At 33.2% G+C, this 72089-nt stretch overlaps 2 protein-coding genes across 2 annotated transcripts; one reads left to right on the top strand and one right to left on the bottom strand.

The window, feature by feature from the left end:
- The first annotated feature begins 25925 nt into the window (after window positions 1-25925).
- LOC131649541 (uncharacterized) lies at window positions 25926-26921 on the top strand. Its single transcript, XM_058919301.1, has one exon. It carries the CDS (start codon window positions 25926-25928, stop codon window positions 26919-26921), a length of 996 nt encoding a protein of 331 aa, XP_058775284.1.
- Window positions 26922-59531: 32610 nt separating this feature from the next.
- LOC131649540 (uncharacterized) lies at window positions 59532-60866 on the bottom strand. Its single transcript, XM_058919300.1, has one exon. It carries the CDS (start codon window positions 60864-60866, stop codon window positions 59532-59534), a length of 1335 nt encoding a protein of 444 aa, XP_058775283.1.
- Window positions 60867-72089: the final 11223 nt, after the last annotated feature.

Genomic DNA, 72089 nt, shown 5'->3' with positions numbered 1-72089 from the left:
TATTCATTATTTTGATCAATAAGTTCGTGTTCCCCTTAATATTCCAAATTCATTTCCGTTCATATTCAAAAAAATTATTAGTAACTTAATGTTTCTGTTAATATTCAAAAAATTATCAGTAACTTCGTGTTCCTGTTAATATTCAATATTTTGTCAATAACTCCGTGTTCCCGTCAACATTTATTATTTTGATCAGTAACTTCGTGTTCCCGTTAATATTCAAAATTTGTTCCCGTTAATTTATAAAATTTGGATCAGTAACTTAATGTTTTTGATAATATTTAAAATTTTGATCATTAACTTTGTGCTCCCGTTAATATTTAATATTTTAATCAATAACTGCGTGCTCCCGTTAATATTCAATATTTTGATCAGTAACTCCGTGTTCCCAGTAATATTCAATATTTTGATCAATAAACTTCATTTCCCGTTAATATTCAATATTTTGACCAGTAACTTCATGTTCCCCTTAATATTTAATATTTTGATCACTAACTTCGTGTTCTCGTTGATATTCAATATTTTGTTCAGTAACTTCATGTCCCCGTTAAAATTCAATATTTTGATTAATAACTTCATGTTCCCGTTAATATTCATTATTTTGATCACTAACTTCGTGTTTTCGTTAATATTCCAAATTTGTTCCTGTTAATATTCAATAGTTTGATTAATAACGCCATGTTTCCATTATTATTCAATATTTTTAGCAGTAACTTCATGTTCCCGTTAATATTATATACTTTGCTCTGTAATTTAATACTCACGTTAATAGTCAATATTTTGATTACTAACTTCATGTTCTCGTTAATATTGAATATTTTGATTAATAACTTAATGTTCCCGTTAATATTCAATATAGTTTGATCAATAACTTTGTTTTCCCGTTAATATTCAATAGTTTGATCAATAACTTTATTTTCCCGTTAATATTCAATATTTCGATCAGGAACTTCATGTTCCCGTTAATATTCAATATGTTGATCAGTAATTCATGTTTTCGTTAATATTGAATATCGTATTCAGTAACTTCATGTTCCCGTTAATATTTAATATTTTGATCAGTAACTTCATGTTCCCGCAAATATTCATTATTTTGATCAGTAGCTTCGTATTCCCATTAATATTTCAAATTTGTTCCCGTTAATATTCAATATTTTTATCAGTAACTTCATGTTCCCATTAATATTCAATATTTTGATCAGTAACTTCATGTTCCCGCTAATATTCATTATTCAATATTTTGATTAGTAACTTCATGTTCCCGTTAATATTTATTATTTTGATCAATAACTCCATGTTTCGGTTAATATTCGTTATTTTGATCAATAATTTCGTGTTCCCGTTAATATTCCAAATTTGCTCATTAATATTCCTAAAATTTATCATTAAATTAATGTTTATGTTAATATTCACGATAATATCCAAATTCGTGATCAGTAACTTCGTTTTCTCGGTAATATTCAATATTTTAATCAATAACTACGCGCTCCCGTTAATATTCGATATTTTAAATATTAACGGGATATTAGTGCATTCGCACGGGTACCAGTGTGGTAATATTTCAAAAAAAACTACGAATATTTTTATAAAGTTATTCTTGTAATTATTCAATATTTAATTAGATATGTTAATATTAGTACCATATACACTTTAAAAATAAATAGGTGTATTTTAGCGAAACTCTTATTTATTTATTTTATATATTTTTGACCTGAATTTAATTTCCTTACTACTATTTCAATTATTATAATTTAATATGTTTTTATTTTTTATTTTTATCAATAATTGATTGTGACAGTTAATAGAATTTAAAAAAAATAGTTACCTTTTAGCATTGTAATAATAAACTTTAATTTCAATTAATGTCTTTATTGGTTAATAAAACTGCTTTTACTACATACTCTATGTATCATTACTCTTTAGTATAGTTGAGCATTTATCCCCTATTTGTTGTATCGCTTGACCCATTAAAAGTTTAATTTTACTATTTAAATTATTTTATATTATATATATATATATAAATAAATATATATTAGACACAATAATAACTAATTTATTAACTTATTAAATAAATTTGACATGTATTTTGAAAAATGAAATTTAATTAAAAAATAATATTTTAAAAGAGATAATAAATGAGTGCTCATAAAAAATTGAAATTGTGATATGATCAAAATTTGTTTTTATTATTGATCATCACCAAAATTATTAAATTCACATAAAAATTTAAAGTTGACAAATAAAAATAATATATTAAATCATTAGAATATTTAAATTAGTAATACATCTATTAATCTTTTTTTTTTAAGAACGAGTCAAATGTAAAACTTTGTTATCTATTTTTTTGAAATTTGTAACATATATAAATAATTTAATATTATTAATAATATGCAATATACACAAATTATTGCATATAATTGTACATAAATGTGTAAATATCAATAAATGCCATTATTAACTAACAACATGCATGATTATATCATATTGAAGATGGGAAGTCAAATGGAGATAGTAACCGCTAGAATTTAACCGTGAAATTGTGAATTGAAGAGTCAAAGGTTGAGACTGATGTGAAATTTTGTGGAGTGTTTTGCTGATGTGGATAGGCCAATTGATCAGGAAGTGGTAGACTCTTCTTATAATTTATTTTACATAATTTAAAAAAGTAAGTATCAATAAACAAATTTATTATATTTATATTATTTATTGATATTTTAAAATATAAATAGTTTATTAAAATGTATATATATAATTTTTTAATATTTTAAGAATAAATCAATAGTATTAAAAATGTTAAATAGAAAATTTGTTTGTATTGTTATGTCATAAAATAACATAAATTATATTTAAATTAATTTTTGTAATCAATGCTCCAAATTATACGGTTGAAATGTTATTTCATGGTTCAACAATTCCATCGCAGAAAATATAAGACCCATATGCAATCAAATCAATCCAAATACACCCCACCATAAATGTAATTAAGGTAAAATGTATTTTGTACATCATAAATGAGGATGTCCTCTATAAATTTAATCCAACGGTTAACTTAGTTATTTTTAGGCAAAATATCCTTTTTGGTCCCTTATGTGAACCTCGGGGTTCATTTTGGTCCCTTAACTTCAAAAAGTGTCATATTGGTCTCTTAACTCTTCAAAAGGTGTCATTTTAGTCCTTTTTGCCATATTAGCGACTGATTTAGCGACCAATTTTTGAGTTTTTCCGTCGCTAATGTGACAAAAAGGACTAAAATGACACCTTTTGAAGAGTTGAGGGACCATTATGACACTTTTTGAAGTTAAGGGACCAAAATGAACCCCGAGGTTAACATAAGGGACCAAAAAGAGTATTTTGCCTTATTTTTAATCAATTTCAATATAATATTATTTATTTTTTATTTTATAAATATACTATAAATTATTATCTTACAAAATTTATTAAGTTTCATATTCAATTTTTTTAATTATTTAGATTGACCATTCACCAACCATTTAAATATAATTAAATTAAATGTTGGAATGGTTTGATGATTCATAGTTAACAATGACGTAAAAATCTTTTAATTGAATGTATACATAAACGATTTCCAAAATTAAAATCTCTTAAAAATATATAAAATTATCTTAATTTAATAATTATAAATATAAATAATTATCACTTTTAATAATTTTTATTAATAAAACTATTATTATAAAATAAAGATTACTTTAAATATATCAATTAATTTATTTTACATAATTTAAAAAAGTAAGTATCAATAAATAAATTTATTATATTTATATTATTTATTGATATTTTAAAATATAAATAGTTTATTAAAATGTATATATTAAATTTTTTATATTTTAGGAATAAATTAATAGTATTAAAAATGTAAAATTGAGAATTTGTTTGTACTCTTATGTCATAAAGTAACATAAATTATATTTAAATTAATTTTTAAATTTTTTTTATTATTTAGATTGACCATTCATGAACCATTTAAATATAATTAAAGAGGACAACTTCTCTACCCATCACAAAAAGTTGGATAGTGTACATTCCACCAGTCACATTGTATCATTTAATTTTATCCTATTTAATTAATTATTAAATAGTACTAGTATATTTTTTGGTTGTTTCCAAAGCATTTTATACTAAAGGTAACTCTACACAACTTTTTTGGTTGGGTAGATAAGAATTCACGATAATTAAATTAAATGTTGTAATGATTTGAAGATATTCATAATTAACAATGATGTAAAAATCTTTTTATTGAAAGCATATATAAACTGTTTCCAAAATTAAAATCTCTTAAAAATATATAAAATCATATTAATTTAATAATTATAAATATAAATAAATTATTACTTTTAATATTTTTTATTAATAAAACTATTATTTTAAAATAAAGATTACTTTAAATACATCAATTACTTTATTTTACATAATTTAAAAAAGCAAGTATCAATAAATAAATTTATTATATTTATATTATTTATTGATATTTTAAAATATAAATAGTTAATTAAAATGTATATATTAAATTTTTTATATTTTAAGAATAAACTAATAGTATTAAAAATATAAAATTGAGAATTTGTTTGTACTCTTATGTCATACAGTAACAAAAATTATATTTAAATTAATTTTTTAATTTTTTTATTATTATTTAGATTGACCATTCATGAACCATTTAAATATAATAATTAAATTAAATGTTGTAATGATTTGATGATTCATAATTAACAATGATATAAAAATCTTTTTATTGAAAGCATATATAAATGATTCCAAAATTAAAATCTCTTAAAAATATATAAAATTATCTTAATTTAATAATTATAATATAAATAAATTATTACTTTTTTAAATTATGTAAAATAAATTATAAGTGTTCATTCCAAATGCTTAGTAACTGATCGAAATATTTATTATTTGTTCATGAATATTTATAAAAAAATAGTTAATATGTTTAAAATGATAAGTGTAAAATTTTTAAAATGAATAATTAGGGATTATGTGAGTGTGACATGTCATTGATGTTATTTAATTTAATTGATAACGTTTTATCATATTCTTATCTTTAGAAATAACTTCAAGGACAATGTAATCAAGATCTTTTAGATCATTTTGAAATATCTTTAGAAGTAAACTTGAAAAACCTTCAAGGACAATGTGATAAAGATTTTTTAGATCATTTTGGAACATCATTAATATCTCATTTCCAAAAGAAATATAAACATCGTATAAAGGACCCAATGTGATTAAGATATAACAATCACTCAATGACAATCACTATTCTGGTGCCAACACAAGCAGACTTTAAGAATTCTGGTACCAAATACCAATTGTTCCATACTGACTAAAAAATACAAGAATTTAAACAAATACAAAGAATGTAATAATAATTTACAAATGAATACTTTTTTATCCAAGCAGGATCAGATTCAAACTCATCGATTTCTAATCAAATAAGCATTATGAATTTAAACGTTGTGAAGGTAGGGCAAGCTACGAAGTACATCTCTGACATTCCTGCTGCAAAAACCAATAATTTCCGCTACTGTCCGCTACTTGAAATTTGAAGTGCATCCGGATATTTTATAAAACCGACATTTTCCTGCCAAAGAACCAACAATCCATCCTTGAGTAAGTGCACAAGTAATGGGAAATCATCTACTGAGAAGCTGCAGAGTAGTTGAGTAGACAACCAAAAGGAATTCTGAGATCCATGTCCAGCAGTGCGTAGCATCCGCCGCACCTCTTCAAGACGGTTACATATGCATCCTTGACATCAATAGATTAAGAAAACCTGCAGGAAATACATCAGCGGTAGCACGTCACAATTAGCTATGTGTCACTTCACACATTCAGCTAAGTATAGTGCACTACCTTAAACAATCTAAAGGCAATCAAATCATTCAGAAATTTTCAATGATTAGTTCCCAAAGAGAACAAAGAGAAACTTACAAATTTCACATTTTTATATCTACTCAAACAACAAAATCACAACCTTATCATCATTTGCATAGCCAAAAGAACTTACATCAAGTATAAACAGAAGAGCCATAATTGGAGGAACTGCATATCCATGTCCTTAAAGAACATCATCTATTGAAAGATGAAAACCTCCAACAGATTCAATTCTGGTAATCGAACATATAAAACTCCCCGCAACAGCCATGTCACCATAAATCCCTGCAACAAAACAACTCATTGAAAACCAAATTGATGCAGATACACCAAATAATCTCCATAAACAAAGTAAAAATTTTCCAATTTGGAAAAACATTGATTCAATCAAAAAGGAAAACATAAACTTTTCCTTTTTTATCTAAACTTTTCCTCAATCAGCAATGTATCATCTTCAAGCTTCTTGACTTGTGGTTAGTCCAGCAATTTCACTCAGTGGCTTCCACATAAACTTTCTGCTGATCATACACTTAAACACCACAATTATTTCTTATCTAATAATATCAAAAGTCATCAAAAATTACTTCAAAACTTAAAAAATAGAAACATGAGATATATAAAATAGTTCACTACTATTCATTACTTTCAAGTTTCAAAGTTTCAATTCAGATTTCAATCCAAGTAATTGGTCAAAAACGTGTGACTTTGGATCTTTGACAAACAAATTAAATTCATTATTCCATTCAGGAATTATTTTGTTGTGCCTTACAAATACACATAAACATTACATAAGCAATAGCTTTTTGTCAGTGTTGAAATTATAATTTTAAAAGTTTCAAAACAGGAAGGGAGTAACAATCAGAATAATGTTATGAAAGAAATTAAGATTATAAAATGTACATCACTCAATCATCAACAGAAAAAAAATCACATGTTAAGAATGAAAGTCTGTACCAGGATGCCAAAATTACCTTGCTCAACACCACCAGTCCAGCACCTGCAGAGATAAAACCAGTAGCTTCCATTCAACATTTCCTTAGTGTTACTTTCTGCATAAAATCAATCAGTGCTTAATCAGTACATATCAGTTCAATTCACATTGCAGAACTATTTATTTTATATATCACTTAGCCATTACAAAATGTTTGATTCCCAATGATAGTCATGACGTCGAAAACTGTCATCCCCTCAAATCTTATCACCATCACATTATGTACCTCAAACATTATGTACCTCACAATCTTATCACCATCAGCGTACCACACAATCTTGTCTCCTCTCTGATATTCTCTTTCACTTCAGCCAAACAACACCATAACCAAAACGAAAAATCAAAGTACGTAATCAAATTTGATATCAGAAAGAAAAGAAAAAAAGCAAAACCAAACAACATTCACGATTCAGTTTCGCTCAAATTCATAGTGAAGGATTTTGTAGAATGATAGTTGATACCATAAGATAATAAGATCTAAGCATTACCTCAACAGTCGGAAACCCCAGATTCGTCGCCGTATCAGATATTTTGGTTGGTACCCTGTTTCTCCTTATTGATATCGCAGATTCTCCTTTTGAAACGATTCTGAAACTGTTACTTCAATTGCATGAATATAGGGAAGATTGGAAGTGGAAAAGGGAAAACAATAAATCACAATGATTTGGGTGGAAGCGGTTTGGAACGTGGATAGGCAGAGAGAGTAAAGAATGTGTAACTGCAAGATCATGAGAGGTTGAGAAGTTGAATGCAGAGAAGTTCAATGATCAAGGAAGAAACTGCCGCAACCCACAATTAAAACTAATGATCAAAAGGCAAAAATTGGAAGAAATGATGTGGATTATTGTGGGAAGAGATGCTGATGTGGATAGTCTAAGAATTGCTCAAATGGTAGACTTTTCTTATATGATAGATAATTATAATAATAATAAAAATAATAATATTTTATATAATTCCACTTATTTTTTAAATTTAATTTTAGTTACAATTTTTTAGTTTTAATTTTATCTTGTTTTTCTCTTTTATTTGCAACATAACTCTACATTTTTCATTAACTATTCAAACATATAATTGTAATTATTATTACAATTAATAATAGTAAAAAAGAAAAAATAATTTATATTCAATTTGCCTCTGATATTTGAGAGGGTTTGAAATCCCAAACGTTTCGATAGAGATCATTTAGCTAACCATCTAAAATAACAGACTTTTCCTAGAAATAGGATCACTATCACCTAACCATCTTCAAGAGAAGAACAAAATGTTGGAGATTACCGTTTCGAAGCTAAAAGTAGCGTTCTCAAAGATAATAGCATTTCTCATCAACCAAATACACCAAATTAAAGCTAACCAAATTGAATTTAATTTAATTCTAATATTGTGTTTCTTCACCTTTTCTTGAATGCAACCGAAGCTTTTGAACTCGTCCAAGTTAGACTCCAAGTCATTTCCCAACCAATTGTAGATTTTCTCCCACACCGCTTTCGAAACATTACGTTGAAAGAAGAGGTGTACCGAAGATTCCGGATGATTGGAACAAAGGACACAATCAAGAGAGGTGAGATTAGAAACCCCCTATGGAGAAAAAGGTCTTTTAAATGGAGACGGTCAATAAAGAATCTCCAAGAGAAAATATGAACATTATTCGGAACCTTAGACTTCCACATTGTTTCCAACAATTTGATAATATAGATTGCCCAAGCGTTGTCTTTGGCGTTTGAAACCAAGCTAATCACACTTGCAACCGAAAAAACTCCGGAAGGCTTTAGTTTCCAATGAAAAACATCATGATCCGAATTGATCGGATGTAATGCTTTCCAAAGACTCTTTTAAGTCCCTCAATTGAATAGCCAAATCTGAGATGGTACCGTTTTGGGCGGAAAGGGAGGAAGACAAGTTCAAAATGGACAATCCGTCAAGGCCAAAGAGGTTGTTGATATTCCAAGAAAAAGCACCATTATTCCAAGATATGACATAACTAACCTTGCAAAGTTTATTGGTTGAGAGGTCGAACAAATGTGGAAAGGATTCATGAAGAGTTTGACCGCCCAACCAACAATTATGCCAAAAGAGAATGTTGTTTCCATTCTTACACTCACAATTAATCCAATCGGTAAAGCCTTCAACGCAATCCTCCTCTTTAAAATCATTAAGGCTGATATCTCTCCACCAACTAGAATCATCCTGATTTAAAACATCCCCACAAGAAGCTAGTGTAACACCCTTCTAAATCCCGCGGCAATTTAAATAAATATATCAGAGTAAAAACATAAACACAAGGGTGCCACAATTATTTAAAATAAATAAACCAACCATGGTCAAGTCATGCTTCATTAGAAAACGATTTACCAAAAATACAATCATATTTATCACAGCGGAATAAGAAACATCATCAATATAACCAAATGGAAATATAATCCAACACCAAATAAAATAGAGTAATCTCATAAAACTCTATAACTATCGTCCCCCAGTGTTACAACATCAGAGCATGACCGACACGGAATGCATATGACACAACTGACACTATGCATGTGGTACCAAAATTCGTGAATTACATTCACAGGACATCTCTCAATGATACTGCCCTTCAATGTTGCTCACACCCCACATGGGCACACGACTAACCTCATCGCTCTCACCCCCATGGGCACACGATGACTGCTTGCTAATCTCCGCACAATGGGAATTAGCCACCAACGATCCACTCATCAACGGGATCCATCACCAAATGCAAATGAATGAATGAAACACACATAACATACTTAAAAACATCACTGAATCACGATGAACAACTCATCTCAACACCACATCACCGAATTAGTATGTACATGTTTTCAATATCATTCAAATAGACATGCATTCATCACAATCATAATAATAGTCACAACCAATCCATCATCACATCAAATACATTGTCACACCTATCTCATATCCACACAATGTTCAATTCTCATCAAGTAATTAAATTGAGTTTTAAAGAAATAAAGTCGGCCACTACCCATAATCATCATTCATCATAAAAAACATTCAAATACTTGCACAACGCCCAAAACGGCACTAAGAAAGGATTCATGGATCAAAAGATACGTCATTTTAAAGTTTTAGAAAAATTCTCGTTCAGCAACATTCACTCAGCGACGCAAGACAGAAGCGAATTCCTTCTGACCTCCACTCAGCGGACCTCTAGCAACGTCAAACAGAAGTGAACTACGTTGGGACCTCCGCTCAGCGGATCCCCTCCGCTCAGCGGACCTGCAATTTCAGCAAATCCCAAGTCTGCGACAGACCCTACGATTTCACATCCTTTTCACCCAAAAACGATTCCAGACATCATATACAGGCATCCAAACATTATATAATCAATCATACACCACAAAACATCATTTAAACGCATTATTAACCAAATAGTTCACACAATTATCATCAATTTAATCCAAATTATAACACCCTAACCTAACAATCCCAATGTCTAATTGAACCAAACCATACATCAATCTACCTATTACCTAAGACCACATAAGAGATACTAAAAGGAAGAGTCCCCCCTTACCTTAGGTTTGATCTTCGGTCTTCCCCTTTCCAAAGCTCTTTAGTTATTTTCACGTTCTTACTCTTCTCCCAATTGCTGTAACCCTCCTCTTCCACAACTTCCTTCTATTTTATGAGAAATAGAATAACTTATGTTAATGGGCCTAACAAGTTATCACCTCCCTTTCTCACTAACCACAACACATCCCAATAACTATTTTCCAATATTTCTCAATATTCCTCAAAAAATCGATTATTCCAATTAAATAATTTTCCTACTTAAATTAAATAATTAGAAATAATTTTCGGGGTGTTACAACTCTCCCCCACTAAAAGAGTTTTCATCCTCAAAAACATACCTCAAGTGAAGAGTTTCGGATAAGAGTCCTTCATCCGACTCTCCCGTTCCCAGTTAACACTTTCTTAGTCGAACCTCAAAATTTATCTGACATAACCAACATAAGCATGTCTCATGCATTCAATCTCAGCTCTTACGTCACATTTGACCATCCCAAGGTATACCACTCGCTATATCTCCAAAGGTTAACGACAATGAAACGTCGAGGTGCGATCCATACAATACGCTCCATAACTGAATAATACAATTACACAATCCATGGTATGATCACGACTGATCCACACTGCAGTAATGGATTCCATCTACCCACGTACCAACCTTAGACACACTCTCCCATCTGAGCGATAAAGTAATACTACTTTTCACCGACCGCTTCCTTCAAGAAACTCAATAATGATATTCCTATACCATTGAATTTCAACTATCCGACTCCTCTCAAGTCACACTAGCAATTACCCAACACATTTACATTCCTCTTTTGTTGCACTATTCTGATTACTCGTTACAACCATCATTACCAATTAGATTCCCGAGTTTTACCCAATCATGGCTCTCTTTACTCATTCGTTTAAGAATCATTCGTTACCATCCATGGTACTAATTTACCACTCAGCAATGCTTGCTCGCATCCAAAAACAAATCCTTGATTTACTCCCTCCATTTAAACATCCTAACCATCAGAACGAGTACACACAAGTAATCATAATCACACTCATCAGCCTCAATATACCATTGCTTACAAAATAGCTCGAACTGAGTCTCGCCCTTCTCTAAGGATTAAATCAACTTTGTCCTTCATAGAGTATAATTCCCCATTACATCTAGAATCTACAATAACACCTTACAACAGCATAAGATTATTATAGCATCATATAGTATCAACTCATCGTCTTAACTTCGCCGAATACATACTCGTTAACTATGTACAACCATAATAACATATTCATCATTTCGACAATTATTCAAAAGGGTTCTAATCCTTCGGCACGACATCCTTACAACCACGAGATTCTAAATCCAACATATAGATCAACACATATTCTCTACGTAGGCTTCCGACATATTAATTCCTCACTGCCCATGAGTAGTACTCATAACACCACTCTTCATCACACGTTCGCTGTGCGACTTCGATTACCCGTCTTAAGTCACCGTCTTATATGTTTCTTCCTTTCATATTCACTTCTTCATATGCTCACACAACATGGTGAGTGATTATTCTCTCGGCTTAGCATTCACCACATCTTATACCATTAAGGTAACAACAATTTCATCCCATCCATATGATTTCGTCTACTATTAATAAGAGATTAAGGGTGATCAAGTCCTCAATTTGTCAATAGATAGCCGACAACCATATTTAAGCATAAACTATCGTTACTACATAATAGTGTCCTTTCTGAGTTTGCACTTAACTCATTAACATCGTCATAGTCCAATAATCCATTGCGGTATCTTCTTCTAGAATATTCTTTCAAAGCTCCAAAAACATCAGGAACACAAACCCGATCACCAAACCACATTCTACTATGCTCATCGATTCTGAATTCACCGCCTTTACCTCTATAATTAAAGTCATCTTATCGATCAACTCAACATCAGTTGTCTGACCTCCTCTAATCTCGTCAAGAATACCACTAGTCAGCTTTAACATACCAAATCTAACACTATAAGGAATACCTTTGCATACCAACACAAATCTCGGAATTGTTCAATCAAATCCAATTCTCGCACCATTAGCACCACATTTTCCTTACCAGGATGGTAATTCAAACCAAAATCATAATCCTTAAAAAAATATACTCTAACCATCTTGGCTGCCTCATATTAAGCCTTTTCTGATCAAAGAGGTACTTCAGACCCTTATGATCATTAAACACTTCGAATCTCGAACTAGACAAATAATGTCAAACCTTGTTTCAATTAGCTAGAGTCTAACCAAAGACGAATTATACTGTGTCAAATCTTGTTTCAATTGGTATTATGACAAGCTGTCTGGATTGCCTTTATTAGACTCGGTGGCAAAGGCGGCGTCGTTTTTGTGGAAGCAAATGCTGCATCTAAATTTCTTTTCTTTGGCTGGAAAATTGTCCACAACAGGATTGCAACCAAAGATCAATTGCACAAAAGAGGGGTTCTTGAAGTCAATGATTTAGGCTTCATTTTTTGTTCGACGACGGAGGAAGATTTAAATCACCTGCTAGGAGGTTGCACGGTTTTGTAAGGCGTTTGGCAGAAGGTCTTCGCGTGGCTAGGTGAAAATTCAGATTTGTCTATGGAAGATTTCTTGCTTTTCCCCTTCTACTTCGACAAAGTAAAAAATCCTACCAAAAGAAGGATAGTGGGAGCTATTTGGTTAGCAACGTGTTGGACCATTTGGATGAGTCAAAATAACATCATCTTCAAAAATGCTTGTTTTAGCTTCTTGGAGTGTTTGTCGGAGGTGGTTTATCGGTCTTGGATGTGGTTAGAATCGAGCCTTAAGTGTGCCCCGTTTTGTAATTTTAATATCTGGCATTTTTTATAATAAGAAATGAACATAAGATATCGCACTAGGGGTGCAACCCTTACATCGGAAACACACTAAGTAGTTTTGTTACAAAGTAATGGTAATTTATACCAATCATAAAAAGTTATCCTACCCGGAAATTCCTTAATGTTAACCCATCTCCATGAGAAATACAAGATGTTTGATATGACCTCGTCGAAGCTAAAATTTCCATTGTCAAAAATGATTGTATTCCTCATATTCCAAGTACACCAAATTAAAGCTATCCATATTATGTTTAGTTTAGCTTTAGAGTTGGTGTTTTTCTCCTTTTCTTGTATGCACCCAAAGCTCTTAAACTCCTCATAAGAAAGCTTAACATCGTTACCCAACCACAAATAAATTCTATTCCATACCACCTTTGTAAAATTGAAATGGTAGAAAAGATGATCCAAGGATTCCAGATGACTATTACAAAAAGGGCAATCAAAGGAAGTAAGATTAGACACACCTCCATTACCAAGTTGCACTTTAACCGGAAGTCTATTGGTGAGGAATCTCCATGCGAAAATCTTGATCTTTGCCGGAATGGTTGTCTTCCAAATAACATCCAACAATTTGATAGTGTGTGTAGACCAAGCTATATCCTTTGCATTAGACACCAAGTTTGAAACACTAGACATCGAAAAATCTCCGTTTGTATTTAGCTTCCAATGGAATTCGTCCGTTGCCAAAATGTCCGGCACTACCCCTTGAAGATACCTTTTCAAGTCCCTAGATTCTTCGCCGATGACCATGCCCATTGCGGAATGAGCGGTCGTATCCGAAGAGTTCATGACATCCGCACGGAATATGCTTTCCAAGTTCCACACAATGTCACCATGGTTAAAAGTAAGGAGATCGCTTACCACAAATAGTTTGTTTGTTGTACAATCGAACAAGTGCGGATAGGTAACACTAAACGGTTGATCGTCCATCCAACAACTATGCCAAAAAAGAATATTATTACCTTTTTTGGTGTAATATAATTCTTAATGATCATAATATTTATATTAATATATGATTATAAAAATTTAAGCACAAATTTGATGTTGAAAAAATAATTACGAGTATTCATTGCCCAATCTCTTTTGTATTATTTTATGAGTATAAACATCAGGAGAATCTGCAATGCTTAAAGTATATATAAGAAAGTGCTTATATCAGAAAGTGTTGCCTAATGATGCCTAACACCAACATTTTTATAAGAAAGTATTAAAAAATGGTGTCTAAAGAGACTTACGCCAGCATTTTTAAAAAAAAAATAGTGCCTAAAAAGGATTTGCGCCTGTGCTTTTATAAAAATGTGTTTCCTAAAGAGTACTTAAGCCAGCACTTTTATTAAAAAGCACCCCCTAATGATGTCTTACGCTAATGTTTTTATAAGAAAGCGCTGCCTAAATAGCTTTTAAGCATGCGCTTTTATCAAAAAGTGTTGCCTAATGATTAGGGATTGTGAGTGTGGGTATTATGTCATGAAACACATGTTAAACATTGTCCTTGTCGGCATTGTTGATTCATGAGATAAGGTTTATATTTCATAAAATCTTTACGTATATTATACATAAGTTGACTATTGAATTATTATCATGCATGATATTCACTTTTTTGTTCTTTATAATGTAGATGTTTAACGATGAAACACCATCCCCCATTGAGGACTTTGTAGATCTTCGTAAACGTTAGGCGTATATCCACAATGTGCTTAAGGGTCCTGCTGATTGATTTACTTAGATGTGCTAATAATTTTTTTTTTGTGTTGATGTGAATATTACTTTTGACTTAAACATATGTTGTATAGTATGTGTAAATAAAATTTTGCCTTTTGATGTACAGTGTTAGCAAAAATACAGCTTGTTTTATGCTCTTTATGCATGGTTACCAAAACTACAAGTAGTTTTAAATTCTCTTATATGGTTTTAATAGATATAGGTTAAAATATGAGAAAATTTTGAAAAGCAGAGAATTGCATTTTTAAAACAAAAGAAGTTTTGACAACAACTATAACCTGTAACCGTGGTTGTATAATGAATGCTAACTAGGATAATATAAATTATTAAATGTTGATTGCTGAGAATCAAACCTGGGAAAATTAGGTCTGTCACAATGGTTGGATGAAATAACTGTTGTGATATCGCGCGCGCTTTCTAGAATTCAACAACGGTCCCAGGACTGTAATTGTAAGTAAAACATTTATGACAACACTCTACATAACAACGTCTGGACCCGCATGATAATATGTATTTTCTAATCGTTGTTAAATGGATTTTCTGTAGTCATGTTCTAAACACCTTAGATTTTTATGATTAATATATTGAGAGTTTGAGAGATTAAAAAACACTTGAGTAGAAAATAAAGTTTGTTCTTGAAAGCTTTAAAGGGTATTTTCGGGTAACTCTTTTGTAATCTCTTGTATAAATTTTGAACTATAATAAATTGAAAAGCTGCTCTCTTTTTTAGACGTAGAGTAATTTGATCGATCTGAATAAACAAATTTACTATGCTCTTGTCTGTTATTATTTCTATTCCTTGAAATCATTTGTCAAGTTGTTAATATTCTTTGTTCTGACACATCAAAATCATTTATGTGAATTAAAGTTAGATTTTCACAACAACATTAATAATATAAGAGTCACACACATTTAACTTAGGGAAATACAAGATGAAATTTACTACATGCTAACAAAGACAAAACCAAGCGCATCTATTATAAGTTTGTTGATGGTTACAATGCTTAAATCGTATGTTAGCTCACTCAGACGAATTCCTACAATAACAATGATATCCAAATATAAATACAACCATAGACCTACACTAATATTACAATGATATCCCAATATAAATACAACCATAGACCTCACAGCATATTTGCAATAATTTGATGTATGCGAAAAGTGCGTGTTATAAAAAAATATTGATATATTAAATAGAGACAAATATTTGTCACTTGTTATATCTTTGTATCTTCATAGTATATGATTTTTCTGTATGAGCATTTTACCTTCTTATAAATTTTTGTTAGGATTAGAGGTGGTATTATCATGATTGACAGTTAGTGTTGTGGACTCTCTAGAAAATAAAGTACATTTTAATCTTTTTAAGATCGCTGATTGATGAAGAGGCCTTCTTAAATGATAAGTATATCTCACTTGCTTGGAAATGATTTTTTAGTAGGTCGTTAGGGCGTGCTCGTTGTTCTTCCAATTGAGTAGCGGATCCTATCCTTTGATTGCGCCTAGTGGTTTGAGCGTGTGTTCTGCTTCATTTGGAATGTAGTTCTAAGCCGGGAGTGGAAACTTCTTTCATGTTGAGTTTGGTTAATTTTCCAAAGATCTAGTTTGGTTCTTTTGCTTTTAGCTTTGGTTTGTGTATTATCTTTATGTCATTTTAGTTTTTATCTGTCTGGTTGTTGTTTTTTCTACCTTATACTCGTTGGTAAGTTTGTAGTACACATCTCGTGTCTTTTTAGCAACACTTTATAGTTGTACTTATTTACGCCTCTTTATTAACATATTTTATTTTCCTTTCAAAAAATCTTATTACATCATAGATCTATTCAAACAAAAAGGTTAAAAAATAAGGAGAATTAATTTAATAGAGGGATTTGAATTTATTATGACTCTAAATTTATTAAAATTTCTACGCCATCATCCAAACACATTTTTTAGGTGAATATATATATAATAGGGATTCTGCTAATGTTTAGGGAGAATAAGCATAAAGAAATGAAAGTCTAAGGATAAAAGAAACATCAAAAGAAAAAAGATTGGAAAACGTATGTTATTCGAAAAGCTAAGGAGATATTTTGACCATAAATAATTTCATAGTTATTCTCTTGCAATCTCATTTTCCCCACTATATTATGACCAAATTCAACTAGCTACGAAAGTTCTATTAATGGAAATCTCATAGGTGCATTTCAACAACATCACATGGAAGCAATCTCATGCATTTAAAATTCTGGAAAATAGAAATGGCAAAGAATTATTATAGAAGTGATATTTTGTTCGATTTTTAAATATTCTAACCACATCACTACAATTGGAATATATTTTTCATATCACCCAAGGTTAATGTTTTTGCCAAACAACCTGACTATGTTCATTATTCAGTGTGATACAAGCTAACTTTATGCTTACCACTTCACAAAGATTCAGTTCTCTTCAGTATTATATAGAGAACTTGCCATTCATTGTTAAACCAAAGACAACAAGCTACTGAACTATGTCTAGCTGAATAAATATTTGTTGATTTTCTCTTGGCGTTTCTCCGAATGCTTCATAGAATAGACAACTAGTTATTACAAGTTAATGATAGTTGTTGTTCAATGAAGTGTTTGGGGGAACTCTTGGAGTTAAATCAACAATTTCAAAAGTATACGTCTTGTCTTTTTTTTCTCTTTTATTCAAAGAGTTAATTGCATTTTTAATACTTCTATTTTTTCAACAACAAAATTTTAATCTCTCAATATCTTTTGAGCAATAACTTTGCTCCATGTAATTTACTCTCTTTCTTATTCATAATCCATCATTTTAATTTCGCAGCTTGCTGACAATTTTTAATTATGCGACACCTTGTCACTATGCCAAGGTGAATTAATGGTTGATTAAGAGGTATAATCTTCTTCAAAGTGGTCCAGTGGTGGGTGTTGCAGCAGTTTTTATGTTTGTTGAGGGAAGATTTGGCAGTCTGAACTCTAGCTAATTTGCGTTGGGTGGAACTTCGCTGTGTGGGTGTAGCTTATTTTTGGTTTTGGGTGTTTGTCTTTTTGTACTCTTGTCTGATTTTCAATTCTATCGGCACTTCTTGTGCCAGCTTGACTTGATTTTGGATTTTTCCGTTGGATTTTTCCTTCCATTTATCTATATTTATATTTTATTTTGCCATTAAATAAAGCAAAATTAAACTAAATTATTAAAATAGTTAAATAAATTAACAAAGTTTATCGAAAAATTTCAAAAATGGCAAACTAAAAACTCACTTCCATATCAATTACAAACCCATATTAAAGTTCAATGAAGAAGAATTAAAACTCCTATTTTATCACGGAGTTTGTTGATCTAAACACGGGGCTAATATATCACGTGTTGAAATTTAAAGTGACTCGTGATGAACCCTTGATGCAAGAACATATTTATTAAGATGATAAATCCTAATTGATTAACTTGCATCATACTGGTGAGAGTGTAAAACACTGAAGTCCACCTTTGAGATGTTAACTTAATAGAGTGGCTAAGCATGTACTATTAGTATGCTTTCTAAAGTTGTTAATAGGTACCACATGAATATGCCATAGATTGAAGATGTAGTATATTGACATTTTTTTAGTGTGTGTGGCTTTGTTGTGTGTATGATCTTGTTTAGTACTTAAATTGTGTGTCAAGCTTGTTTTTTTTTTTTTTTCTAACCATTATTCTTATTAAACTATTGAAGGTATGTTTTTTTCAAATATGTTATTTTATGACTTATTTGAAGGCTATTCTTTGGAAGATTCTTACATTAAGCCGTCTTACATTAAGCCAACAGAGTGTTTAGGTAATACCCCTATATCAACACTTATTTATAAAACACAAGTAGATAATAGGCAACACTTTTGAAAAAAAATGTTGGCTAAGGTATCTATATTAGACAACACTTTATTATATAATTAGCGTCGTTGTATGATTAATTAAAAATTTTAATGTTATATTTTAAACAACGCGCGAAATAAAATAAAAAACATTGTCTTGAATTCTACATTAGACATTGCTTACAATTTAAGAAAAATGCTGCCTTAAGTAGTACATTAGACAGCGCTCGAAAATAAACAAAAAGGTGATGTATAATATCAAAAATATATTAACGCGCCCCTTTACTAGGGTTTGTTCTAGAAAGCACGGTCTTATATCAAAAATATTAACGCCTATTTACCACCGCTTATTTAAGAAAGTGTTGTCTAATGTCAAATATATTAACTCCCATTTACCAGCATTTACTTTTAAAAGTGCTGTCTAATATCAAAAATACTTTAATGTCTCATTATCAAAATTATTTTAGAAAGCGGTTAATGTCAAAAATATTAGTGCCGCTTTAAAAGTGCTACTTTTTTAAAAGAGCTGTCTAATGCAAAAAATATTAACACGAATGCGCTTGTTTTTAAAAGCATCGTCTAATCTCAAAAGTATTTACTTTAATCAATAATAATTATAATCAATAATAATTATAATCATAATAATAAAAAATAATAATATTTTATATAATCTCACTTATTTTTTAAATTTAGTTTTAGTTGCAATTTTTTAGTTTTAATTTTATCTTGTTTTTCTCTTATATTTGCAACATAACTCTACAATTTTCATTAACCATTCAAAAATATATTTGTAATTATTATTACTATTAATAAGAGTAAATAAAAATAATAATTTATATTCATTTTGCTTCTGATATATGAGACAAATATATATATATATATATATATATATATATATATATATATATATATATATATATATATATATATCCCAAACGTTTCGATAGAGATAATTTAGCTAACCATCTAAATTAACAGACTTTTCCAAGTTAAAATTCTCCAATACATAAATTTGTTTGAGTTCCGTCCGATTTGCTTAGTGGGAAGTCTTTACAAAATTATTGCTATGTTGTTGGCCAAAGAGTCAGGTATGAATCATATAGGTAGTACCCTCTCTAGGCCTTCAATATGGATTTTAGACTCAGGAGCATCTCATCATGTTTGTCCTCATATTTCTTGCTTTTCTGAAATTCAATCCATTAATCCTGTTCTCATTAATTTACCTAGTGGAACCCATCTGACTGCTTATTTCTCTGGCACTGTGCATCTTACTCATTCTCTTAGTTTACAACATGTGATCTACATACCTAATTTCAAGTTTAACCTTATTTCTATTTCAAAACTATGCCAAAATTTTGCTTTCAGTGTAACTTTCTTACATATTTTCTGTTACATACAGGATGTGTCTACCAAGCAGAAGATTGACCAGGTCACTCCTCTTAACAATCTTTACATTCTATATAGGACACCTCTTTCTGATATTAGAACACATAGCACTTGTAATAATGTCATTTCAGATACCAATAATAAACTTTCTCTTTGGAATCATAGATTGGGACACCCATCCCATGAAGTGTTATCTCAAATGTCAAAATCTTTTCCTGTTATTACTATTAAGAAACATTCTCCATGTCATACTTTCCATCTATCTAAACAATGTAAACTTGCTTTTTCTACAAGTAACACTAGCACTACAAAATGTTTTGAGTTAATACATATGGATATTTGGGCCCCATTGCTGTACCTTCTCTAGATGGATTCAAATATTTCTTAACTATAGTTGATGACTATTCTAGGTATACATGGACATTCCTCATGCATAATAAATCTGAAACTAGACAACTTGTTCAAAACTTCATAACATATTGTAAATCACAGTTTTCATGCATCATTAAAGTCATAAGGTCTGACAATGGGCCTGAGTTTCTCATGCCCTCTCATTATGCATCTCTAGGCATTTTGCATCAGAGAAGCTGTGTTGAAACACCTCATCTGAATTCTCTAGTAGAAAGAAAACATAGACACTTATTACAAGTCACTAGATCTTTGCTCTTTCATTCAAAACTTCCCAAACCTTTTTGGTCCTTTGCCCTATGCCATACCACATATCTTATAAACAGGTTAAGCAATCACACCATCCAAAACAAAACACCATATGAATTTTTATTTAACACACCTCCTTCATTTGAAAACCTTAAAATTTTTGGGTGTTTAGCTTATGCATCTACCCTCACAAGAAATAGGGATAAACTTGATCCTAGAGCAGTTCCTTGAATTTTCTTAGGTTTCACATTAGGTATTAAGGGCTATTTACTTTTTGATCTTAAAACAAGGTCTTTGTTAACATCTAGAAACACTATATTCTATGAAGATCAATTTACCTACACACTGCCAGTGACCACAATTACCAAACTGATAGAGCCACTAATCCTTTCTTATTTGACATAGAATTCAACCCTTCCCCATCTACCATTGTACCCTTACCTACACAACAAATTGATCCAACACCCATGACTCCTAATGAACAATCCCCCATGTCTAATAACTCTGCTCCCAATAATAATGATCATACCAACTGTACTGAAAATGGGGATCCCACCAACCTTACTGAACAATAAGACCTTGACAATTCTAATAAACATCAGGCCTTGCATAATCATGACACAACTATTAGACATTCTGCTAGGCTTAAATCCACTCCTTCATATTTAAAAGACTTCACATGCAATGTTTCTAAATCCTCACCCGTATATGACATATCAAATTACATTTCATACAATACCATTTCATCTGCACATCATGCATATATTGCTCTATCACTACTACCTCTGATCCCTTGACATACAAAGAGGCCAGTGCTCACTCTCATTGGATTCAAGCCATGAACAATGAGATTAAAGCTCTCATTTTGAACAAGACTTGGATCATGACTACTCTTCCTCCAGGTAAGAAAACTATAGGCTGTAAATGGGTTTTTAAAACCAAATATAATTCTGATGGTACTTTAGAAAGACAGAAGGCCATACTTGTTGCACAAGGTTTCAAACAAATTGAAGGTATAGATTTCTTTAACACTTTTTCACCTGTTGCAAAATTAACCACAGTAAGAATCATACTTGCCCTGGCTGCATCTTTTAATTTTTTCTTATTTCAATAAGATGTTCACAATGCCTTTTTACATGGTGATTTATATGAAGAAGTCTACATGTCCTTACCAAGGGCATGCATGCTTCTTCCCCAAATCAAGTTTGTAGACTTCTCAAATCACTGTATGGTTTAAAACAATCTAGTAGGAAGTGGTTTGAAAAGCTCTCACAAGTCCTTCTCACCAATAACTTCAGACAATGTTCTTGTGACCACTCACTATTTATACACAATTCTGCAAAATATTTTACTCTAATTCTGGTTTATGTTGATGACTTGCTAATTGCAAGAAATAATCTTTAGATTATTACTCAAACAAAACAACTACTACATCAAAATTTCCATCTAAAGGATCTTGGGCCATTAAAGTAATTCATAGGACTGGAAATTGCATGGAACAGCAATGGAATCAACATCAACCAGAGAAAATATACTCTTGATTTACTCTCCACAACAGGTCTCCTTGCCTGCAAGCCAGCAAAAACACCAATGGCACGCGACACACGGCTGTCTGCAAACAAAGGAAGAATCATGAACGACCACACAAAATTCAGAAGACTCGTTGGTCAATTAATTTATCTCCTCAACACTCGCCCATACATTGCCTATGATGTACAACAATTAAGGCAACATATGCAATCTCCAACTGACATTCATTACGAAGCTGCATTACGTGTCCTACGTTATCTCAAGTGTGCACCTGCGCAAGGATTGTTCTTCCCAAGCAAACAACCTCTATAACTCAAAGCATTCTCAGATTCTAACTGGGCCATTTTCCTTGATACTCACAGATCCATTACTGGCTATTGCATTTTTTGGGACATTCTATCATTTCTTGGAAGTCAAAGAAACAACCGACCGTATCTCGGAGCTCAACAGAAGCAGAATACCATGCCATGGCGACAACTGTTTGCGAAATTCAATGGATTACCAACCTCCTCAATGACATCAACATTCCCTTTCAAATATTTGCCAATTTGTATTGCGATAATTCCTCAGCCATACACATTGCCAGCAACTCCTCCTTTCACGAACGAATGAAGCACATAGACCTTGACTGTCACCTCGTTCGAGAAAAACTTCAACATCACCTGTTTCATTTCCTTCGTGTGACTTCTAATCAACAACTCGCTGATGTTTTTACAAAACCATTAGATACATTTCCTTTTTTAGACAATATTTCTAAGCTAGGCTTACATTGCATTTACTCCTAGCTTATGGGGGGCTATTATGATCGTTATATTCTATTGGGCCTAATGCACTGGGTTACATAACTATGGGCCTAAGCTTGTTTAGGTCCAATACATATATAACCACTATTGCTACTTATATTGACACAGAAATCAAATTCAATTTCATCTTCTTTTCTTTTTCCGCCAATTCTGTTTTTCGTCTTTCACAATGCTTCAAAATAGCATTATGTTATATATAAGTTTAGATCCGACAATGATTAATTCTTCTGGATTATCTTTTTTACAATTAAAATTGTATGTAATTGTAATAACCATATAATGATCCAATTTATCAATAAAATTCCATTATGACACCTCATTTTAACTAATTTCAGGTTGATAAATTCATTGATTCGATAAGTCTTCATAATTCTATATTTTATTCTATTGTCTAAATAATGAATAACTCCTGATATCAATCAAAGAAGAGGGAGGACGGTGGCGGTGAATCATGTTGAAATGGATCTCTTTTCGGAATTCATTGATGAAAGTGGTTTGGAGGATATCCCTTGCAAAGGTAAAAAGTTCTCTTGGTTTAGTGGTGATGGTAAATCCATGAGTCGGATTGATCGCTTTCTTGTCTCTAGCAGTACGGTAGCTAGGTGGGGAGTGGTTGGTCAATTGATTGGCGATAGAGATATCTCGGATCATTGCCCGGTTTGGATTTTGAAAGATAAATTGGATTGGGGACCGAAGCCATTTAGATTCAACAACGAGTGGTTCTCTCATGATTCTTTCCTTCCATTTGTGGAGAAAGAATGGAGAAGCTTGAAGGTGGGAGGAAGAGGCGATTTTATTCTTAAGGAAAAACTTTGTTTACTAAAAGACAAATTAAGAAGGTGGAATAAAGAGGTCTTCGGGAAGATAGAATTAGATATGGAAGAAGGAGTTCGGGATTTGAACATTGCCGACGAAAGGTTAGCTTCCTTTGATGATGCTTTTTTTGACGAAAATCTAGCTTTAAGGAAGGAATCTAGTGCTAATTTTTGGAGGAATTTGCGTCTAAAAGAAAATATGCTTATTCAAAAATCAAGAGTAAAATGGATTAAGGAGGGAGACTCCAATAGCGGTTTTTTTCATAAGATAATGAAACAAAGGAGAAGAATAAACCATTTGGGTCCCATTTTCACCTCGGATGGTGTGGCGGAGTCGGTTGAAGATGTCAAAGACGCGGTGTTTAGTTACTTCGAGCACAATTTTTTAGAAACGGAGGAGGATAGGCCGGTCTTGGATGGAATCTCTTTTAATTCCATCAACGGTACGGAAGCGGCGGATCTTGAGAAGCCTTTTCTAGAGTCCGAAATTAAGGAAGCGGTGTGGGAATGTGGTGGGGATAAGAGCCCGGGTCCGGATGGCTATTCTTTTCTCTTTATAAAGAATTGTTGGCACTTTATTAAAGAAGATTTCTTTCGGTATTTTGAGTATTTCTTTGAAGGTAATGCAATTTTGAAGGCAATCACCTCTTCTTTTTTGACTTTGATTCCGAAGAAATCTAATCCGGTGGCTTTGGCCGATTATCGTCCCATATGTTTGGTCGGTTGCATGTACAAAGTTGTGACTAAGTTATTGGCGGGGAGAATTAAAAAAGTGTTGACGTCGATCATTTCTAATTGCCAGAGTGCTTTTGTTCCCGGTAGGCAATTGCTTGATGGTGTTTTGGTTGCTAACGAGGTGGTAGATTATGCAAGGAAAGAAGGTAAAAATTGTATTCTTTTCAAAGTTGATTTTGAAAAAGCATATGACAAAGTGAGTTGGAATTTTCTTCGGTACATGATGAGACGGATGGGTTTTGGACAAAGGTGGTTGAAGTGGATGGAACTATTGGTGTTTAATAGTAACATGTCAATTCTTGTGAATGGTAGCCCGACTAAGGAATTCACCGTTTCTAGGGGTTTGAGGCAAGGAGACCCTCTTTCCCCTTTCCTTTTTGTTTTGGTTACCGAAGGTTTAACGGGATTAGTTAAAAGATCTACCGAAGTAGGAGACTTCCGAAGATTTGAAGTTATGAGTTCGTGTGGGGTTGATATTCTCCAATTTGCGGATGACACCCTTCTTGTCGGCGAAGGTTGTTGGAAGCAAATTCGGGCGATTAAGGTGGTTCTTCGTGCATTTGAAGTGGTTTCGGGCCTCGGTATTAATTTCCAAAAGAGCAAATTTATTGGAATTAATTCCAATGCCCATTTCTTGGAAGCGGCTTCTCATGTTCTCTCTTGCAAATTGGAAGATAGCAATTTTTTCTTTCTTGGTATCCCTATTGGCTTCAATCCTAGAAAGGAATCTTCTTGGAATCCTCTCATAAAGAAGTTGAAAAACCGTTTGGAGGGGTGGACCAACCGCTTTCTTAATTTAGGAGGTAAAATTACTCTTCTTAAGTCCGTGCTTAGTTCTTTATCCATTTTCACTATGTCTTTCTACAAAATGCCTTCGAAAGTGGTTAAAAAATTACTTCTATCCAAAGCAATTTTCTATGGGGGGGAGCGGAGAACAAGAGGAAAATTCATTGGGTCAAGTGGAGGGATGTCAATCTTCCTTTTGAGAAGGGGGGTTTGGGCGTCAAAAACTTAGCATTGTTTAATGTGGCCCTCCTTAACAAATGGAGATGGAAGATCCTTCAAGGTACCGACGCTCTTTGGTATAGTATTTTGAAAACCCGTTATGGTGACTTGTCTCTTAGAATGATGGGTGGAGAAAAAGGGGCGGCCCACCGTAGTGGTTCTTTTTGGTGGAGAGATCTCTTAAATATTACTCATAATTCTTTTGATGATCCTATTGGTGAATGTAGTAGGTTTTCCGTTAACAATGGTTTCAATACTTCTTTTTGGCATGCAAAGTGGATTGGAGATTTTTCTTTGAGAATTCTCTTTCCGGATATGTATGAGGTTTCCAACTTGAAGCACGTTTCCGTGGCGGCAATGGGGGGTTGGAGCGATGGAGGGTGGTCTTGGGGGGATTTTGGTCTAGCGGGGAGTGATTTCACGGATGGCGTGGAGGAGTTGAGAGATTTGGTGGGCGGGGCGGAAGGGATGAGTGAGGGGAGGGATGATGTGGAGTGGCACTACAAGGATGATATGGACTTTTCGGTGGCTTCTTGCTATTCTTTCCTTATGAAGAGTCACATTCCTTTCGGCCCTCCTAATAAAGACGATGAAGCTTTCGGTATTTTGTGGAAATTGGAAGTGCCTTTCAAAATTAAAGCTTTCGGATGGAGACTTTTCCTTAATCGGCTTCCTACAAAGGATTTGTTATTGCTTAGAGGTATTCCGCTTCCTTTAGATAACATTTTTTGTTCCTTTTGTAGTAATGACATAGAAAAGTGTAGGCATACTTTTTTTATTTGCGACGTAGTCAAAAAGATTTGGAATGAGATTGCTTCTTGGGTTGGTTTGGGAAATAGGATGGAAGATGAGTGTTTATCGAGTTTTATGGAGTGGCACTCTTTCTTTAAACTCAAGAAAGTCAAGAGGTGTAAATTGGGTGTGGTTTGGTTGGCGATTACTTGGTGCCTTTGGATAGTTAGAAATGATGTGTGTTTCCGGAATGATGGTTGGAGCGTTAACAACATTGTTTGGAACATTAAATTTACGGCGTGTAGATGGTCTTTTTGTGGGAATATTACCGATACCAATTGTAATTTTTACGATTTTTGTAAGGATCCTTTATGCTTCCTTTCGTAAGGGCAATTGGTTGGTAATTTTCTCTTTTGGTTAGGCTTGCTCCTTGTATTTTGTATTTGGGCTTGAGAACCCCTAGTTCTCCTATATATATAATTCTTGCTTATGAAAAAAAAAAATACATATGCAATATAATTTTGACTGACCAATTATGTGAAAAATGTGTTTTGGTTAAGAAAAATCATTTTAAACCGTTTTTAAGGGTAAATTTATCTCCAACCCCCTTGTAGACACTTTCCACCCATATTCTACCAAAAGAATTACAGCAATTCTTGATCTGTTTATCACATCTCACGATATAATAGGAATTCTGCTAATATTTAGGGAGAACGCTGCATGAAGAAATGAAAGTGTAGGGATAAAATAAACATCAACGGAAAAAAGATTGGAAAACGTATGTTATTCGAAAAGCTAAGGAGATATTTTGACCATAAATTTTCATAGTTATTCTCTTGTAGTCTCATTTTCCCTATAATTATGACCAAATTCAACTAGCTACGAAAGTTCTATTAATAGATATCTCATAAAGGGTTTTTAGTGGTCCAAAATTAGTTCATTATATGGTTATAAAGATTGTGTTATAGGTGTATTTCAACATCACATGGGAGCATACTTAAGGGACAATGACACTTAGTTACGTCACACGAATAATGTTTTTACAAGAATTTTAAAATTCTTGAAAATAGAAATGGCAAAGAATTATCATAGAAGTGATCTTTTGTTCGATTTTTAAAGATTCTAACCACTTTACTGCAATGTGACACTACAATTGGAATATATCTTTCATATCACCTAAAATTAATGTTTTTGCCAAACAACCTGACTATGTTCATTATTCAGTGTGGTACAAACTAACTTTATGCATACGACCTCACAAAGATTCAGTTCTCTTTTAGCTCTCTTCCGTTATATATAAAGACCTGCCATTCATTGTTTAACCAAGACAACAAGCTAGTGAAGCATGTCTAGCTGAGTAAGTATTTGTTGATTTTCTCTTGGCGTTTCTCTGAATGCTTCATAGAATAGACAATTACAAGTTAATGATAGTTGTTATTCAATGAAGTGTTTGGGGGAACTCTTGGAGTTGATTCAACACTTTCGGAAATATACTTGTTTTTTCTTTTTCTCTTTTATTTAAAGAATTTATTTCAATTTTAGTATATCTATTTTTTTCAATAATAAAATTTTAATCTCTCAGTATACTATCTTTTGAGCAATAATTTTTCTCCCTGTTATTTATTCTCTTTCTATTTCATAATCTTTCGTTTTAATTTTATAACTAGTTGACAAGTTTTGATTATGTGACACCTTGTCATTAAGCCAAAGTGAATTAATTGCGGATTAAGAAGTCTGACCTTCTTCAAAGGGGCTTGTTGGTGTCTGATGTTCCTACGATTTTTTGGTTTGTTGATGGTGAAATTGACAGTATAAACTCTAGCTAATTTCTTTGAGTGGAGCTTCGTTGTGTGGGTGGAGCTCTTGGTTTTTTATCATATTGGTGACTAGTTGGGCGTTCCTTTGTTTTTTGTTTTGGGTTGTCTTCTTGTACTCTTATATGATTTTCAGCTCTATCGGTAATTTTTTTTTTAATAAGCAATGATATAAGAAATTGCACTAAATAGAGTTGAAACCCTTACAACGGGAACTCTAAATATAGTTGAAAAAGTTTAGGGGTAACTTGTATCAATCGTAAAAAATATTCCTAGTTGTAGAATCGCTATTACACAACCATCTCCAGGAGAAGAATAAAATGTTAAAAATGACCGTTTCAAAGCTAAAAGAAGCATCTTGCCAACTTGAATTGATTTTGTAATTGTGGTTGTATTTTTTCTTCTTTTATCTTTATTTATATTTAATTTTGCCATTCAAAACAAAGTAATAATTAAATTAAAATATTAAAATAGTTTGCTAAATTAAACAAAGTTTATAAAAAAAAATTCAAAAATGACAAACTAAAAACTCAATTCCTAATCAATTGTAAGCCCATATCAAAGTTCAATGATAAAGAATTAAAACTCTTCTTTTATCACATAGTTTGTTGATCTAAACATAAGGCTAATATATCGCGAGGCTGAGTACGTGCTCAGACTTAACCCTCAACTTTCTTTGTAATTTTTCCAATTTAATAGCCGATTTTTAGATAAAATCAGGAGTAAAATTAGTAAAAACAGGATGTGAAAACTAAAATAGATGAATAACCAATGACCCAGCCCAATTAATTATTTTTGCCCAGGCTGCCAAAAATTTATGACTCCACCACTGCTTGATGTAAGAACATATTTATTAAGATGGCCAATCCTAATTGATCATCTGACAATATCATCATGCGGAGATTGTAAAATATTGAAGTCAACCTATTAGATGTCGCTTAATAGAAATTGCATGGTGTAAGTCTTATTTTGTTCTTAGTTATTTGTTTATAAGTTTAGGTCTAGTAATGATTAATTCTTTTGGATTATCTTTCTTGCAATTAAAGTTGTTTGTAACAATAATGATAGAATGATTCAATTTATCAATAAAATTATGTTATGACACCTCATTTTAGCTTACCTCGGGTTGATTAATTCATTGATTAGATATGTCGTTCATAATTCCATATTTTATTCTAATGTCTAAACATCGAGTAACTCATGATATCAATCAGACACATGCAATAAAATTGCGAATGACCAATTTTGTGAAAAATGTGTTTTTGCTAAGAAAATCATTTTTAACCGATTTTAAGGGTAAATTTATATTCAACCCCCTTCTAGTCCCTTTTCACCCATATTCTACCAAGAAATTGCATAAATACTTGGTCTTTATAACACATCTCACGAATTCAAAAGTTGAGAATATGGGTAAGGATGATCTTAAGGGTGTTTACAATAGAGATGTTTTCTTCATAGAAAAATTATGCATAGTGAAAAGATAACATGTATGTTCACTTAATGTTGGATGTAAAAATACATTGGGTTGCCATCAAGTATGTTCCTTTTGTCCTAAAAATAAGCATCGAAGTTGTTGAAACATAAACCCTCCCTAAGAGATCAAAATAGTTATGAAACTATGAAAGATTCTTATGATTTGAATGCAAAGAATATATTGATTTTTACCTTGAGTGAAAATGTATATTATTTAATTTCACATTTGGGATACAGAAAATCTCTACCTAAAGAACCTATACATATTTGAATATGTAATGATAAAACCTTTATACAATGCTTACAACAAAAAAAATATTAGTTTTGTTGAGATTCATAAAAAGATAAGAATGGTCTTCGGTCACTAAATGCCTATAATCTAAACCAAATTTAAATTTTGATAGACTCACAACAACAACAACAACATTAACTTAAAAAATGTAAATAATTTAACTATATATGGATAAAGGTAATACCTTAACCCATGAGTTAGTAATGCCTTCGGAGACAATATTAAACATATGTGTCATAACATAGTATTCAGACGAATGGTTGTCAAGTTGTTTCGCGACTACAAACAATTTTCATGTAGTTACTAATTAATACACACAAAGCACAAGTAATACATTAGATAAATTAAAAGACTATCAACACTACGCCAAACAGCAGCTTTTACAGCGCTTTTTTTGGGCTTTTCGAGCGCTTAAAACCGCTGCCATAGCCAGCGCTGCGGTAGGTAAAGACATCGCTTTTTGGTACGCAAAAAGCGCTCTCTTAGCATCCCCTATAGCAGCGCTTTTTCTAGAAAAGCGCTCTCGTATCATCCTCTATAGCCGAGCTCTTTCCAGAAAAGCGCTCTTGTAGCATCCCCTATAGCAGCGCTTTCTCTAGGAAAACACTCTCGTAGCATCCCCTATAGCAGCGCTTTTTCCAGAAAAGCGCTCTCGTAGCATCCCCTATAGCAGCGCTTTTTCCAAAAAGCGCTTTCGTAGGTAGCGCTTGTTTTATCTTTTATGCTTTTTTTATTATCTTAGGCAGCGCTTTTAATTAGAAAGCGCTTTCGTAGGTAGACATATAAGAGCGTTTTTAAATGCGCTGTCGTTGCTAAATGCAGTATTTTAAAGTGCAACCTGTAATTTAAGCCTCCCAGTTCGATCTGTAATTTATATTTATTTTCAACCTGTAATATTTTTGACCTGTAATATATTTTCAACCTATAATATTTTCAAACTATATTTATTTTCGACCTGTAATATATTTTCAACCTGTAATATTTTCAACCATTATATATACCAATATAATACCATTATAATCCAAAATAAAATATATACACCATTATAGTTCAATTCACATGTTTACAATAGATACATATAACTAAATCATCTCTAACAATAACTAAATCAGAATATAAGCCCGAAATTCTCAAAATCCAACGAGCGCACGGTCCTGGTCCTGCAAAGTATGAACAGAACAACACGGTCAATTAAACTAACTTTGCAGAAACATCAACAATATTATTAGCAACAATTTCATGTGATTTGCAACTCAATCCACCAATGAAATTTGTCATCAATCCAGTCTCAAATCAAACTATCAGCACCACTTATTTAAGAATCAAACTCAACAACAACAAAAACAAAGTTCAGCACTCTTATTTAGCAAACAACAAACTTGATTCATATAACAACGTCATCATCGTCAATTAATATCAAACACAAAGTCATTATCAAAATTCGTCACACAGTAATGTATTCATAAAACTTTTCACATAATAATGTATTCATACCTATATGAATAGTCGCTGAATATAAAATTGACACAATTCCTCTTTGATTTCTTCCAACTTAAGTCTCGTGTAAAAAGCAGCATAGAATTCATCAAAGTACTACATAACAAAAACATAATATGCATGATTTAGTTAAATGTAATAAATTATAAGAAATTATCCTAAGTTATAAATCCATACCGTGATTGGAATCTCTAATTGATTTGTTTGAAGGATTTCTTTCAAAAACCTCAAAATAAAGTATCCGCAATCTGTACTGTTTCGCTGTTGCGGACACTACATAGAAAAACAAATAAGATTTTATAGTTGTCTTGTTTTATCAAGTAGCATAACTATTATAAACAAAATTGTGAAAATTAATGTACCTGCACTTTGATCCAAGTAATGTTGTTTGATTTAGTCCGGGATACTTGTGCGTCTCTTTGACTTCGGAACACTTGTATTTATCTAACAAATCTCACAAATAATTAAATATATAAATACACACGAATACTTAGAATGATTTCACTTACCTATCAATCGTTGACTTCATAGCCGGATAATTGGTCCACTCACCATCTACCGAATTCAGAAAATATACCACTTCTTTTATAGGGTTGATAGCAAGCAACAACCAGTGTGCTCTATAAATTAAAACAAAAGATTAGATGAACCAAGAATAAAAAACTAACCCTACTGGTCAGGTATTATACGCCCGAAGATACAGGCTTTCTGTATTGCTGGTGGTCATGAATCTATCTACTAAGTGCTGTCTAACTGAATCCAGTTCCATAGCAATTGTCTGTCCGCTGCAGTGGGAGGAAGACACGAAATGGAATCTGTTTGACAATTCAGTCCCGTGCAACACTTTGTCATACAACAACCTTAAATAAAAACATAATAAACATTAGACTATTTTCATTGAAATGTGTAAATAAATTGTTCAACTAATTAAATAATATATTCATCGGATTATCAAATCTATGAGTGAATATTATCGACGCCGGATTGGTCATGCATAAAAATCTCTTTCATGTCATCTAGTGCAACATTTTCGAGGAATTCAATACCAAAGACAGCTTCATCCATATTAATTTCACGGAAAGCACCTGTCGTCAAATATGACATATCAACAAATGTTTCGAGCATCTGATGGTGTCGAGGCACAAAAGCACCTCTTTTTGCCACGGCCTTAAGAGGACCCTTTTTCTTGGGTGGTACGCTACGAACTTGTTGCGTCACTTGTTGTGACCCTCGAGCAGATACCTAAAAATCATATAACTTAGGTAAATTATAAAATCATGCAGTTTTAGATTCAGATCATATATTAACAATTTAAATGTACCTCTTTTAGTGATGCAACAGACTCATCCTCCTGTAAAATCCCTTTACCCTTAATTGCGGGTTTTGTAGGAGTAGTCTAAAATTATCATGTAAAAAATAATTAACGTAACGGTTCAGAATTGACATTCGAAAACTAAATGATTCATAATGGTTTTCAACATACCTCATCACCAATGGAAATGAGGTCCGAGGGCTATGCAACAAATGACCCTATTGCATCTCACAACAACGTTGTCTCTGAGACCATGTTAGGTACCGGTAGCACCGCATCATGGTCTAATACAACATCAACTGATACATTCAGGTGTCCATCTGGGAGCGACCTATGGTGAAGTAAATCTCTCAAAGTGTTATACTTATAGAAATGCCCTAAACCAATAATAAATATAAAGTCATTATCATTACAGAAATAGAACAATTGTAAGAAAAAAGAATTTATAATTACCTCGGGAAATTTTCTTTGACAGTGGATACTAGCTTTATCACTAGTTTCTTTCACCGATGAAGTATTGCACTTTTCTCTCATATATATCTCTTTATCTCTTTGCAATTCAGAGACTTGTGCTTGTAATTCCTGCAATTTTTGCAACACTTCTTCATTGGTAGGATTTCTTCTCCTAGAATGCTTATAGAAAGAGGTTGGAGTCACACCATGACCTTTACCCCTCACCCGACCAGGATACTCAGAAACATCTAGTACTCTACTAAGTACGCTCCGATTATCCTGGTCCTCACCGGTGCATACGAATTGCGACATGGTCTCCTGTAATTCATTTACATTTCGAAAATTATTAGTGGAGATAAAAAATCAATTATATAATAATAAACATTTGATTTAATTAAAGACGCAGTGTTATACTTACACATTCATCATAAACTTTTTGAACATCGGGATCAACAGCTCGATTCTTGCCCATACGAGCTTCCTTCCATAACACATGTACTGGAAGTGAGGTTTCCTCACTTTTCGTCTCCTCTAACTATGCATTGACACAAATGATAAAATCGTCAATTACAACACATTTAGACAATTAATAAGAACATGGCATTTCTATTTACTTACAATTTTTTCCTCTAAGCGTGCATATCCTAAACGCCCTTTTATGTATGGACTCACGGGTTTTGATGCTCTCGCCCTATTTGTGGCACTTCTTTTCCGGAAAGCTTCATCTCTTTGATTTACAAACCCAACCCAATGTTCATCTTTAATGAAGATCTCATACTTTTTTGGACGTCCCGGGGCCTCTTCAAGAAAGTTTCCTTCTTTATTCTTAAGATAGGTGTTTGTTAAAAAAGATTTCCACACTCTATGTCTCTTTCCGGCCAAACCAAGTATGTAGCGTTTACGCTCATCTGGTATGTTAAAACACCTCTGCGAAAAAACATACGCATAGAGTGTGTTAGTATAAGTAATTTAAACAAATTATCGTCAAGATAATAACAACAACCATATATGATACCTTAAGCTCATCCCAAAGCATATCTTTTTTATCGTCCAACAGTTTTCTTTTCATATTCCATTTAGATACGGAGAATGGAATATGCATTCGAACAAGTGTACCAATGTAGCTTGTCAACTTTGCAGCTTTAGTACCAATTGCTTGGTTATCAGAATTCCATTCTAAATTATATATTAATCCTTTGTCTCTATCTCGAATGATTCCCTTCATAATGGTGATGCCTCGTGCAACTTCTGTTGCTGATGTATCAGATGGAGGATTTGTATCTAGAGCATCTCTATCTTGTGAGTTTTCTTGATTACTAGCCATTTGACCTGTATCAAACAAACTAAAGCACATTAGTACACTATTAATATTTAAACATGTATACAAGTCAAATGGAAGTGAAAGTAACTATGTACAAGTAAATCGGAATCGAAATCGGTGAAATCGGAATAAGTGTCAAAAATAGAAAGTTGTCGGAATTGAACGAAATTTGATTATGGACAGAAGCAAAACCGATAAAAAAACAGTCCCGAAATGCAAAGATAAGTGCATGAGCAGCTCCGGAATCGTCAAAATAGTATAGTTACATGTAAAGAAGTCGACAAACGGATACATGGTTCAAAAGTTATGTACAAAACGAAAATATGCACTAAAATCGGATGACAAGTATTGTAACAATCGGCGCAAAATTGAAAAAAACTATACAAATTGAATATATATATATATATATATATATATATATATATATATATATATATATATATATATATATATATATATATATATATATATATATACTAATTGAATACGAATATATAACTATACTACTTGTATCAAACAAACTAAAGCACATTAGTACTTTTGTCAAAAAAAGAAAGGTGTCAGAATTGAATATATATAGTACTATTACCTTTTTCACTAACGTCTCTTTCTTTTCTTGGTAGGAATATGTTCTACGCGTCTCTTAACAACGCAGACGGTTGGATTGATCCAAATACCCTCATTATGATCATTTCTATTACAAGATTCATTCTCATTATGATCGTTTCTTGTACAAGATTCAATGCCAACACCAATATCACCTTGATCTCCAATGTTTTCATCAATTATTTTGTTAGATAAAAGCATTATAGACCATCTTGTACTTGTCGGATCATTGACATAGAACACTTGTTTAGCTTGAGAGGCTAGAATGAAAGGCTCATCTTTGTACCCCACACTATTGAGATCCACTTGCAAAAATCCTGACTTATCCATTCGTATGCCATTATTATTTTCAACCCACTTGCAACCAAATACAGGAATCTGAAACTTCGCGTAATCAAACACCAAAATGCACTCGATAACCCCAAAATATGACAAATTTTCAAATTTTGGATTTAAGTCATTCGCACTTGATATGGGCATTGCTTCAGCTACCAAGGTAACACCACTATTTTGCATAGTACTTTTATCATCCTGTTCTTTAGTATAAAATGTGTATCCATTAATTGCGTATGCGCTATAAGAAAACACAATTATACTTGGACCATATGCTAAACATCTCAACCTTTTTGTTACTGAAGCAGGATCTGAACGATACTTTGAATAAATATGTTCCTTAAACCACGACATGAAACTTCGATTGTGCTCACGTACTACCCAATTTTCATTTCTATTTGGATTTAAACCTCGAAGAACACCCTTGTGCATTTCAACATACGGCTCAACCTCAATCTCATTGTGCAGAACATACAAATGCACTTGATCCCGTTCGACCATTGATATTGTCACAACTTTATTTCCAATTAGCCTTTTTCCTTCTTTTTTTTTCCCCGACAATATGGGATTTGGGGAGTCCAATTGATTGAACATTTGAGAGATATTCAGTACAAAACTCAACCGCTTCTTCAACAACGTATCGTTTGGCAATACAACCCTCCGATCGACTTCTGTTTTTCACGTACCCTTTTAATATTTTCATATAACGTTCAGCAGGGTACATCCATCTTATATAAGCGGGTCCGCACAATTCTGTCTCTTTCACAAGATGAACGGCTAGATGAACCATTATGTCAAAAAACGAGGGAGGAAAATACATTTCAAGATCACATAAAGTAACAACTATTTCTTTTTGCAATGTTAGTAAGATTGCGGAATCGATCACCTTACTACAAATTGACCGAAAGAAAAAACACAGTTTAGTTATTGCGCTTCTTACTTTTTCTGGAAAAATAGAACGTATACCTATTGGTAGAAAATGTTCCATTATAACATGGCAATCATGCGTCTTTAAACTCTTTAACTTGAGGTCTTTCATGGACACAAGTCTTCTAATATCTTATGAGTAGCCTTCTGGAACTTTAACTTCACCGAGGAACTTACACAATATTTTCTTCTCCTTTCTAGATAGAGTGTAAACAGCAGGTGGCAGAAATATTCGTCTTCCTTTCGTCACGGATCCCAATTCAGTTCTCATTCCCATTTTTACCATGTCCTTCCTTATATTAAGGCCATCTTTAGACTTTCCTTGTATATTGAGTAACGTACCAATAACATTGTCAAATACATTTTTTTCAATATGCATAACATCGAGGAAATGTCTTACGTATGACTTCCAATATGGAAGTTCAAAAAAATTGACCTCTTCTTCCACTCACCCTTGACAAGTAAATATGCAAAAGGCTTGCCAAACTGAGTGCTCACATCTTTCACCTTTTCAAAAATTTGATCACCTGTCAAAAAAGGCGGGCTCTACGTTGTTCGGCCTTTCCATTGAATGCTTTTCTCCACCCACGGTAGTGATGATTAGAATTTAAGAATCTATGATGACCGAGAAAGACATTCTTCAGACAAAGATCCAATCGTGGCGTATCGGTTTCATCTTCACAAACAAGACACGCTTTTTGACCTTTATTGTTGTACCCTAATAGATTTCCGTATGCTGGAAAATCATTAAATGTTCTAAACAACATCGCCCTCAAGTTGAAACTTTATTTCCTATACCCATCATAAGCCTCCACACCGTTCTCCCACAAAAACTTTAAATCTTCGATTAAGGGTGCCAAGTATACGTCTATGTCATTCCATGGTTGCTTAGGCCCAGAAATTAACATAGATAACATCATTTACTTACGCTTCATACATAGCCACGAAGGTAGGTTATAAATCATAAGAATCACAGGCCAGGTGCTATGCGAGATACTTTGAATACCATGCGGGTTCATTCCATCAGTAGACAATGACAAGCGAAGGTTTCTTCCTTCTTTTCCAAATTCAGAATAATCATTATCAACTTTCATCCATTGTGGTAAGTTTTCCCGATGTCGCAACTTTCCATCAATAATTCTTTCATCTGCATGCCAAGTCAAGTGTCTTGAATCAGTTTCACTATGATACATGCGTCTAAATCTTGGAATTATAGGAAAATACAATAAGACTTTTGTCGGAGACAACTTTTTCTTATATCGAGGGGCACCGCAATTAGGACACTCATTCAACGCTGCATACTCGTTTCGAAACAAAACGCAATCTTTTGTACAAGCATGTATCTTATTATAGCTCATGCCAATAGAGGACAACATCTTTTTAGCCTCATACGTTCGATTGGGAAGAACATTATCCTCAGGTAGCATATCTTTCATAAGGGCTAATAACTATGTGAAACTTTTATCCGACCATCCATTGTCCGCCTTTAAGTTGTACAACTTTAACACCGCAGACAATCTTGTGAATTTTGTACAACCATCATACAACGGTTTCTCTGCATCGCTTACCAACCTCTCAAACATTTTGGAACAATCCTCAAGATCTTCTTCAAGCGCTTCTGCAATCTCTTCGACTCGATCATAATCATATGTGTCTGTGCAATTGTCGTTGAAGGATATGTCGTATTATACCTCGACTCAACATTCCCGTTACTTTTCTCACCATGCAAATTCCAACATGTATAACTTCTATCAATTCCAAACTGTAGTAAATGCGATGCCAACTGAACTGCGTCAACCTGACCCCCATAACAGCAACCCAAGCAAGAACACGTCATTCGACTCGGGTCTTCGACGTGCACAACCGCAAACTTAACGAATTCTGATACCCCTTTCTCGTACTCTTTCGACATTCGATTTGATTTCATCCATGTCTTAATTAATCTAAACAAAAACAACTAATTAAGGCATAACACAGTATATACAGAATGAATCTGGATCAATAAAACGCAACATATATATTCACGCAATTTCAGACAAATTCATCACAATACCAGTAATTTGAGAAAGAAATTTACCTCGGATTTTACCAAACTCAAGAAAACGTAGAGATTAAGCGCTGTACGTCAAACTAGGTCGGGAAACGGTGCTAATTCAAAGGAAAGAAAACTTCTATTATAAAAAATTTCATACAATAAAAACCGACTCAACCACTAATTAGTTTATATACAAATGATGCTTGAATGTGTGTATGTAACTTAGGTATCATTGATACACTGTTCTAAGTATGTTGCTTGTGTTTCAAGCTATTGTTCTTGATCAAAGCTTTTAGGAAAGATCAAAGTTTCTTTATTAAGAAGTTCATGATCTAGTGTTTCTTGTAATTAAAGATTAAGGTAAAAGGCCTTCAATAACAGTAATTGGGATTGTTATTGTGAGACTTAACTACGGTGATTGGAAGTGAGAGGGATTTCTCTTATCTAGGAAGTTCTTAGGTAGAAGTTGCACTATGTAGGGATTAAGTGAAAAGTTGTAAACTGGAGGTTGCTTGGCTTCGAACTGATACTGCTAATAGTGGATTTCCTTCCTGGCTTGGTAGCCCCCATAGTAGGTGGTGTTGTACACCGAAATAGGTTAATAACTATTTGTGATCAATTACTTTCTAGCATTGTTTTTAAATCATGGATATTTTCCCATTGCATGATTTGAAGACATTGAATATAACAATATTAAATGGAAAGCCTACAAAGCATGAGCATGAATTAATGAGACCAAAAGCAAGTGAAGCTAATGCAACTAAAAAATAGGAATCAAGAGAAAAAAAATGGAAGCATCTCCGAAAGGCCTCTACTTCTAAAGCCAAGGTAAAAAGGAAGATGATGAAAGTACTAGTAATGATAATCATTTTAATAAAGAAGAGATGGGTTTGTTCGTGAAACGCTACCATAAGTACATCAAAAAATATCGTCTTAAGCATTAACTTGGAATTTAATAAAATTTATAACATATCATCTATCAAAGAATATCGAAGACAAAAAGAAGGATGACAACTATGTCCTTTTTCTTTTGACATTTCCTTCTATTTTGAAATTATCCTCCAAGTCGTCATTGAGTGGATAAGGCGGACAATATATATGACTTCCACTTTTGTATTTGTTTGAGGTGGTGACTTTTACCTGAAAGAGATAAATATAAGCTTCTTGAATCTCGGATGCGATTCTTCCCAAAGAACCTTGAAAGGAGGAATCTCTTTCTTCTTTAATGTCTTAGATGTGTGATCTAGGATCTGACTTGGTTGAGGTTTGAATGAAAGATCTGCTTATACCACAATAGTATCTGGAAGAACGGTCTGAAGAAGGTCAAGAATGAATCTCCGAAGTTGAGACACATTAAATGCATCATGCATACCGAGGAGTGAGGGTGGTAACATCAAACGGTAAGCTACTTCACTGATTCTCCCAATGATATGATATGGTCCAATATACCTTAGACTCAACTTTCGCGATTTAAAAGGTTCATTCAATCTCAATCTTGGAGTAATCTTTAGGAATACATGATCACCTTCTCTAAACTCTAAAGGTTTCCTTAAATGGTCTGCATAACTCTTTTCAGGATCTTGGGCCCTTTACATCTTATCTTGTTTCATCTTGATATTTTCAGTGGTCTCTTAAATAATTTTGGGTCCTAATATTCCTTTTTCACCAACTTCAGACCAACAAAGTGGACTTTGACATCTCCTTCCGTAAAGAGATTCATATGTAGCCATGTCAATACTATAATGGACACTATTATTGTATGGAAACTCAATTAATTGTATGAGGTCTTTCCAATTTCCTCCACTTACAAGCACACACGCCCTTAACATATCTTCCAAAGTCTGAATCGTCTTTTCGGTTTGACCGTCCGTCAGAGGATGGTTAGAAGTACTCAAGCACAACTTCGACAATCTGGCGAGGTGACTAGCTTTGTTAGTGGTATTTACTGCTAGGAATTCGGCTAGCTTGATTAATCGATCTACAATCACCCATATCGAATCATAACCACCTTGAATATGCGATAACTCTACTACAAAGTCCATAGAAATATTATCCCATTTCCACTCTTGAATATCCAATGGTTGCAACAACTGCCACTAAATTTAGAAAATAGTAAAAATCCATTACTATGGGTTTGCAGTTTAATCAGCAATTATATGGAAATTTTTAAAATTATTTATTCCCTATTTATGTAGTTAAAACTGCCGTAAAAGTATAATTTGCCACAAATCGCATTACTAACAGTTGATTATAACAGTTGCGAAAATACCTCTTGACGCAGTAAACAATAACACTTTGAAATTGCTGCTAAATGAATACTACGGGAGAAAATCACCGCAGTTATACTATTGAACCGCCGCAAAAAGCTCTTTTTAATGTAGTGTTGTAGTTTTTAGTTTGTTATTTTTGAATTTTTTATAAACTTTGTTAATTATTTTAATCTTTTAATTTAATTATTACTTTATTTGAATGAAAAAATTAAATATTAATAAAAATAAAAGGAAGGAAAAATCAAACAAAAACAATCAGATTAAGCTCGAGCAAAAAAAGTGCCTATAGATCTGAAAATCAAGCAAGAGTCCAAGAAGACAAACACCAAAAATCAGAAATGAATGAACACCCAACCAACCATCAACATGAACAAAAATCAAGAGCTGCAGCCACACAACGAAGCTCCACCCGAAGAAAACTAGCTAGAGTTCAGACAGCCAAATCCACCATCGACAAACTAGAAATTCGCAGCAACACCAGATACCACTGAGCCCCTTTGAAGAAGGTCATACCTCTTAATCCGTTATTAAATCACTTTGGCTTAATGACAAGGTGTCAGATAATTAAAAATTGTCAGCTAGATGCAAAATTAAAAGGGTTAAGTATGTTTTTGTCCTTATAAATATCTCAAATTTTATTTTTAGTCCCTATTAAAAAAATGACATATTTTAGTTCCTATAAAATTTTTATCGATACAATTTTAGTCTCTGCTATTTTTTAAAATTTTGAAAACTCACTACGCCAAATTTGGCTTTTAGCAGCACCCCTACGAAAGCACTTTTAGGAAAAGCGCTGGCATAGGCTTCGCTAAAGACAAAATTAAAAAACACGCTAAAAAAGCGCTCTAATAGTGGGGGGTATGAAAGCGCTTTTAAGAAGCGCTCTGGTAGGGGGGGGTTATGAGAGCGCTTTTCAAAAGCGCTCTGGTAGGGGGGGTACGAAAGCGCTTTACAAAAGCGCTCTGGTAGGTGGGGGGAACGTGGGGGGAACGAAAGCGCTTTTCAAAAGCGCTCTGGTAGGGGTGTTTAATGAGAGCGCTTTTTGTCAAAAGCGCTGGTATAGCCCAGGCTATGAGAGCGCTTTCCAGAAGCGCTTTAGTAGCCTTATTACTAAAATTAAAACCAAAAACACGCTTCTACTGTTTCTCACTTTCTCTCTTTCTTTTTCTCTCTGCACGCGAACCAGAAACCCCAGTACCCCTCACCGTCGTCGGTCCTCCGTCAACCACCATCGCGCGAACTTCTTCTCCTCCGTCCACCACCATCGTTTCGTCTCCGTCTCTTCTCCTCTGGTAGCAACTTGCTTTGCGCCACCCAGGTATCACACTTCTCATAGCTTTTAACAAAACCCTAGATGTATCAATGTATCCTTGTGATTCTGAATTTGATGGAATGCTCTTTTCTTAAGGCCTTTGATAGGGTTTTGAGTTCTGTTGGAAAAGAGAAGTGTATTCAGCTTGTGATTCTGAATTTGATGAAACTTCTATTATATTTATCTTCCTTCTTTTGTCATGTACTTCCACTTTCTTTAGAATTGCCAGTGCTGTAGTTGAAATGAGGTGCAGAATTGCTCAATGTTTAAGCCATTATAAGATTAATAGTGTAGTTAGTTACTGTAATAATTCAAAAGAATATAATTTTCTAGTATAAAGCTATACATGAGTCTATGAAAGTTTTAATTTATTTAAGATCACAAAAGAATAAGTTATTTTATTTGTTTGTTTGAAGTGTTGTGCAAAATGTATGAGTAATGTTTTGTTGAGTTTAATCATTTATATTTTGTTTGTTTTGGATCATAAGATTTGGAAGTGTTTATAGTACAATTGAGAGTACTGATTATTTCCTTAGTATCTTAAACTTTGTTTGGTCGGATAAGCCAAAATTGTCCACCGGTGTCACATACTGTACGCTTAAATAACTCCATTTGTGACATAAATAAAGATTTGTGTTTAGTGTTGATACCAAGTGTGAGCCTCATGCTAAATCTAACATTTGGAAAAGTATCTTGATGTCGAAGAGAGAATTTGGAGTTGTCAACAAGGGACTTATCAGAAAAAAACTGAATATAAATTATATAATAACCGATGCCCATCATATATTTGGGCATAAAACTGAATATAAATTATATAATAACAACAACAATAACCCTAGCTAGTACATACATAGCTATATAGATTTTGGAATTTGATAAAATATATATTATATACTTTTATTTATATATAATAACTCTATGATATATATGTTGTGTGTGTATGAGATTGAGAGTGATGGTATATATATATTGTACAATAAATTGGCTTGTTCAAGGATGCCAAGTACTGTAAAGTATGAGAATGACAGCACATAGAGAAATTAAATAATAAATAATATATAATAATAGTAATAATATATACCTTATGAGAGTTGAATTAATGAGGAAGAGAGAAGGTAAAGAATGAAACAAGAGTGAGTTAATGTATATAGACAAGGATGATTCATAAGGTTTGCTTTTGAGCAAAAAGTTTTATAGCTTCGTGTTAGTAGTGGTGTATTTAATTAACTGCATCGTGTGTCTTGTGTTAGTAGTGTTAGTAGTGGTGTATTTAATTAACTGCATCATGAGCTATTCACCCATTCTTATTATAATCATACATTGAATTGAATTTCTTGTATAGGTCTGACTGGATTGATAACTTTGGATCTCTTTGGAGCTCGTATCATTGACTCTGGTACTACATATTTAGGAGTATGTACACACATCAAACTATTGTTGATTTCCTTTGTTCAATCGATTTTGTCTTGGTGGTTACTAACTTTGTGAATTTGCTATAGGGGTAACTTGTGTATAGTGAAAGTTTGATCGTTTCCCAGCCTAGTTCGACGTTTGGCGTTTTCTTGAGTTCGGTAACATCCGAGGTAAATTTCTTTCTCAAATTACTGGTATTATGATGAATTTGTCTGAAATTGTGTGATTATATATGTTACGTTTTATTGCTTCGGATTCATTCCGTTTATACTTTGCGTTTTGACAGAAACACATTAGTTTTATGTGTTTAGAGAGTTAATATAGGAGGTACTTACTAACTTTGTGAATTGAATTCGCCATAGGGGTTACTTGTGAAGAGTGGAAGTTTGACCGTTGTTGTTTAGCTTAATTAAGACATGGATAAGACATGGATGAATTCAAACCGATTGTCGAAAGAGTACGAGAAAGGGGTATGGGAATTTGTTGAGTTTGCGGTTGCGAACTCCAAAGACCCGCTTCGAATGCCGTGTCCTTGCTTGGGTTGCTGTTATGCCGGGGGTAAGGTTGACGGGAATCAGTTGGGATCTCATTTACTACGGTTTGGAATTGATAGAAGTTATACATGTTGGACAATGCATGGTGAGAAAAGTACCGGGAATGCTGGGTCGAGGTGTAATAGGAAGTATGCTTCAAACGACGATTGCACAGACACATACGATTGTGATCGAGTCGAAGAGATTGCAGAAGCGCTGGAAGAAGATCTAGCGGATTGTCCCAAAATGTTTGAGAGGTTGGTAAGCGATGCAGAGAAACCGTTGTATGATGGTTGTTCAAAATTCACAAGATTGTCTGCGGTGTTAAAGTTGTACAACTTAAAGGCGGACAATGGATGGTCGGATAAAAGTTTCACAGAGTTATTAGCCCTTATGAAAGATATGCTACCAGAGGATAATGTTCTTCCCAATCGAACGTATGAAGCCAAAAAAATGTTGTCTTCTATTGGAATGAGCTATGATAAGATACACGCATGTCCAAACGATTGCGTTTTGTTTCGAAACGAGTATGCAGCGTTGAATGAGTGTCCTAAATGTGGTGCCCCTCGATATAAGAAAAAGTTGTCTCCTGCTAAAGTCTTATGGTATTTTCCTATAATTCCGAGATTTAGACGCATGTATCGTAGTGAGACCGATTCAAGACACTTGACTTGGCATGCAGATGAAAGAATTATTGATGGAAAGTTGCGACATCCGGCAGACTCACCACAATGGAGTAAAGTTGATACTGAATATCCTGAATTTGGAAAAGAAGCAAGAAACCTTCGGTTGTCATTGTCTACTGATGGAATGAACCCGCATGGTATTCAAAGTATCTCGCATAGCACATGGCCTGTGATTCTTATGATTTATAACTTACCTCCGTGGCTATGTATGAAGCGTAAGTACATGATGTTATCTATGCTAATTTCTGGGCCTAAACAACCAGGGAATGACATAGACGTATACTTGGCACCCTTAATCGAAGATTTAAAGTTTTTGTGGGAGAGAGGTGTGGAGGTTTACGATGGGTATAGGAAAGAAAGTTTCAACTTGAGGGCGATGTTGTTTGGAACAATTAATGATTTTCCAGCATACGGAAATCTATCCGGGTACAGCAACAAGGGTCAAAAGGCGTGTCCTGTTTGTGAAGATGAAACCGATACGACACGATTGGCGCTTTGTCAGAAGAATGTCTTTCTCGGCCATCGTAGATTCTTAAATTCTAATCATCACTACCGTGGGTGGAGAAAAGCATTCAATGGAGAGGCCGAACATCGTACAGCCCCGCCTTTTTTGTCAGGTGATCAAATTTTTGAAAAGGTGAAAGATGTGAGCACTCAGTTTGGCAAGCCTTTTGCACATTCAATTGTCAAGGGTGGGTGGAAGAAGAAGTCAATTTTCTTTGAACTTCCATATTGGAAGTCGTTGTACGTAAGACATTTCCTGGATGTTATGCATATTGAAAAAAATGTATTTGACAGCGTTATAGGTACGCTACTCAATATACAAGGAAAGTCTAAGGATGGCGTTAACATAAGGAATGACATGGTAAACATGGGGATGAGAACTGAATTGGGGCCCGTGTTTAAAATATTATAAAATATTTCTTAACCAAATTATAGAATTTTTTATAATGAGAAGAATTAAATATAAATTTCTTAAATTTCAAAAGATAATGATAAAAGTAATGGAAATCTCGACTTATAAATCAAGTTTTGAGTTTCTTTTTTTTCGAATAACTTTTTATAACGTTCTGAACATGTCTGCAAAATAATCATTCAAAAATACACATCAATTTAATAGTAGGGACTAAAATTACGTGCATGATAATTTTATGGGGATCAAAATATGTCATTTTTTTAATAGAGACTAAAAATAAAAATTTGAGATATTTATAGGGACCAAAAACATACTTAACCAAAATTAAAATGAAGAGTTATGAATAAGAAAGAGAATAAATTAAGTGGAGCAAAATTATTGCCCAAAAGATATTGAGATATTAAAGTTTTGTTGTTGAAAAAAATAGAAATATTAAAAATGCAATTATTTCTTTGAATAAAAGAGAAAAAAAATAAGACAAGTATAATTTCGAAAATGTTGAATCAACTCCAAGAGTTCCCCCAAACACTTCATTGAACAACAACTATCATTAACTTGTAATAACTAATTGTCTATTTTATGAAGCATTCGGAGAAACGCCAAGAGAAAATCAACAAATAATGCCTCAGCTATACATAGTTCACTAGTTTGTTGTGTTGGTTAAACAATGAATGGCAAGTTCTCTATATATAACTGAAGAGAGAGTATGTTGAAAAGACAAAAAGAGAACTGAATCATTGTGAAGTGGTAAACATAAAGTTAGTTTGTACTAGGGGTGGCAAAATGGATGGATTGGATGGATATGGATTGGATTGTTAATGGATGGATCCAAACAATCCATTAATCCATTATGATCCACTAAAATTTCTTTTAAAAAATCCAATCCAATCCATCCATTAAAAAATATAATCCATCCGATTCATCCATTAAGCTATTTTGAACGGATGGATATCCATCCATCCATTAAATTAATTTTATATTTTTTACAAATTTATTTTTCTAACTTTACAAAAAAAGTTGTTTTTTTAAATTTCCTTTAAATAATTTTTAACTCTAATTATATATATATATATATATATATATATATATATATATATATATATATATATATATATATATATATATATATATATATATATATATATATATATATATATATATATATATATATATATATATATATATATATATATATATATATATATATATATATACTTCGTTTATGGACTTGATAAAAAATCAAACAAGTATAATATACAAGTTTTTTTCTGATTACATTATTTTTGGTGGAACACACTACAAGTTAATTTTAAATACAAACAGACAAATTTCATTTTAGTGAAATATAGCCAAAGTTAAAAAACAGAGTAATGACTAAAGCTTATTCCAGTGCGAGAGATTGGTAAGGACGCGTTTAACTTTTTTAAAAAGCAACAAAAGAATTTTACGATGAAACAACACCTTGAAATCAGTTATAAGTATTTAAATACTGATATATATATATATATATATATATATATATATATATATATATATATATATATATATATATATATATATATATATATATATATATATATATATATCTCACAAAATTTTAAAAAATAATTATATTTTTATTTTTATATAAATAAATTTTTATTTGATTAAAAATATTGTCCATTAAAATAAAGAATCAAATAATCCAATGGATTTTCAAAATTTGTTGGATGGATTGGATCCATCCATAACTTTAAATGGATGGATTAGATCCAATCTATTAAGTAATATTTTCTCTAGTGGATAAATTGGATGGATAATTTAGTGGATGGATCGGATGGATTTGGGTTTAGTGGATTGGATTGCCACCCCTAGTTTGTACCACACTGAATAATGAACATAGCCAAGTTGTTTGGCAAAAACATTAATTTTAGATGATATGAAAGATATTTCCAATTGTAGTGTCACATTGTAGTAAAGTGGTTAGAGTCTTTAAAAATCGAACAAAAGATCACTTCTATAATAAATATTTCCCATTTCTATTTTCACGAATTTTAAAATTCATGTAAAAACATTATTCGTGTAACGTAAATAAGTGTCATTGTCCCTTAAGTAGTTTGCTTCCATGTGATGTTGAAATGCACCCGTAACACAATCTTCATAACAATCTAAAGAACTAAATTTAGACCACTTAAAATTTTTTATGAAGAACTAAGTGAAAAGAAAATATATGTTTAGAATAAGAAAGTGATATATTATTTTTAATATTTATATTTTTTTAGAAGTTACTTATATGAAATAATTCTATTAGAATTAATTCTGCCTCAATTAATTTATAACGAACAAGATTTGAAGTGAGATTAAGTCTACTTCAGTGTGACATGTTTAGTGATGTTTCAGCCACTCAGGATATCTTGGTTCTTCCTCTTGTCTATGAGAGTTTGGCCCTCTCTAAAGTTGTTTTTATATCCTAGCATCTTCTTGTAGAGAAAGTTTCTACTAGAGTTAACTTGTTTAGGCATAGGGTGCTGGTAGACCCTCAGGGAGTGATATATACGTTGTGTGGGAGGGGGAGTGACTCTGTACCCAATTGATTGTGTCTTGCGATCTGAAAATGTCTGTTTGGTAAGAGGCTTTATGTGGCTGGGGTGGAGTTGTGTTCATCCTAAGGATCATAATACTATTTTCTTGGTTATAGATCATTTGGTGGTAGGTCTAGGGTGAAGAGGGGCCTAGTTATGATTTGACTTTTAATATGGTTTCATCAATTTGGAAACCCCGAAACTGTATTGTATTTTTAGGCTCTTCGATCACAGGAAGAGAAGTGGAAGATAAGAGTATATTCTTAACTTTTAAATAAATGGTATTTTAGTAGGCATACATGAAACTCTTGTTGTGCTTTCTCTAATTGGATTGAGAACCTTATAATTTGTATGAGTTGGGAGAGAGATGAGTAGTTCTCGCCTTGCGGTTGTGAGCCTGAAGGTATGAATAATTTAATTATGAGTGACTAAATTTTCTTAGATTAGACCTTCTGAGATAAATTGATTTAGTACTATTCTTTAAATTTTTCATTTTTAGTACTATTCAGTTAAATTTGTTGTTAATATCTTTTGCATGATGATCTATGTATGAATTGATTCTAAATTGTGAATGATTACTAACCCTAATTTATTTTAATTAATCGTAAAAATTAGTAATTATAAAGAATTATAAATTAGTAATTAACGTTTGATAAAAAATATGTTTTAATTTCTAATTCTCCTAAGGAAATAAAGTATTGTTATTAAAAGACGGAGTTATACATTAAGGGGTTGGGTATAAACATTTTGTTAATTCATTCTAATACTTGAAGGACAATTTTAAAGAATAGACACAATTAGCAAATAGTGATAAATAAAACGTTAAGAAATACTTGATCGTTTTTAATATCTTTTTACTTTCATATTTTTATTTTATTTTCTGCTACAAATCAAACTTTTGTGAAAAAAAAATTAAATAACCAAGTTTAAAATTAAAACTACTTAAAAAACCATCATTTCAAAAAAAAAATACTAAAATGTCTAGGTTTGACAGACCCCTTAAGGGTATGCGCCAAACCATTTGGTGCAAGAGAATAACATTTAGATGATGTAGCCATTTGAAATGGCGCATACACTCATGCAAACCATTCAAAATGGTGCATGCTTGTACCCCACATTAGGTATGCCATTTGAAATGGCGCCTATGTGTGGGGTTCCTTTTTTTTCATTAATTTTAATTAATAAATTTGGACCCATATGGGCTAGGGAACCAGATATTGCAACAACGATTGAAATAAATAAACCCCGAAATATTTTTTTATTAACTTGAACAACACGATACACCGATAACAACTACTAATAAACCGAAAATAAAAACATTGAGCCCTAGTATCCTTCATCACCCAAACGCCCCTCCGTTCCGCATGCAGGTGCTCGTATAACACGTTGAGGACGTGTATTGCCGCTGCGAATCCTAGGGCCACCCCTACCCCGTCCCCTTCCTCTTGGTGGTTCAGGTTGTGTCTGTGTAGACGGCCCTGGTATTGCATTGTCCCGCCTGTCGCTGTCAAGGAATTCGTCACCATAATGTCCCGGAAACCGACTATTGTAAAGTCGGTTACCCAATCCCTCAAATGTGCTAAATTGTGGTGGGGGAGTAGGATGATGCACGGTTTCCGGGCGGTAGCACTCAGCGGCACTTGAACAACCTTGATAGAAGCCAAATTGATTGGATGGTGTTGCAAACCCAAAAGAGGTACGGTGGTGTGGTGATTGTGACACTAAAGGGTCGCGGGGGTCATATTCATCAGCTGGACCCTCGTCGGGACTTAGTTGTAGTCTTGACGAACCACCCTCGTTGTGTTGGTTGAATGACCTACGGCTTTGGCGAGGTGTTTGAGTATGGGTTTGAAAAAGTGGTTGGAGGGCTTATGACAACGGCGTGCGATGGGGCCACATGACAACAAATCTAGTAGAATCCATGAACAATGTTTTTAAGGGCATCTGAAACCTCCCGATAATTGCACTGGTGGAGGCAACCTACTTTAGGATGGCTTCGCTATTCTCAACAAGAGTCAAAGGTGGAGTGTTGTTAGAGAATCAGGTCAATTATTTAGCGAGAGTTGCATGAAATTTATGAAAGAACAATCTGTCAAGGCCAATAGTCATCATGTAACCGATTCAACCGCACCTTCAGTGTTCGAGAAACAATTGACCACAATGAAGGATTGCCGAGACAGCAATATCGGGTTATACTAGATGATCATTGGTGCGACTGTGGTAAGTTTCAAGCATTTCGTATGCCTTGCTCACATGTCATAGCAGCATGTGCATATGCGCACCGAGATGCATTGTCATTACTTACTCCAATTTACAAGGCTGAGACATTGCTCAAAGTATACAGCGTGACATTTCCGGTGGTGGAAAAGGAGGATTACTGGCCTGAGTATGATGGGGAGGTAGTATGGCACAATGACACGATGCGACGAAATAAAAAGGGTCGCCCCAACAGTACTCGCATTCGAATCGAGATGAACGTCAATGACAAAATGGAAAGAAAATGCAGTATTTGTCGTCAAATAAGGCATAATAAAAAGAAATGTCCTAGCCATGGAACAACCTCATCACATGTTTAATTATCTTTATAACGTTTTTTTACGAGAATGTATCAACTTCGTGTATGGACTATGTAACATATTTTTTTATCAATAAATTCTACTTTATTAATCGGCGGAATCGACTACACAAAAACATTACTTACGGTTAATAACAATTTTACGAAATCGGCGTATCGGTCATTTTTGCAAAAATCAAAGACCGAAATCTAAAATTTTGCCCTAAATGAAACAAAATTGGGTATTTTTTAAAAAAATTAACCCCAACACATAAGAGCCATTTAAAATGGCGCCTATGTGTAAGCAACAAAAGGCATGCGCCATTTGGTATGGCTTGCCCTAATCCATTAAATGTTTGCGCAATTTCATATGCCTAAGTACCCACTAATGCGCCAAATGGTTTGGCGCATACCCTTAAGTGGTCTGCCAAACCTAGACATTTTGGTATTTTTTTTGAAATTATGGTTTTTTATGTATTTTTTTTTAAACTTGGTTATTCAAAATTTTTTTTCAACTTTTGTGATAGGAAAAGGAAAAAGGTCATCATGTTAAACCATTAAAATTTAAGTGTATGTTTTGATTGTTAGAGCCCCTAGAAAACTTCTTTTTCTCTATGAATAAAATGATTAAATAAGAAAATATAATAACATCTGATTCGAACACCGGATTTATGATTCACAAAATAACATTTATATCACTGTAATACTTTATTTAACATATTTATTATATAAACTTAATATTTTGTGGTCTCAAAATATTGAGGTTCTGTGTTATGGATCTACTTGCACAATCATATGATCGATCCCAATTTTGATTAAAGATTAGCATTTTAGAACTAAATAATAAGATATAAGTATGCGTTTTGAACCTGTTTGATAAAAAAGATACACCAGTATACAATAAAATTATTATGGTTCATTTCAGTATCATCACAACGCATGTTGAAACATGAGGAAAATTTGAAAATGAAACTATTATAGAATATTTAATTAAAATTATTATACACTTGCTTAAATTTATTTTAAAATTCAAAAAAAAAATTTTCTATAATAATATAATATGTATAAAAATTGGGAGCCTATGCCCAAGATTGTCAGAATCGAGTTTTTACCTTAACTCGTTTTACCTAAGTAAAATCGAAACGTAAAATCATGGAATTTACCTCATATTAAAATTATATTAAATTTATATATATATATATATATATATATATATATATATATATATATATATATATATATATATATATATATATATATATATACACTAATATAATATTCTAAATGCATTAATTATTAAAATTTTAACTTAATTATAAAACAAAAATATACTATATCATCATAATAAAGTGTAATATTCACAAACATGTATCAAACTACATAAATTGTCCACAAAATCATAAAATGTAACATCCAAAAGATTATAAAAAAACATTAGTTTCATAAGTTTTTCAAGTTCAAAAAAACAAATCTTTTCATCTTCTTCTTCAACTTAATCAAAGTTCAATCCATCTACAACATCATCTTCATTATTTAGAACATTCATATTCAACTTGATTAAATCCATCTCCAAATGTTAAAAATTCTTTAGTATTATAACCAAGATGTGAATGTGAATAAAATTAAAAATCCATAGAGAAAATTTATGGGCCAAAATATAACATGTGATATTTAACTTTGACAAAAAAAAGTAAAACCAGGCCAAAGAGTAAAATCCAATGATTTTACATGATTTTACACGATTTCACCGATTTTAGAAAGATTTAAATCACGTAAAATCATTCTAGAATACAATTTTACCTAAAAAGGTTTTTACCTGCGATTTAACAGGAAATGCTGACCTAAAAACGTAAAATCTATAGAGTTTAGGTTTTAAATCGAGATTTTAACAACCTTGCCTATGACAAAAACAAAAATAGAGACCCTAGACAAAGGCCTCTATTACATACCCTAGGGTCCTGCCTGGTTGAGTAGCATGTTGATTAGTTTTATTCTATTACTCCATTGCAGCTATATTCAGCCTATTTCAAGGTAAGTTTCATAGATCAAACCTAATATTTTCTATTTTCTATTACTCCTTACATCTAATATTTTAGTAACATTATACAACAAAATAAAAGGTATGGGTAACAAATTGTGCAACTACCTTTATTTAGATTACAAAATCAATCCTCATAAAAAAAATAAAAATAGGATGCAAATTGCAAAGTTAGTGAACCTAGACAAAATAATGGAGAAAAGGGAATTAGCAGCATAAGAATATTATAAAGAACATCCGATATCGAGCAACAACATATTATTATTGCTATGTTTATGCTATCTCCTTTGTTTTAATTAGCTTTATTTTAAGCACATATTCTAGTGTCCAATGGAATCTAATACGGGAAAGACTGCGAGATAGCATCAAGAACTTTGAGATTGCCAACATAGTCTTCAAAACTATTTCCTCGCTCACTTAAATAAGCCACTTTTCAGTCAACTTATTACTCAATAAAAAAAAAAATCCATTTATCATGGAATATATATCTAAAGGCCTGGACATACGTGTAATTTTTGATAACTTTCCTTTTCACATTTTAGTATATATGTAGAAGAATTTTGAAATTCTTAGAATAAACAGAACTAGAAGAAATAGAGGAGTGACCTTTTATGAGATATGGATAGATTATATTCGCTTTATGCCTATTTGCACTGCACTACAAAAAGAATATTCTTTTTATTTCTCAAAATAACTACAATACATATGTGATTGAGCAACATTTAAACAAATGTTAGTTAAATTAAATATTACTATATAGTTTTAGTAACACTAGAGTAGTATTAGAAACATTTAAGAGGAATTATAGAAGCAATATAGTATGTAAAAATAAAAGAGAGCTTTAATAGAAAAAACGCTCTTAAATTTATGAAAAGCTTTGGAAGAATGGCAGTCTTGTTTGTTTTTTTTTTTTTTAAGTTTTTTTTTTTTTTTATATCCGGAAGATTATAACATTCTAATCAAAGAGCGTTGCTAAACATTTTAATTTGAATTTTTCTTTACCCACCTCCCTATGGGGTCACCCCAGCGAAATTTCCCATTTGCTCCTGCTTTGGAGATGCATCTCCGAAGTATTTTTTTTTTAGATTTTTTTAGGTTTCGGAAATGCATTTCCGAATTCACCAAAAAATTGGTGTTTTCGGAGATGCATCTCCGAAATGCATGAAAATTCAAAAAATACGTTATTTTTTACAATCAAGTAATATTTCGGAAGTTCATTTCCGAAAATAATTCTGCATATATAATTTTCCCTCCTTCACTATTTCATCATTTTTCTCCCAAACTCCTCCAAACCCTCTCCAAAACTCAATCAATCTGAATCCATTTTTCGTCTCAAAATCAAGTTTCAAACCGTTGATCACGTTAAAGGGAGCATAGTAAGCTACAATTTGAGGTAAACATCTCTCATTTCATCCCCTATTTCACTACATTGATTGTAGAAATTTCTGCTGAAAACTGCGATGGTTCGGAAGTACATTTCCGAAATAAGTTACCTAACAAATTTCGGAAATGTACTTCCGAAATAAGCCCTGGCAGTAAAAAAAAACAGTTTTGGCCAATTTTGCTAATTTTTGCATATGTTAGGTATGGTGCATCCGGACAACATTGTCGACAATGACGTAGTAGTTCCGGAAGTTGTCAACGTCAATAATGATCCGGTTATCGATGTTAAATCTATGATCAATGCGGTTGATGTGCGACAACAATTTACAAATGATCGGAGTTTCGGTAGTCGTGAACAATTGCTTGATTGGGTTCGTAACGAAGCTAGTAAACTTGGATTAGGAATTTTTATTTTAAGGTCCGACAATGGAAATAGTAGACGGAAAGCTTTTGCCGTTTTGAATTGCAAGCGGGGTGGGAGTTATGTACAAACAAACCGGGTGTTAAAACATGAAGACACGGGATCGAGAAAGTGTGGGTGTCCGTTTAAGTTGCGCGGATGAATTTTGTCCGTTCAAACCGACTTTAAGATTTGTGGCGTTTAACTGTCATTTGTGGAATTCATAATCATGCCTTGGATGCCAAGTTACACGGGCATCCAATGGCGTGTCGTTTGTCCCGCGAAGAGAAGAATGTGATTTCGGATTTAACGATAGTCAAAGTGGCGCCTCGCAACATACTTGCCGATTTGAAGCGTAAAAAACAGGATAGCGTTTCAAATATCAAGCAAGTTTACAATGAACGACACAATCTTAAAGTCTTGAAAATGGGCCCTCGGTCGGAAATGCAACAACTTTTGAAACTATTAGGCGATAACCAATACGTGTCAAGCTTCCGAATGTCCGAGGACAAAGTTACGGTGCGTGACATTTTTTGGACTCATCCCGAAAGTATCAAATTGTTCAACACATTTCCAACCGTTCTTGTGATGGATTCGACGTACAAGACCAACAAGTATAGGCTTCCTCTTCTAGAGATTGTCGGTGTGACCTCGACGGACAAGACATATTTGGTCAGGTTTGCTTTTTTGGAGTGTGAAAAAGAAGATAACTTTACATGGGCTTTGGAAATATGCAAGTCTTTGTTGGTTGATCAAAAGGTTATGCCAAATGTCATTGTTACCGACCGGGACCAAGCTTTGATGAATGCGGTCGATACCGTCTTCCCGACATCGACCTTATTACTTTGCTGGTATCACATAACTCGCAACGTGAGAAGTAAGCTCAAACCCGCGGTTGGGACAAAAGATAGGCCGGATGAAAACGGTAAAGTTATCAAAGCCGGTGTTGTGGTGGATAGGATTATGGCCGCATGGAGGGAGATTTTAGATGCACACTCCGAAGAGGTGTATACCGAGAAAATGGTACACTTTAGGTCTTTGTGCGTTTCCATTAAGGCTTTTTGTCATTATGTCGAATCCACCATCCTTGACAAAGTAAAGTAAAAAGTTGTTTGTGCTTGGACGGATCGAGTAAGACATCTTGGTTGCACCACGACTAACCGAGTTGAATCCGCACATGCGGTCTTGAAGAGGTGGTTAGGTGATAGCAAAGGAGATTTGTGTCGGGGATGGGACACCGTGAACCAAATGCTCCAAAATCAACACAATGAAATTCAAACATCGTTCGGTCGGAGTAAGACGATTATGGAACATCGGTTTAAGTGCCAAATTCTATTCTCCCAATTGATTTAAAACATATCCCGTTCGGGTTTGAATTTTATGTTTCATGAAGCGAAGTGGGCCGAGACAACGGGTCCGGATTGTTCCAAATGTGGGTGCACCATTAGAAAGACATACGACCTTCCATGTGCTTGTATACTTTCAAAAAAAATGAAGTTTAATTCACCAATACGCATGGATGAGGTAATCGACCATTGGAAGAAGCTTCGTTTTGATGATTTTGACCCGCCGAAAGAAAATGATTCCAAAATCACCATCTCCGACGAGTTGGAATTGATAATGGATAAGTTTGCTAAAGCGGATGACACGGTGAAAATGCACATAAAGGAACAATTACGAAAAATTGCATTTCCGGAGACCACCGATTTGAAACCGCCATCTTAACCGGTTAAAATGAAAGGTGCACCGAAAAAGACCAAAAATACACAAGAAGACACGTCAATAAAACGATCTCCTTCCTACTTTGAACTTGTTGATGCATCGTTCCCGGATTCACCGACACCAAAGTCCAAGTGTAGTGGTAACAAAGGAGCCCGTATTTCGAAGTCACCTCGCACACCGCCGATCAAAAAATCACCCATTATCTACATTGATGAGATGCAACTTTTTATGCACAAATATATCGAGGATATAGTTGATGTTGGAGGCGACGAAAATTGTGGATATAGGGCCATTGCGGGTTTGCTCGGTAAAGGGGAAGATAATCACACTTTAATTCGACGGGAACTTCTTACGTAGTTGACTTCGCATCGGGACATCTACGCCCGACTATATGAAAATCAAGAAAACTTTGAGAAAGTTCATGATTCACTTGTTCCATCACTTACCGGTATCGCTCCGGTTTCAAAGTGGATGTCATTCCCCAATATGGGCTATCTAATAGCAAGTGCATATGATCGGGTGTGTGTCGATTTGACGAGATTTGGACTATGTGAGACATTCTTTCCACTTCATAGTCAACCGTCACTGGACGCGTCGAGCCGCATCATATGCATCGGGTATATAAGATCGCGGAACTTCGTGCAAGTCTTTTTGAAACCGGGGTGTCCTATACCGGCTACTTCTTGTCAATGGACGAAACATCATTCAAATGAGGCAGAGACTTGGCCGAATCCCTTCATTTCAAGAATGGCGGAGTTTGAAGAAATGATGAGCCAAGAGCGTGCGCAAAATAGAGAGCGGTCGAAGAACATACCTATTTTAGATTTAGGCGCCACCGATTGGTTAGGCGAATTTTAGTTTTTACCGGGCCGTTTTTTGTTTGTAATGACCGGTGCGTGTCTTTTTTGTATGTATTGTCGTTTACCATGTAAAATCTGACCGATTCAATACATATATAATATAAGTATGTTTTATGTTGTCATTGCCTATTTTATGCCTATTTTGAATACTTTTGGTATTGTTAACACAAAACAGAATGCAATGCACAAAATGCAAAATTCGCCTATGTTTCTGCATAATTCAGAAATGAACTTCCGAAATATACATGTTTTCAGACCAGTTTCGGAAGTTCATTTCCGAAACTTCCACTAAATGCAGGATAAGGTTTGTTGGACCATTATTGCTCAAATAAGTCTATAAATACAACACACTCTTCTTCATACTCTTCACACCGTAAAACACAAATGACACAAACCTACCCCCACCTAGCATTCTTCTACTTCACCAGCGGCTATCCGATGCCGTTCCAATTCCACTTCTCGCGCGACACGCCGTTTGCAGACTTGATAATCGAAAGGTTGTCAAGCTCGAGTACCGTTTGCCATCGCTTAACGACGACAGAGACGTTGAGTTCACACCTTTTGAGATCAAGAACGACGAAGATTTAGCGGTTTTGTGGATAACTTTCGACCGATTTTTTTCGAAGGGTCCGATCGAGATGGATGCGAAACTTCAAAGATCGGGGGCCGACGTTATCAAAATGTTGACTCATCCTCACCTACCCGTGTTTAACAATAAATCGAATCGTTGTTGTTTGTTATTTTTCTTCTGTCCAGACCTTATTTCGGAAGTACATTTTCAAATTCTTCCAAGGGGGGTAAATTCGGAGATGCAATTCCGAATTCACTTATTTTCTGGAAAAAAAACATTATTTCGGATGTACATTTCCGAAATCAGTTTTTTTCATAAAAAAAAAAACACGTTTTCGAAAATACAGGAGGTATTTTGGAGATTTCACCAAGGGTGACCAAGAAAGTAAGGAGGTGGGTAAAGAATTTCTCTTTAATTTTTAGGAATACTTTTTTAAATAAACGCTCTTGAATTAAAATATTTATTTATTTTAAAATAATATGAAAATGTTTCGGAAAAATAATGCCATAACAGATGATCAATTATCAAATACTAGAATATCTAACATACATCACATGAAAAAAAATAGTAATACATATTTTAAAAGTTACTAGTATTTCTTGCGACACTCTTCTTTATACTAATTTACTTTGAGTTTTTTAATACACAAATGTTGGAGTGTTCTAAGTCTGTTCACTGTGATCATTTTTCATATAGAAAATATCATCTATATTTAAATCAATATCAACTAATGTTTGAGTGAAAGAATAATCTTCGGTATTACTATTATTTTAACATTTGTAATTGTCATGATCACAAAATCTAGTTTTTATAAATCACTTTTTGTCAGCATGGTCAATGACATAAATATTTTACGATCATATGATGGTAATATATAAAGTTTAGAAAACTTATTAAGATTCATATGAAAGAACCCGCATTCATCATTGTGAACGTCGTTATAATTTTCAACCTAGTTGCAGCCAAACATTTATACATTTTTTTTTTCAATAAGCAATGGAATAATAAGCAATGGAATTAAAGGGAGCAAAAGGGATGCTCCACCCCAATACAAATAGGGTTACATTACAAAACACAAAAGAGGTTGGATGTTCCAACAATAAAAACTACATAAAGGCATCTTCTTATAAAAAGAACTAAGCCAACTCCACGAAACAAAAACAATCTCCGACATACACTCTATGAAACTAAAAGAATCATTTCTGAAGATGATAGCGTTGCGCTTAATCCACAAGGTCCAGATCGTAGCTAACCAAACCACCGCCAAAATAACTCTTTTTGAAGAGCAACTGATCTTAGCACAATTATAAAAGAACTCTATAAAATCCTCTAATGACAATAACACCCCAACTCCAAGCCACATATATACTCTACGCCAAACTCTAAGCGTCACTTGACAATCCGAAAAAAGAATCACGAGAGATTCTTCCTCTGAAGAACAAAGAACACAAATAGAGTCACCTCCCTCATTCAAAATACCCTGACTCACTAAAAGATCTTTAGTAGCAATTCTATTGTGAATAAATCTCCACAAAAAAACTGAATTTTGGAAGACACCTTTAATTTCCAAAGATGAGCAAGAGCCCTAACCTTATAACATTCAACGGCGGACCCGAGAGCTTTACTTTGAAGAAATCATACCAGACTTTACCAAGAAAAAACCTTCTGAATTCAAACTCCATTTGAAAGAAACTGCCTCATCCTTGTTTAGAAGCTTATGGTGAATGAAAATCTAGCTGCACATCGTCGCTGGCAACAACAGCCACAGCTGGGACTGCACCACCATCATCCTGCGCAGGCAAAAAAGCTGTCCCAGGGCCAGCAGCACCTACAGTTTCTCCGTCCACCCCGAAAACGTTCTCCTCCATTGTCTTTGCAGTGCTGCCAGACGCGAAAACTTGACACAGAGACCACTGCCAGCGATTAAAGTTGAAGGCGCCTGCAGAAGAAACAGTTTGCACATGATTGTAAGCCATGGAAAAAAGGTTAGGATAGCATTTCATTAGAGATTGCTGTCCTGTCCAGTCCGCATACCACAGAGGTGTTGTTTCCCCATTACCCACACTAACATGAATAGCACTAGAGAAATTTTCCAAAAGAAGATTTTCATAGTTATCCGAAATAATTAAGTCTCTCCACCAAATAGAATCTTTTCTATTCACCACCGATAAATCTCCTACCAAGACCTTAAGCTTAATATTACCATAACGCGCTTCTAAAAGATCTCGCCAAACCGCTTCCTTTTCCGTGAGAATACGCCATTTCCATTTACTTAACAAAGCCACATTCATGATCTCCATATTGTTGACACCCAAACCACCCTCTTCCCGGGATTTACACACGGTATCCCAACACACCCAATTAATGGAACGTTTAAGCTCGCCACCTCCCCAAAGGAACTTGCATTGAATCGAACACACCCCATTCAAAACCTTCTTTGGAGCCTTGTAAAAAGAAAGCAAATAAATCGGTAAAGCATTGATAACTGAGTTAATAAGAACAACCCTCCCCGCCATACTAAGGTTAGATCCTTTCCAAAACGATAATCTCTTTTTAAACATTAAAATGAAATCTCTCCACATTGATAGTTTCCTAGGATTGTAGCCAACCCTAACACCGAGAAATTTAAAAGGTAAAGACCCTACTTTACAAGAGAGGAAACTAGCCGCGGCTTCCATGAACCAATCTCCCGCATTAACCCCATACAAATTACTCTTATGAAATTTAATCCGTAAACCCGACATCATCTCAAAGCCTCTAAAAATTGCCTTTAAGCTCCACAAATTTGCCAAATTACATTCGGCAAAAATCAAGGCGTCGTCCGCAAATTGAAGCAAATCCACATCCTTCACATCATTGACTTTAAAACCACGGAACTCTCCCATTTCTTTACATTTATTCATTAGTGCCGTAAGGACTTCCATCACAAGAACAAATACAAAAGGTGACAATGGGTCTCCTTGACGAAGACCTTTCTCCACCACAAAGTCTTTAGTGGCACTCCAATTAACAAGCACCGATAACGAATTGGTGAAAATACTACTATCCATTCACCTCATCCATCTCTTACCGAACCCCATTCTTTTAAAGACATATCTAGTAAAATTCCAACTTACTCTATCATAAGCCTTTTCAAAGTCTACCTGGAAAACCATACAACTCCTCCGCTCCCTTTTAGCTAAATCTAGCACCTCATTAGCTATAAGGACTCCATCCGAAATGTTTCTACCCGGAATAAACACTGTTTGATTATTCGAAACCAATTTGCCCACTACACACCTTAGTCTTGCCGCCAACAACTTGGCCAAAATCTTATACAAGCTATCAACCAAACAAATAGGGCGAAATTCCTTCAATGTTTGAGGATTCTTGACTTTTGGAACAAGAGTAATAAAAGCAGAAGTACAAGCTTTGGTTAGTTTTCCTTTATCATGAAAGTCCTTAAAACACTTAAAAGACGTCCTCCTTCACCACCTCCCAATTTAACTTAAAGAAATCCAAAGAATACCCATCCGGCCCGGGACTTTTATTACCATCACAAGACCAAACCGCCTCCTTGATTTCTTCTTCCGAAAAATCTCTCTCCAACCAAATCTCCTCACTCTCATCCAACCTATTAAGAAAAAGACCTTCAAAAAGACCTTCCGGAACCGGTCTATCCAAATCCTCTTGTTTAAAGAAATTATGAAAATAACCACGAATCTCATCTTTAATATTAACAACTCCTTCAACTCTACCGTTTTCTCCTTCTAAGGAAGTAATCGCATTACGTCTTTGCCTCTCCTTTAAAGAATTATGATAAAATCTAGTATTCCTATCCCCCTCTTTCAACCAAAGATCATAAAATAACGAGTAATCAGTCTCTCACATACAATAAATAATCCCAAAATATGACACATGAAATAACTTACATATTCATTAATTAGCTTACAAGTTTGACTAGGATATAAACTACGATTGTATTCTCTTGTTGGACGATGTTGTGATAGTCTTATTATTTCATATAAAATATATGCGTAATGATTACATATCTAGGATATAAACTACGATTGTATTCTCTTGTTGGCCAATTTTCATTTCACTCAGGATTCAACATAAATCTGCATTGTAAAAAAACTTATAGATGTACTATACACTAGTAAAAAAAACAATTACATCCATTTTTTATTAAAATTACACTTATTATTTTTGATAAAAAACGGGTGTATATTCACCGGGTGAGAAATGTCGAACGAATTTGTACCTGTTTAAAAATATGTGTAAATACATGTATGTTACACCCTTTTTAAATTAAAAACGGGTGTAAATACATTCTACGTTGCATAATTTTTTAACAAAAATAAGGTGTAAATATGTTCTAGGTTACACTCTATTTTAATAAATATCGGGTGTAAATACGTTTTTAATTACACCCTATTTTATTAAAAATATTGTCTAAATACGTTCAACGTTACACCCTATTTTAATAAAAATCGAGTGTTAATATGTCCTTCGTTACACCCTATTTTGATAAAAATTGGATGTAAATACGTTTTTAGTTACACCATTTTTAAATATAATTTATACCCTTTATGAATGAATAAATTATATTATTTTTAATTCCATTTACACCCTATTTCATATGCTACATTACACCCTATTTTAGTTATCACTTTTTTCATATTTCATGTACTAAGAAGTCATAATATTTCAAATACTATAAAATCATACACATAAAAATCATATTTCATGTCCTAAGTTAATATTTTTCATATTCATCAAAAAGTATACAAAATCATATTTTTATACTAAGAAGTCATAACATTAACAATAAAATATTCAACTAACTCACAATATTTCATGTCACTTTCTTCATATATATAAGTTTTCTTCTTCATCTTTTGATTTTGTTTTGACAACATTTTTATGTCTTTATCATCTTCAACCATTTGCATTTGGTCTTGTAGAATTTTCTCCTCAACCTTTTGATTTTCAACCATTTCCAAAAAACTTTGAGCCCAAAGTTGCCGAATATGGTCGATTCTCTCTTTTTCATATGATGACGTGTTTGTAAATATATACAAATTTAATATAAAATAAATTAAACAACTACATATTAAAACACTAATTTACATGTTTTTCAAAAAATACATGCAATATGAAAATATTTTAAATTATACTTGTAACACCCCATTTCTACCCGGCAAATATACAAGAATCAGAGTTTCAAAATTTCTCGACAAACAAATGAGGCGTCACATATTCATTTCACAATAAATCACTTAATCGCATTCAGCGGATACATAGCACTTTCTTTTAACCAACTAAACAAATACTCAACATATAATACTTTTCAAAACAGAATAACTTCTTTTATTAGAACATGGAGGAATCATAGTTCTCAATCTTTGAATCAATAGCATCATATTTAGCTAAGATAAAACAATAAAACAACAAAATCATAAACATCATAACCCGTCCCCCCCGAGTGCTACGTATCAGAGCGACAACCGACTCGATTAACGGCAACTAAATCTTCATACTCGAACACCTGCACGTTACCAATATAAAGGTAGCGGCGAACAAGAGAAAAGGGTGAGATATCAAATCATATCAGTGAGCGCATGATAAATTGTATATTAGGAGTCATACATATAAAACTATTACATCGCAAGTATCAACAGTTACCATACACATCATACATTCACAATTCATAGATCTCGCATACTTCTCATCGCACAACAAGTCACGATACTTCACATTCACGTCATTCATATATCTCATTCATTTACTTCGCAAGCCAAATCATAACACTTCACAACATCACAAAACATCACGTATAAGTCACCCATGTATTCACAAACATCGCATATAAGTCATACATATATTCACAAATATCGCATATAAGTCATACATATATTCACAATCATCGCATCATAAACGTCGCAAATCAAATCACCAAACACTGCAGCATATACGTCACAAAAGACATCATGAGACACGACTCGTGCATATGCATGTGGTACCAATCGGGGCTTCAGCCCCCGTCACCAATTGCATGAATCTGAGGCACAAGGCATAAGCTTTCGTCACTAATTCGCCAATCCAGGTCGTCACAGAGTATGCATATGCAATGTGACTCGACAAACAAGACATACACAACATACTCATCACAATCACACGTCACTGCGAGGCATACGCCTACATCACTGATAATTACCAATTATTAGAGGTAATTCAACGTCACAAATAATCTTTCATCTTCACATAGAAATAAAATCGTCACGATATCATCATGCTTCGGTACAAACACATAACTTCACATATCGATAAACTCATAACAACATCATCATGTTTCGGTATATCACGACAAACATATAACTTCACATATTAATATAATCATCACAACATCATCATGTTTCGGTATATCACGACAAACATATAACATCACATATTAACAGAATCATCATAATATCATCATGTTTCGGTATATCACGACAAACATATAACTTCACATATTAACATAATCATCACAACATCATCATGTTTTGGTATATCACGACAAACATATAACTTCACATATTAACATAATCATCATAACATCATCATGTTTCGGTATATCACGACAAACATATAACTTCAGATATTAACATAATCATCAAAACATCATCATGTTTTGGTATATCACGACAAACATATAACTTCAGATATTAACAGAATCATCACAACATCATCATGTTTCGGTATATCACAAAAAATCAACACATTGAGTCAATTCACATTAGTCTCATATTTCTCTATAAATTAGTCATTTAATTAACTCACTAACCCACTATCAACTAACCAAAATAATTCACCTAATATTCTATAATTAATCAGATATGTCCCGCGTCACTACCGGTTATCTAATTTCCGGTTAAATTCTTAATACTCACGACAAATCACAATTACGGTCAAATTCTCAAGATATCGTAATTTACTGATAAACTGAATAGTTAATCTAAGTTCAAGTTTATTCTAATTAAATAGACTAATTGAAATTAATTCAACCATTAATTTAATCGACCGATTAATATCACAATTTCAACAAAATAACACCACCACGTTAATGTACTAATTAAACTTAGCTACCACGTCAATTTTCATCAAATTCCGGACAACTAATTATACCACTTAATCCAACTATTTCGTTTAAACGGGACTGTTTTGCAATTCATTATGTCTTATAATAGCCACTGTTTCTAATGTCACTGTTTTCATTATCCGTGTCAATATATATATAATATATGTTCTTTAGGTAGTATTATATAAAAAAAAAACAACACAACATGTTATAATGGTAGTATATGTTGTTTTGGAAGTGGACTTTTGCGGAAAAATTACTTATTCCAACTTCTCTTTTTACGAGTTTTCAAAGGATCCATTGTTTTTCCTCTCGTAATGGTTTTGGTTTGTAATTTTTTTCTTGTAGTTATTTTCCTTGTTGTTGGGTTTGTTACGCCCGTGTTCTCTTATATTTGGGTTAGAGAACAATTTGTTCTCCCTTTAATAAAATTGCTTATTCAAATATATATATATATATATATATATATATATATATATATATATATATATATATATATTTCTAATATATATATAATAATATGTTCTTTAGGTAGTATTATAAAAACAACACAACATCTTATAATAGCCACTGTTTCTAACATATGGAACATTCAGGAAAAGAGAAAACAAATCTCACGGCATCTTATAATAGCCACTGTTTCTAACTTATGGAACAATCAGGAAAAGAGAAAACAAATCTCACGGCATCTTCATTCTGTAATGCCAAACGGCAGCATCCCCTTTATTTACGGCATATTCAAACAACAACAACAATTAGGGGAAACAATATTTTCATAGATTTCCAATTTTTCCAGCAACAATCAACACAAGCAAAAGTAATAAATCTACACATCTAATTCCTCACATACAATTGTTCATGAGCCCCATTATAGGAAGAGAACCCCACCCTTACCTTATCAAATGAAGCAACTCAATGGGTCTCCGATTGATTTGGCACCATGGATGGAAATCTCCAAACTCATTCCTCTTCTACAAGGCTTGCCTCCTTCTCTTCACAACTTGCTTTCTCCCAAAAATGACAACACTACTATTCTATATCTAAAACCCTAATTTATCACTCTAATTGGGCTTAGATTTTAACACCTATTTTCACAACCAATTTAGGCCCAATAAGACTAATAACTCAAAATAACCAATATATCACTTTAAATAATATTCCAACGATATAATAAATTTCGACTTGTAAATAATATTATCCTTAATATTATTCTTCGGCCGTCCGACTAAAATCCGACTTTTAACTTAATAAATTCAATTACGCTTCTTAAAATAACACCGACAATCCAAATTCGACCAATATATCATACTTCCGGTCTAATCTTAATTACGCAGAAAATTCACAAAACTTCAAATATTATTCCAATAATATTCCTAATACTGAAAATATCCAAACTCTTGATTAAATATCAATCCGCTATCCCGAACTAATACCGACTAAATCGTCTCAAAATATGAAAACTTCACTAAACACTCCGAACGTCTAGATTAAGCGAATAATCGAATTTCCGGGTGTTACAACTCTCCCCCACTTAGAATATTTTTATCCTCGAAAATCTACTTGACAACACTATCGTAACCAAATCTCGTATCCAAATCTCAAATATCCAAATCGCGTTTGGTAACACTTCAATCACTACTTCTTCGGCACAACAACGATTCCACAAGAACACAAACACATTACTATTCTTACCAGATTCACAATAATCTACGACCTAATGCAGCATCCTGGTTCATCGCACTAATTCCAACAGTCTATCAATCCAAACATCAAGATAACTTCACTTCACAGTCTTCTAACATATCGTCCTTCACTTCTTACATGTCGTATAACAACAGTGCAACGCGATGCTTCCGCTACGCAACTCTGATAATTCTTCTTTAAGCCATTGCCCTTGTTAAAATTTTCGTCAACTATATGGTTCACAATTTTTCAATCCAACGCAAACTTTCCTTAATACTCATTTTCACATTGTTGTTTCACCTGTTACCTCCAAATCCTTCACCTTGCGACATTTGCTTGCACAACACTCCCTACTCCGAATTGTACATTTTTTCCGACGCTTACTTAACCACTCCTCTTATCAAGTTACACAAACTGGTGAGCGACTACCTTCGCGACATAACATCAATACTCTTTCTCTACTATTTAGATAATAAGACGGATCTATAACATTCAATACGATTATCATCTACCATTAACAATGGATTGAGGATGACCAGTTCCCCATTTTTTCAATTAGTATTCGACAACATAGTGGAGTATAAACAATCATTACTTCCTAATAGCGTCATTTCCGAATTTTCACTCAAATCGTCATAATCCAATAATTTTCCCTTGTTTTTTTTTGCAATCCACACAACTTCCTACTCATTATATCTCGTCTATGAGACACCGACATCCAAACATATTACAAAATCCTCTTCATAGTCACTTAGCATCACACAATCGGCAAACGTCTTTTCATTTTCAAAATTACTTTTATACTTGTGCTTTATAATTCATCTCATCTCAACCAAAGTCCTCCTCACGTCAAATTGTTGATAAAAATTCTCTACAATCCTTCTTATGATACAATTCATATCGTTATCTTTCTGACACTTCAAACGGAGCTCAAATTAAATATTCAGAACTCAAGTTACGAATTCTTAAAGTTTCACAATGATTCTGAATTTCCTGAGACTCGTTAGCGGAGATCCCACTCCGAAACTCACTTTTCTTCGACTTAAGCATGTTTTAAACATTCTCAGGCATAACTCCTCATCTTTAAACTCTTTATTACTCGAGAGGTGCATTCTTTCATCGAAATTCCTGTCTTAATATCACTGAGGCAACCATTCTTTTCACAGGTTACGCGCATCTTCGAATTTCCACTCGGACTCGCGATTCACATCACTTCACGCATCGACTACATCCGACAATCACTTATGTGAGTACAACATTAAGTATACTGCAACTTCATTACTCTTTTACTCTTCAAACATCGGCATTTCACGTAATCGATTTTCTCAGTTTCCTTAGTATTTGTTTTCCAGTACTTTATATTTTTTTCAGTGAACTATTCCTTCAGGTATTGAGATTTCAAAATTGAACTTTAAATAACAATAACTTGATTTTCGTCTGTTAATTTATGGATACTCTTATTGCTTTTGTTTTCAACCTAGTAAAACAACTACCCTTCTTAATAATATTTCCTTTATTGTATATTGGTTACTGGTTTTTTATAATTCTGCACATATGAGTTAGAATTTAATATTAGTGTTCTTAGTTGGGGATTAATAATATTTCCTTTATTGTATATTGGTTATTACTAGCACATATCATATAATTCTGCACATTGGTTACTTGCACATATCATATAGGTTATGGTACATATGCTTACAGGACTAATAATATTTTCTTTATTGTATATTTTTTATTGTGAAAATACAAATATTTTTGTTTTTAGGCTAAATATAAATGGCTTGAGAAGGATGAAGATAATATTAAGAAGAGCTTTAATAACAGGGGATCATTGGCCTTAAAAAATGCTTTGTACAAAGTTCTTAATGATGAGGATGAAGGTAATTGGATTGATGAAGATAATTTGAAGAAATTAAAGGCTCATTGGGAAGGTGAAAAGTGGAAAAAAATTCTACGATTAATAAACAAAAGAGAAATTTTCGAGTTGGACACAATGTGCATAGTGGAGGATATATATCCGCAAGAGAACATGCCAAAAAAATGGTTAGTTATTCTTATCGATGTTGTGTAGTTTTTTTAAATATATTTACATTAATTAAATGTATATGTTAGTTATTGTTTTAGAGGGTGGAATTGCATAGAGAACCAACATGTTTTGAGCTTGACCAACAACTTCATAGGCCTAAGAGAAAGCCAAATGAGTGGTTTAATGAAGAGCAAGCTAAAATAGTTGTATGTATTTACTTTTATTTATATCTTTTATAAATATAAATAAATACTAATTGTCTATTTTTTAAGGAAATGTACCAAACTTAAATGTTTGAGAAAAACTCACAATGTGGTGAGGGTAGCAGCGAGCAATCTACCCAACAATCTGATAACAATATATACATGGAAGTTGTAGGAGGAATTAACAAGAAAGGACGCATATTTGGATTAGGATCTCAAGCTGCTACTATCAAAGAATATTTAAAATCATCTTTTATACCTAGTGATGTGTCTTCAGATAAAGTTGCTTCTATGGAGGCTAAGATTGAAGTGTTAACTTGCAAACTTGAGCAAAAGAATCTTGAACAAGAAATGCTAAAACAAAAGATAAAGAATTGGGAGCGAAAGTTTGAAATATTTATGCCTTATATTAATCAAAACTCTCCACTTGAACCAGCACTAGAAGGAGAAGGTGATAATGAAAATATTGAGATGGGTGATGGTGAATTTTAGTCTTATTTACTTTGATTTTTGTACATCAAATATATGGTCTTTAATATTTTTGTTACATCCATTTTTTATTAAAATTACACTTATTATTTTTAATAAAAAACGGGTGTATATTCACCGGGTGAGAAATGTCGAACGAATTTGTACATGTTTAAAAATATGTGTAAATACATGTATGTTACACCCTTTTTAAATTAAAAACGGGTGAAATACCTTCTACGTTACACAATTTTTTAACAAAAATAAGGTGTAAATATGTTCTAGGTTACACTCTATTTTAATAAATATCGGGTGTAAATTCGTTTTTAATTACACCCTATTTTATTAAAAATCTTTTCTAAATACGTTCAACGTTACACCCTATTTTAATAAAAATCGAGTGTTAATATGTCATTCGCTACACCCTATTTTAATAAAAATCAGATATAAATACATTCTTAGTTACACCATTTTTAAATATAATTTATACCCCTTATGAATGAACAAATTATATTATATTTAATTCCATTTACACCCTATTTCATATGCTACATTACACCCTATTTTAGTTATCACTTTTTTCATATTTCATGTACTAAGAAGTCATAATATTTCAAATACTATAAAATCATACACATAAAAATCATATTTCATGTCCTAAGTTACTATTTTTCATATTTATCAAAAAGTATACAATATCATATTTTTGTACTAAGAAGTCATAACATTAACAATAAAATATTCAACCAACTCACAATATTTCATGTCACTTTCTTCATATATATATATATAAGTTTTCTTCTTCTTCTTCTTTTGCTTTTGTTTTGGCGACATTTTTATGTCTTTATCATCTTCAACCATTTGCATTTGGTCTTGTAGAATTTGCTCCTCAACCTTTTGATTTTCAAGCATTTGCAAAAAACTTTGAGCCCAAAGTTGTCGATTATGGTCGATTTTCTCTTTTTCATATGATGACGTGTCTGTAAATATATACAAATTTAATATAAAATAAATTAAACGACTACATATTAAAACAATAATTTACATGTTTTTCAAAAAATACATGCAATATGAAAATATTTTAAATTATACTTGTAACACCTCATTTCTACCCGGCAAATATACAAGAATCAGAGTTTCAAAATTTTTCGACAAACAAATGAAGCGTCATGATCGGCCACCAATTTCACCTTGTTCCTATGTTCGAATCAATGGAAAAGCACTTCATTCGGTGGTATTTTAAGTCGTTTTAGTCTAGTTCTTGATTAGTTTTATTTATATTTGTATTTGAATCTGGTGTGTTATCTTTTCTAGTTTCTGTCGTTTTTCCATTGCTTTTGATCTTGTGTTGGTAGTGTTTTAAGTTATGCAGATACAGGGCACGATTTGAGGCAAGAAAAAGTGGTTTTTGGTGAGACAGAGCTGTGACACGGCCACCCGTGTCATGTGACACGGCCGTGTCACACTTGCTGAAGAGGAGAACTTGAAATTTTGAAAATCAAGAAGACAGAGTTGTGACACGGCCACCCGTGTCATGGGACACGGCCGTGTCAGACGTGCGCGCAGAAAAAGTTTTGTTTTCAACTCTTGGAATCAATCACTTAAGGAAGGGCATTATGGACTTTTCGGAGGAGAATAATTGCTGAGAGATATTTAGTCACTGTTTGGAAAGGAGAAAATCACTTTTTGACGGTCGGAGAACGTGAAAAGAAGGATTGGAAGCACTAGGGTTTGAAGCGAAGAAATCTTCAAGAGCATCCGCGATTGAAGATCAATTCCTATTCATCTTATTGTAATGTCTTCATCCTTAAATTCTGTTATTTTGACAATTGCTATGAGTAACTAAACTATTACTTGTTAGGGGGTGTCCCTGAATTGCTATTGTAATGAACCTAATTTCCTTTATGTTATGAAATCGTTATGTGTGTGAACTTATTTGATTGTGCAAAGTGCTTATTGCTTTATCTATCGGACAAATAGGTTTTTGATTTACGGTTAAGGGTTAGGTCGGACAAACCACCTTATCGTTGTTTGCACAATAATATTACGGTTGTTATTGCTTAGGAATGAGGATTCTCCGTAGTAACCGTAATAATCTTGATAAATTATATTGCGCTTGATCACTTCTTGAATTGCTAAGGAATTAGGATACAAGACAGTATCAAAAGGTTTTCCGCTAAGGAATTATGGAAGATAACTCTTGAGATTCGGTAATAGTTCATGTACACTGATATTTCATAAATAAGGATTAAAGGTTGTTGCAAGGCAATTCATACACTTGACCCTAGCATAATTTCTCATATTGTTTTAAAGTCATTTTTACGCTTTCTATTAATTTGTTATCATTTATCTTTATTTCCAAACAAACAACAAAACCCCCATGTTCTTTTGTTCAATTGAATCGTTACGATGACTTATATTTCCTACGCAGTCCGTGAGTTCGATACATGGGGATTAATCCCATTATTACTACATCGGTAAAAATAGTACACTTGCTATTTTACCGGTCAAGTTTTTGGCGCCGTTGCCGGGGACTGCCAAATTATAAGTTGAAGAATAGTTCAATTGAATTTTTGTTGCTCTGCAACTAAAATTGTTATAATTTTTATTTGTCTGGTATTTGATTTTCTTATTACTTATAATCGTCTAATCTTTGTATGCGAGGTAAGGCCTCAGCAGAATTTATTTTTGACGCAGAGCCAGAACGATCATTGCGAGCTAGGCTTCGAAAAGCAAAGCAAGAACGACTGGAAGCGTTAGAAGACATTCTGACAGCTTCGGAATCTGAGAA

This window comes from Vicia villosa, linkage group LG2 (genome assembly GCF_029867415.1).
Source record: "Vicia villosa cultivar HV-30 ecotype Madison, WI linkage group LG2, Vvil1.0, whole genome shotgun sequence".
Classification (NCBI taxonomy): Eukaryota; Viridiplantae; Streptophyta; class Magnoliopsida; order Fabales; family Fabaceae; genus Vicia; species Vicia villosa.
The sequence above is the reverse complement of the archived record's forward strand: the minus strand, read 5'-3'. Positions and strand labels throughout refer to the sequence as shown.

Coding starts and splice junctions, on each gene's coding strand:
- LOC131649541 (XM_058919301.1), top strand. CDS start 25,926: ATGGGTGGAGAAAAAGGGGCGGCCCACCGTAGTGGTTCTTTTTGGTGG.
- LOC131649540 (XM_058919300.1), bottom strand. CDS start 60,866: ATGGATAGTAGTATTTTCACCAATTCGTTATCGGTGCTTGTTAATTGG.